General features: G+C 39.8%; 2 protein-coding genes across 10 annotated transcripts; one reads left to right on the top strand and one right to left on the bottom strand.

Annotated features, from left to right (window-relative positions):
• Positions 1 to 247: 247 nt before the first annotated feature.
• Positions 248 to 13,022, bottom strand: C2H2orf49 (chromosome 2 C2orf49 homolog). 2 transcript variants are annotated; one of them, XM_074859118.1, is made up of 4 exons: positions 12,811 to 13,022; positions 10,837 to 11,003; positions 4,752 to 5,124; positions 248 to 1,813 (listed from the first exon to the last, which is right to left on the bottom strand). In XM_074859118.1, the coding sequence occupies exons 1-4, from the start codon at positions 12,946 to 12,948 to the stop codon at positions 1,757 to 1,759; spliced, it is 735 nt and encodes a 244-aa protein (XP_074715219.1). In that variant the 5' UTR covers positions 12,949 to 13,022; the 3' UTR covers positions 248 to 1,756. The 2 variants fall into 2 exon arrangements, with proteins under 2 accessions (XP_074715219.1, XP_074715220.1); XM_074859119.1 differs by lacking the exon at positions 12,811 to 13,022 and adding an exon at positions 12,254 to 12,763.
• A 187-nt stretch (positions 13,023 to 13,209) lies between these two features.
• On the top strand, positions 13,210 to 54,613 carry TGFBRAP1 (transforming growth factor beta receptor associated protein 1). Of its 8 annotated transcripts, XR_012627577.1 has the most exons (14): positions 14,048 to 14,438; positions 17,316 to 18,017; positions 26,630 to 26,824; positions 27,806 to 27,960; positions 33,591 to 33,673; positions 39,770 to 40,111; positions 41,453 to 41,510; positions 42,819 to 42,962; positions 43,930 to 44,076; positions 45,791 to 45,950; positions 47,570 to 48,003; positions 48,869 to 49,139; positions 53,574 to 53,723; positions 53,813 to 54,613. XR_012627577.1 is itself a non-coding variant. In XM_074859112.1 (12 exons), the coding sequence occupies exons 2-12, from the start codon at positions 17,333 to 17,335 to the stop codon at positions 49,055 to 49,057; spliced, it is 2,592 nt and encodes an 863-aa protein (XP_074715213.1). In that variant the 5' UTR covers positions 13,210 to 13,293; positions 17,316 to 17,332; the 3' UTR covers positions 49,058 to 53,549. The 8 variants fall into 8 exon arrangements, 6 of the variants coding, with proteins under 6 accessions (XP_074715213.1, XP_074715218.1, XP_074715216.1 ...); XR_012627578.1 differs by lacking the exons at positions 53,574 to 53,723; positions 53,813 to 54,613 and adding an exon at positions 51,206 to 53,549; XM_074859112.1 differs by lacking the exons at positions 14,048 to 14,438; positions 53,574 to 53,723; positions 53,813 to 54,613 and adding an exon at positions 13,210 to 13,293 and having other exon boundaries at positions 48,869 to 53,549.
• The last annotated feature ends 6,335 nt before the right edge of the window (positions 54,614 to 60,948 follow it).

Raw genomic sequence — 60,948 nt, 5'->3', positions numbered from 1 at the left:
TCGAGTCATTCAATGTCCTTTTTGTAGTGAGGGGCCCAAAACTGAACACAGTAATCGAGGTGCGGCCTCACCAGTGCCGAGTACAGGGGTAAGATCACTTCCCTGTCCCTGCTGGCCACGCTATTTCTGATACAAGCCAGGATGCCATTGGCCTTCTTGGCCACCTGGGCAATCACTTGGAGTCCACTGAAATATAACCGTATAAAGTGAACAAGTTTAACTGCATCACAAAAACAAGTCAGCACTATTTTGTTTGCTTTTAATTAACTTTATTTAAATAGGATAAGGCTACTTAAAAGACAACTCTTTACATACAAAATGTACATTACATTAAAGTTTGCTGTACTCAAGTACAAAAACTGCACAAGTGTTTAGTAAAAGGGAAACAGCACACTATTTCAAAACACACATTCTTACCATTTTACAGCATTTGAGAAGTGCCTTTTATGTCATAACAGTGAATGGAGAATTTCTGTCAGTAATGAATTAAGCTACAGTTTTTAGTTTCAGTATTAACCAATGTTAAAAATGTAAACAAGCTTTCAGATCACTACTGACAGCTTCTTTTAGTGAGTTAACTAAGAGGATTCAGAAGTTGATTCTTTTTTTGTTTATTAAGTCTGAGACCATAATTATTGTTTACCATCCATATCTAAAATGGATCTAAATCGGCTTCACCCTGAGCCACTGAGATTTCATAAAAATGTTTCCATCAACTTAAGTGGATTTCTGCCTTATAAGGCACTACCAATATTCCCGATGAAACATCAAGTTTCACAGAAAAACAATATTCATCTTAAATTATCAATGGAAGGGAAAACAAGTTGGTTTCTTTTTTTTTTTTTTAGAGTGCAACTACATACGCTAATGCTCTCAAGGTACTTCTTTGTCTTCCTGCCCCTGTCCCTCTCCAACTGTTACCTCAGAAAGCACTGGCCTGCATTCCACAGGTTTTCCCCATATTCTATAAACATAACTGTAACCAGGAAAACAAGTAAATTTGCTACATCAGCACATTTTTACACTTATGCATGTATAAAATATGCCTATGTATCTAAGAGAACATGGCACTAATCCATTCACTACTTCCTCTCAAAGATTCATATCAAACAGTCTAATGGCATACTTCCATCTGTGCATTTCTTATTTCATACGTCAGTAAGAGAAACTTCAATTTGAAGTAATGCTGTTAAAATAGTTCATCTCTTATCACCACCTAACTTGCACTGTAAATTCTACACTCCTGTGCAACAAAAAGGAAAAGATTTTGTCTCAGACTATTTTATCAGCAGAATGGTCAGTTTTCTCATCTAGATTAATTATCTTTTTAAAGCCAAGAAGTCTCTTGGGATCACTCTGAATCGCAATAGCTATTTTAACTATTTAACCAGAAGTGGAACACAACTGATTCTTACTGAAACAAAAAAAAAATATATTTATATGTGTGAATCATAGTGACATGCAGGAGATGAACTATAATAATCTTGAAAACTAAGAGTGAGGTGTTTAGTATATTGTAATATTACCACCTTTTAAAGAAGTAATGAACTATCTGGTGTACATGAATAGACACTCTTAAGGTGACTGATGATAATGACTCCAGCTTTACAACAGGGAACTTTTAAACTTGTTAAAACTTCACAGCAATCTGAATCCCTGTAAGGTTTAAAAAGAATTGTACTTAAACTGTTTAAATATGACTTATCTGTTTGAAAATACGGAAGTAACATTTATGTTTCAAGCACCATTAGCTATTTCATGGCCATGTAACATGCTGGATTTTCTTCTTTGCTTCCGTAGGCTTTAGGTCATTCTGGAATAGAAGAAAATATATAAGTATTCCTAGATATGCTGTGCAAGTAGAAGTTAGTAATTAACCTGCCATATTCAAATCCAGTACTGACTATTGCTGTATTCAGCTATATGCTACTACAACAGCTTTCTATTGCCATCTTGTGGAGAAAGTTAAATATCACAGAACTTCTCTAAAGAGAAAAATAAAGCCACTGAATTTAACTACCTGCAAATCATACATGTCTTTTGGTTTTTCTTAATCCTACAATTAGTTATGCAAAAATATCTCCAATTAGGCAGCTCATAAACGGGTACATATTGGATTTTCAAACCATACTTCTAAAGTTATTTCAGACAGCCTTCTTAAAATACATGTTGAAACTGGATTGCATAAGAAAAAAAACCATACAACTAGGAAAACAATTTTCTTTTGTCAAATAGTAAAAACATTAGAAAAAGAGAAGGAAAAGTTGGTCTTCCTTTGTAATGACCTGTATAAAAAAGCAAAACAATTGCCAATGTCTCAGATGAACTCATTTTTCAAGTCCCACCCCAAGAAACCAGAAAAAAATCAAGCAATCCCAAAGTAAAACAATGGCAGATTCAAGTGTTGAAATAATTACCTTTCACCATCTAAAATAAGAAAAAAAATCTGAGAAATTAGAGCTTTCATAGTTCACACAAGCAGAGTAAAGACAGGTATATGAGTTTTCTAGAACATTTTGCAACACAGTGGTTTGGGGAGCACAATCTATAGATCTCTCCTTAAGAGTTTCGGTGTTAGTTTATTTACAGCAATCCTGTGGATTGCAACTGCTGGAAGGTTTAAGGGAATTAGATCCAAAGATCAGAGGGATAGTTCTGTGTTATTCAGCATAAGAACTTCAGTTTTTCTTGAAAGTCAAAGAAGAGTCACTTGCTTGAAAAGGCAATTGTCATTACTGTCATTATACTAAAAATATATCAGGCTTTATACTCTACAGCCATCTGCCAAGTATACTGGTTCTTCCTGGCTGCACCACTTATTATTCAATACCACAATCTTTAATTTCAGACAGTAAAGTAACATCCATACAACACACTTGCCTAACTTCAAACGTGTCTGACCAACATTAACCAAGGCATGACTGAATTTACCAGTCTTAACTTGAACAACATAAACTGTGGCTAAGGTAGAAAGTCAAGTGTCAGAGGTCATAACTTCTGAGTGTCAGTTATACAGTGTCACTTAAAAGTGTTTATCACTGTGTCTACAAAACATTTAAATTAAAGAAGCTCTGAGGTGTATACCACAGAAGTTTCAAAAGCTCTGCAGGTTCACATCTGACCAATACTTTGAAGAGTTCTAAATACTGAAATAAGTTGGTAATACAGGCAGTAGGAAACACACCTCGCCAGCATAAATTTGATTCAGGCCCTCAGCCGTGATTCCTGTAAAAGTTGCTAAAGCTGTCTTTCAGAACAGCCATGTGCTTAGGTGCTCGTGTTTAACAGACGTCTGGTGGAACCTACCAATCCACACAGCAAGGATATTACCTGTATTCTTGCACAAAAGGATTTTTAAAAAAGAGATTAATACAAAGCATTTCATGAGGCAATATTGAAAAAGCAGAAGTTAGGTCTGGTGTCCTGGGAAAATTTTAATCAATGTAATTGCACACTGCATATCTAAAGTTACCCCTGCAGTTCAACTGAGAACAGGTATTTCTATTCCTTTGAAGCCCAGACTTATTCCAGATATTCCCGTATTCCAGTGGAAATGTGAAAATTCCTTCATTTGTATCATGAAGGAATATGACAGAAATGTAAGACTTACCCCTACCTCATGGCATGTTTTAAAGAGGAGATGGCCCATTGCTCCTTGATCACTGACAAGCCCTTGAAGACTAATCAAACCTTTGCAAAAATAACCACTTTTCTACCTTTCTCCCCAACTGGCAGCTACAATCAGCACTATTTCCTACACTTTCAAAGATATGCCCTGCTGAATTCATATATCCTGCCTTAGCAATTCTCTCAGCACTTCAGCTCATCAGTCTCATTCTGCCCTGATCTGTAATGTAGTTCTCTTCTCTACAGAAAATTTGTTTGCAGCTGAATCGAACTTGCAGATGGAAGGTAACTTATTTACCTTAGCAGCTCAGTCATCAGCCTTCTACTTGAGAACAGCACCCTTCTGTTCAAGATCTCAGCATGTCTTTCTCACCATCTTATAGAAGCCCAGGTTCCTGATTAAGATCACCATGGCTCAAAATGAGCACTCGACCTTTGGCCTCTCACTTCAACTATTATGGTTTGTTTTCATGGCTTCTCACTCAGACCCACAATCCAGGCAGCTGTCCAGATTTTCACATCCAGTTCCTTCCTCTAGCTTGCCAATTCCTATGTGAGATTTCAAACAGATGGCGTTCTTCCTCTAAGGATATATTCTACAGCTCTCAGCATCTCACTTCAGTTCCTGTAACATTTCTTCCTTCACTTTGACAAATGAAAGCTTGTCCTACTCAACCATTCAAGTGTGATCGTTACAAATGTTATCATTCTTTTTTTTTCTTCCCTACTACAAAAAACAGACCACTTGTCCTCCCTTTAAGGTTGTTCATGTTGTTCTGTAACACCTGTTCTTTCAGACCGACCGGTAGGATTCTTTTGTTTGTTTTATTTGACTGCTACCAGCACCACCTTAAGTATTACCTACTTGCTCATTTTAAAATTACATGCATGTTTTCTACAAAGATGCCTCTCACACAGAAGTTTCACATGGACAAGTACAAAGTACTCAATTTTTTTCCTTCTAATCTTTCCCAAACCAGCTACTCTTTCGCCTGTTTCTAAATAAAGACTCTGCTACTACTCCAGAATAAAATAATCCTGAAAACTCTTAAAGGGTCTACCTCCTGAAAGTTTCTATTAAAAAAAAAAAAAAAGCTGCAAAACAAGATACTGAACGTACATACCGGCAAATCAGATTCTTCTTTTGGAACAGCTCTCTTTAACTTCACAACGGTAGTTCCCGCTACTGGAGACAAAGGGTACACCTTCAGACTAGCCAACACACTGCTGTTAGTCTTTGAAATATTGTTCTGCTTAGCCTCATTACTCCTCACTCCCAACTTAGTGTCCTCTGATAAACTGGAGGCTGAAATGTATGTTGAGGCATTTGGAGGAACCGATAATCTTCTAACAGTGTTGGTGGTGCTTCCAGCTGGAGGAGGTTTTAGGCGATCAGCAGCTCCGTTCTCGGTCTTCTTCACCTTTATGCTTGTACTTGTTGAATTGCCATCAAATACAATTAATGGCCGTTTCCTTAAACCTTCCACCGTTGTAACACTGAAAGTACAAAATTGTAAAATTCTCAGAAACATAAGCTAGATGATCCAAAAATAGCATATCCAAGACATGAGTAGTGAAACTGAATTTAACCTTGCTTCAAGTAAAAATATATCCCAGAATACTAACCTTAAACCCTTAGCTGCTCCAAACTTAGCACAGAAATTGCTTCCAAACTATAAAGGGGGGAGGGGGCAGTGGATTGTGTGAGGAACAGTGTTTCTCAGCAAAGAGGGTTGTGTGAGGAACTTTCTAGGCAGACAATGACAGTTGTACGACCAAAGACCGTACGCTTATACCACTGTAGCTACCCCAGAGTAACTGAAGAGATAATAGTTGTTAAGAACCTCAAAAGGTGAATATTTGAGGAAGCGTGTGCCACCTTACCTACAAGAACAGCATCTAATATTCCAACGCTTCTAAATCTCCCTGTTTCTACTCTTATTCAAAATCATAATGTTAGAATAGTCTAAAAGACTATTAGACAAGGAATAAAAACATTAAGCAAAAAAAACACACCTGTTTTTGAAATAAGCTGTCTTTGAGCAGGAACCCTAAGCTGATTTAATGACTTTTTTTTAATAGTTTGTGCCTTTAAGCCTATGTGTAGTCAGAGCTGGCCAATTTATGATTCATGAAAAAGGAATACTATCAAACTAATATCAAAACAGTAGTATCATAAAACATCCTGACTGTCCAAAAATAAAGCACAAAGTTGTCATAGCTCACTCTACATGAATTTAGAGTTTTAAAAAAGCATTGCTCGAGAATGACAAAGTGTTTAGAAAGCGCAGATTTCGCAAACAGAAAACCCAAACACCTTAAGTTATTTAAGATTCTTGTTTAGAAACTTCAGTTTTTGGTATACACTTACTGTTTAATCATCTAACATTAAACAGAGGAATAAAAGTTGAACTATAGCGTTTTCAACAATGAAATATATTAATTAATTTATAATTAATAAATTTGACAATATTGTTAGGCTAGAACTATAATGTTAGGTCTCAACAGACTTCAAAATAAGCCTCAAGCAGAGACTCGATTCATTCAACTTGGAACGTCATCAGATTAGTAGCTGCTGATGAACCTCACATATTAAGAAATTACACATCACTCGCACAATTTACGTCAAGACTGGGGGTTTCTTAAAAAAAATTAAAGGAGTCAAAATTTAAGAGCTCACAGAGCAAGAGAAAGTTCAGCTCTTATTCATATTTGCTTCTACATCACTATCTGTTCACAACAACATATGTCACATAATCCTCCTCTTTTTCTATTCATCAGGTTCCCAGAACCAACAGAGACAGAGAGAAACCTTCAATTCATTTGGGACTTGTTTCTCAAGAGATCAGACGCAACTCTTTGGCTTATATCTACAGTAGATGCAGTTTCTAGGAGAGCTTCTACAAAATGAAATTAGCTTCCAAGACCAGGAGTGTTCAGCCAGGCATGTTGTTTCAGCTAAATACTACTGAAACAACAGTAGTATTTAACACATCCATTAAATTAAGGAGTATAAATTCACTGGCAAATCCTAAAAAGCTGACACAGACTTCAAAAATAAAACATGATACTTTTTGCTCACTTTGTCTTTGTCCAAGAATTTATTCAACACTCCTGACAAGCAACACATTCCCCAGCAGCCTTTTTTGGAAAGCTAGTTTAAAAACTACGTGAAAGAAAAGATTTTATACCTTTTTGCAGTCACCTTCCTTAACATAATAAGTTTGCTTTTCCTATGGAGGGTTTTTTTTTTAATTCAGCTTGGTAAAGACTGGCAAGTCAGGAACTAACTGCAATTCTAGGAGGATAGTTATCTATTCTAAACTAAATTTTAGAATTGTAGCACTTTGTACAAATGACCACATGCTACAATACAGATAACATTCCCAGAGAAACACTTTGTGACAGTTCCAAAAGAAATCTGGATGCTGTACTGTCAAGAACTGTCACATCTAATTTTTAGATACATGGCTGACAGAACACAGAGCCTTGGGCATGACATTCACTTTCTTTATATAAAGCACAGGCAGTGAAAAGTTTCAGACTAGGACTCACATTAGCCAGCACTCTTCTGAGAGAGGACACTGACACTAGCTAAGAGTTGAAAAGCACCATTTTGGGATTGTGTCCCCTCCTGCAGGACACTCCGTGAAACCTACATTTCAATGAGCATCTCCTACATCCTAGAGAAATGTTCTAGCCACCCTTTGGGCCGGGCTGGATGGAGGGCATGCTCTAATCCTGCTGTTTACTTTGTAGTACATGGTAAAGAATACAAGATTTACTAGAGGAAGCAAAAGCTTCTCTACATGAGCAATCTGAGTTTCAACTGTTTCACATGTTTACTTATGTAGTTGGGATGGCCTCTGAGCAACTCCCGATTATGAGGACCATTTAATGAAAAATGCTCCTCTTCTTGTCTAGCTTAGCCTGGTACTTAAGGTAGCACCCTAAAACCAGGGAGAATAGTAGGTTTTAGCTCCCACCCCCTGATTATCCCAAATATTTGCCTGTTACCAAAATGGGCCAAAAATTCACCTCTTCTGTGAAAGTCTGAAACTGGTCAGAAGTACCATGTTTTACACTGAACCCAATACTATCAGTGCATTAGCAGATCTCAGAGGATGTCAGAGCGGCCTCTCAGGTGACTAAGGAGAAATGATGAGCTCTACCAAGGCCACAGCTCTGAGCATGCACAGCCACAGTGCTCCTGGAGACTGAGAGTTTGCAGGTGAGTCTTCAAACTCAATGGCACTTCAGAAACTACATATACCTTTTGAGATTCATACTAGTCTCCTTCTTCCAGCAGGCAAGATTATCTCACAGAGCTACAAAATTAACTGTTCCTGACACAAATACTTTCTGAAATGTTTGAAGTTGGATAGACTGCATTTGTTTCTATTTGGTATGATTGTCTGCAAGCTCTAATGTTCACTAATAAGATGTATAAACCATCATCTGTGACACTTGTCATCTGACTGTGATATTTGATTGCATTACTGAGGTATAACAGGTTACTGCAGCTCAGCTGATATACAGCAAGTCTTTTAGGACATGCCATCAATCACAAGCAGTAAAACTAAACACGATATTCAACACTGACTTTAAAATTTCAATGTGTTTTTATCTCCTATCTGTAACTACTAGAGGCAGGCAAACACACACTGAGCTGTGCTGATCAAGTCTCCAAGGCTCATATTAATTCCAGCGCCTGTTGTAGAGCTGTGCTTTCCACAGAGGAACTCGTCAGAAAACTACTCTTGTTCATACAATCAATCGGTTTATCTGACTTCTAAACTGAACAGCACGCTTAGCTCCCATCTCTGACTTGCACATAACTTGGAGCCTCACAATACCTAAGAATTTTGGTTTGTTTTTAAAAACAAGAATGCCAAGTTCTACTTCCTCCTCTGCACAATGGCATCGTGCAAGTTCTGCTTAAGTGGTGTACATAACTGTGAAGAAAAGTGTAATATCTTAAAATCCAAAAGATGATTGAATTCCCTTCATTCTTTCCATCAATATACTAAAACTGAAGTTTTCTCTGTGCAACTTTCACTTACTGAGAAGTGCTGAAAGTCTATTTCTTCCATTTCTCTGAGGTTAGTAATACTAGCAGTAAAAGACTAACTTTTCTAGACAGTATTTTGCCAGCATTTTTTCAAGTATGAAAGATGTAATACAAGCAAAAACAGTAACTGCTGGAAAATCTTAAAACTGTCTAACAACAGAGCAAAAGGCTAAGCCTTTTGTTAAGTGCTCAGAGCAATGGGTAAAGAAAAGGAGACTGGCAGATTAAACATATCTCCTTTTACTTATTATTTTCCCAGCAAATACTACATAGGTTTAACCATTACTGAATTTTAGTATATCAAAATAAGAGCCTCTAAACTTATTCTACATATAAACTCTGGATGAAGCCATTCTCTCATTGAAAAATTAACATTGCCTCATTCTCTCAAAGACATCCAGTCTGCTATCTTTATTTCTTTGATAAAAAAATTCTTCTACACCTATTTCATCACACCAACAGTTTCTTATTATTCAAACACTAATCTCATGCTTTCGTCCTCAAGTTGCAAGTTGTAAACAGAGGTACTATAACCTTTTATGCACATGGAAAAAAACCAAAACTGATATAAGACAATTCAGTGTTCTAGCCCCTGCTAAAAATTTTAAAAATTAACAAAACAAAAAAAAAGAATAAATCACTTGACAGAATTTGTTTAGCTCTTTCCAGTTAGAAACCTCAGTAAAGCTAAAACAGACTCATGAAATCAAAAAGCTGTAATACTGCAAAACTATAACGAGAATTTCTATCTACCCTTCCTTAGGATTTACTGCTGAAGTTAAATCAGAATGCCACCCATGCACACCATACATCAAAGTCAAAATCTTGAGCAGGGGGAAGGTTGGGAGGAGAAGTGATTCAGTAAAATAAACTTCTGAGGAAGATTTTGCTTTCTGATCAAATACAAAGAGAAGGATTTTGAAAACACAGCAGAATGTTTCTTTCAGAAAGCAGCTGTTCGTTTTGAATTGGACAAACAAAGCTGCTGCAGCATACACCCCTGACTCTAGAGCGGACCAAGCCTGTCCAGGAAGCAAGCATAATTAAACACGCTTTTGGAACTTCTCTTAAACACTGTAAATATGATTATTATTTAACAATTATATGGTGAAACAAAAAATAATTAATTCTTCTTCTTTATAAAGTACCTTGAAATGTAACAATAACCTGGTGTCAATACAGGCTGGGGCATGAAGGGATTGAGAGCAGCCCTGCACAGAAGAACTTGGGGATACTGGTGGATGAAAAGGTGGACATGACCCAGCAATGTGCACTCACAGCCCAGAAAGCCGACCGTGTCCTGGGCTGCATCGAGAGAAGTGTGGACAGCAGGCTGAGGGAGGGGATTCTCCCCCTCTACTCTGCTCTCATGAGACCCCACCTGGAGTACTGTGTCCAGTTCTGGGGCCCCCAGCATAAGAAGGACATGGACCTGCTCAAGCAGGTCCAGAGGAGGGCCACAAACATGATCAGAGGGCTGGAGCACCTCCCTGTGAGGACAGGCTGAGAGAGTTGGGGTTACTGAGCCTAAAGAAGAGAAGGCTCTGGGGAGACCTTACAGTGGCTTTCCAGTACTTAAAGGGGGCCTACGGGAAAGATGGTGACAAACTTTTTAGCAGGGTCTGTTGTGACAGGACAAGGGGTAATGGTTTTAAAGTAAAAGAGGGCAGATTCAGACTAGATAGAAGGAGGATTTTTTTTTACAGTGAGGATGGTGAGACACTGGAACAGGATGCCCAGAGAGATGGTAGTTGTCCCATTCCTGGAAACATTCAAGGTCAGGCTGGACGGGGCCCTGAGCAACCTGGTCTAGTTGAAGATGTCCCTGCTCATTGCAGGGGGGTTGGACCTTGAAAGATCCTTCCAACCCAAACCATTCTATGATTCTATGGTAAGAAGCACTTTAAGCTAGATACCATTGATAACATTTGGATGACAAAAAAAGACTATCTTCCCCTTTTTCCTATTATTGCAGCAGTAGAATCTAACACTTCTGACACAGGAGACCTGATTCGGCATTCTCTTAAACTGTAACAACGTCCAAAAGCTGTATAAGTTTCATTAATCATGAAAACTAAGATTAAACTAAATTCATTGTCCTAAATTCTCCAAGTCTAGCCCAATAAAAGTTAAATTACCTTTTATTATCACTGTTCAATTCATTTTGCTGTCTTTTCTTTTCCATCATTTTCCCCCATCTACTTTTTGGTAAGTCACGCTGAGGCAGGGGAATGGCATGTTGAATATAGAGATCAGTGAGACCATCTTTGTCCATCTTTACATCCTTCTCAACCAGTATATTTTTCTGTGGGGAACAGAAAAAAAAAAGTTAGTATTATGACAAGTTCAAAGCACAAGCATCCTAGTGGCATAATTTCTTTTTTCAAAAGCCACTTTAAGGTAGCGTATTGGGCATAAATGCCAGGGTTTCAGAAGTGAGGTGGCTGCAGGGTGACCAGTGTGGAGAGGGCATGAACTGCCCTGAGCCAACGTCAGCCTGGCCTCCTGCCTTCCTACTGTCAACTTCCCTTGTTTTCTGTGTGGATTACACTCGGTCCCTCCCTTCAGTGAGGCAATGGGATATGCGGGATGTTTGGGTCAGTGCACACTGGTTTCTTTTTCCACTACCTGCAAGCGCATTTCTTCACAGATATCCTCAGGTGCCTCTTCCTACGCGTCCTTTTGTGTCTCCTGCCCCTGGTGTGTGCCGCTCTTTATTAAGTGCATTGGAGCACAGCTGCCGTAAGCTCCTCTGTTTGAAATGCTGGTGTGTGATGGGTTGTGTCAGACAGCTGGATCCAGCTGCAACCAGTACTGGGCATTTCATCACCTTTGCCCACACAAGTCAACCCTGCAGCCTCCCCCTATCCAAAACTCTGCATTTTTTCCAATAAAAATAGAAGCAAAAAAAGGGAAAAAGTTATGCTAGACATACTGTTGCTGATGACTGATGTTTTCATGCACTCTTAAACACACTTCCCTGAATCCAACTACTGTATCAGAGCTCTTCTTCACACCTTTAAAAAACAGGCAACTAGAACATAACGCAGTTCAAACTTACAGGTGCAGAGCCGTGCTTCCTTCCCCAGTTCTCAAAAAGTAAGTTGTAAAGGGAGATTTCTAGTAACTGTCAGTTACAACAGAAAACCAGTTTTCTTTCTGATCATGTGTAGGGTTGTGAAAACAAAATTTCTTGGTACCTCCTGCTGAATTTATTAAAAGAGAAAAAACCCCACTAACTTCCTACAAACTAGGTCACAGAAAGCAGGTCAAGTCCCTGCCACTACTGGTTTTGGCAACACTTCTTGACTTCTGATGTGGGCCTAAAACCCACATGTGGCATCTTTGTTCACATAAACTACATGGACAAAAGCATACAAAAATTCAGCGAGCTCATACACAAACCTAAAACTGTGATTACTATTGTTTCACACACCTAAAATTTTCAGGCAAGGCAGTAACAAGCATTACAAATCGCATCAAGTGAAGCTTCATATGGTCCAAAGTGTTTATAACTCACTTTCAAACTCACTTTTACGCATACTTACACATTACCTTGACTGATTATGTGGGATGCATTTCCTTAATTCACTGGGTATGGAGCTGGCAACTTTAACAGAGCAAAGATAGATTCCACTGATAACTTTTACTGCATGCAAACACATGTCTAACAGCCATGCTGATCTGGATAATTTACTCTTTAGCAGCTACAGTGTTCAAACGCAGCCCCTCTGCAAACACGGGGATATCTCTCACACTACAAGCCTCCTCTAAGCAAGCACCTAGCCGACAGAGTACCGACTTGGGTTTTGTTTGTTGTTTCCTGAACGCTTCTTGCACACCCGTTAAGGGCGGTACAAGGACTGGAAGCCGCAGGGGGTCTGGGAGAAAACTTCCAGTGCAGGTGATGGGGGGTAGGAGCTTCCCTGCAGAGTAAAGCTGAGAAACAAACAGGGCAGGTCTAACGCGGAGGGGGAACGAGACAACAAGCAAGGCCGCAGGTCCGGGAGGCCTCCCTTGCCGCCGGGCGGGACAGGCGCTGCACCCCCCCGCCCCGCTTGAGGTGCCGCCGCCGCGGGGCCGGGCCGCTCCCCAGCGGCGGCCGGGCGCACCTGCTCCAGGGTGAGCAGCAGGAACTCCTCCGAGAGCAGCTCCGGGTGCAGCAGCAGCTCCGACTCTGGGCGGCCCGACCACCGCTCCTCCTTACGGCAGCCGCCACCGCTCACCCTGCCCCTTCCCTGCGCCGCCATCTTCTTCCCCCGGCGACCCCTTTCCGGCCTCCCACAATGCCGCGCGGGAGCGGGACTCGCGCGGAAAGCGACGCGCGGGAAGTGACGGCGGGGCGTGCGCCTTCCCGGGGTGTCCGTTGGTAAATGCGTGTGAGGGAGGGGCCGGTGGGCCGGGCCCGGTTGCCTGCGCGGGAGGGCCGGGCCGGGCCGTTGGCGGCAGTTAGACACGGGGAGGGGGGGCTGGGAGCGGGCTTCAGAGCAGCCACCCGCGCCAGGGCCCGCTTTCGGGGGACGTGGTGCAGCGGGAGGCGGTGTGTGACTCGCGGGCAGCTCGGCCGGCGGGTCGGGAGGAGTTTGGCATTGCCGGTGAGGGAAATTCATCCCCCGAGTGACGGTGCGGGACGGGGAGGAGGAGTCTGTTCCGTTGCAGTGCTGCCGGTACAGCGCGTTGCCGCTGCTGGGCGCGGGAGCTCGGCTACTGAAGTAAACGGGGCCTAAATCTCGCCCGCCAGAGCGGTAACTGCCAAAGTAACGCTTCTTGTTCTGCGCTAACAGGAGTTGCTTTGTAATTCCAAAGTCAAATAGCCGCCTGCTGCTTCGGGGTGGTAATCCGCTTGCATGTTTAAAAGCAGACAAGTATTACAACTGATTGCATTAGCAAATTAACCACGTTGTCGTTACAACGTGAAAGTGCAACGTAATTTGAAGTACTTGATGCGTTTTGCAGAATTACGAAGCACAGGTAACGAGTAACAACAAAAATACACGCACGTGGAACAAGTCGCATATACATGACTCTGTGTGGAACACTGCTATCCGTATGCAGCGCGTCTAAGAATATGAATTCAGTCTCTGACTATTTAAAAGTCATTCAAGTGTACCAGCAAGGAACGTAATAACATTTGTTGACATTATTTCACGTGGCACCCTCAAAGCTGCCTTCCGGCAGTCTGTGCAGTTTGTTTCCTTGTGCTCTCCCTCCTTCCCTCCTCCCAAACCATCCACAACTACCGCGGTTTCATGTTTTTTCCCGGGAGAGCTGCTTTCTCCACCTACGCTTATCCTCCGTATGTCAGGGTCGGACCTGGTCCGTAACTAACGACCCGTAACGCAACTGCAGCGTTTTGGACGAATAACCGGGTCTCCCCGGGCCGGCGGCACGCAGGCGCCCTGCCCCGGCCGCGCCCCCCGGTGGGCGGGGCTAGGCGGGGCTCCGCCCCCAGGCCGCTGCCCCGCGTGACCGGAAGGGCTGCGGCCTCTCTGCCTTGCTCCCCCCTCCCGCCCCTCCGGGAAGGGTGACGCCGGCGCGGGGCGGGGCCTCTGTGGCACCGGAAGCGGTGCGTCCCCGTTCCCCCGCGCCCGCCGGCGGAGCCCCGCGCGCCGCGAGGCCTGCGCGCTGACAGCGCGGCCTGAGGCGGCGCCCGTGCCGGCCCCAGCCCCGGCCCCGCACCGCAAGGCCTCGAAGCGGCGGGCCCGGCTCCCGGTGTGGCGGCGGCGCCTGGCGCTGGCAGGTGCTGGGGGAGGGTGAGCGGGAGGAGAGGCTCCGTCGCCTGCCGGGGTGGGGGTGGGGGCTGCCGGGCCGGTGGCTGCCGGGCCTGGTTTGCGCCGCCCGGTCGGGCTGCGGGCGTGTGAGGGGGGACAAGGGCGAAGCGAACGGCGCCGCTTCTGCCGCCGGGCTGGGCCGAGCCGAGCCGGGTGCTCTGCCGTGCGGGCGTGCCCCGGGGTGAGGCACATCCCCGGCCTCCCGGGGGCTGGCGCCGCCACCCCCGGCGCTGGCGTGGGCCAGCACCTCGGGTCTGTGGAGTCGCATGTAAAGGTCAGGCAGAGCTTGTGAGCAGTTAATTGCACGGGGTGTAGGAGTAAGCGTACGTGAGAGAGCAGCGCGGAGGTAAGGTAGGTGGGGTGCTGGTTGGCAGGGCAGCAGCGAACAAAATGTAAGTGCAAAGCAAGGTGTTACTTAACAGAAGTGGGGGAGAGCTGCTTTCCACGTTTTACGGGAAATAAGTGCATGCGGGGTTATCAGTGCATTTAGGAAAATAAAATTTAGTAGGCTGATAATTTGTTTGCCTATTGAGTACTCTTTGACAGCATGAATCCACATTTTCTTGTTTTCCGGGGTTCTGAACATCTTAAAAGTAGCGTACAGACTTCCATTTGTGACTCTGGGGTGGCCTCTTGCACTTTAAAGGAACAGCATGTTCTGTAGAACCTGTTCCTTTGCAGTACGTGTAGGTCCCTAAGCTCTTGAAAATGAAAACAAAACAAATGTAAAAAGAAATCACATGCAGATTATGTGTGTTTCCATTGGTTGTTCTTAAAAGCTTTTTTCGCAGCTTTTTTTTTAGCATGAATGTTTTAATTTCTTTGCTACCAGACTTATGTAGTACTATGTTGTTTTTTATTCTTTCTGCTCAGGGATGGTATATCTGTTTTGAGTTCTTTTATGCTTTTACTTTTCTTCTACTTTAATTTAGTACGGGTTTTGGATGTTTTTGACACATCTTTGTCAAGAGCAAAATTCTGTAGCTGTCCCAATGGCGTACATTAACGTTTTTACCTTGGGCTACAGGAATGTTAAGTTCGCTGCCTGACCTCCCCAGACAATAGTTTATCACTTCAGGCTACACACAGGCTCTTAAAAATGGCTGGGTTTTTTGGCAGTCAACCTTTGGACAGCCCTCTTTAACTTAATAAGCAGTGTTTCTTTTGATAACATTGGAGGATAACATAGCAATGTTGCCAGAGACTTGCATTATCATTTTACCTTAAGCTATTTCTCTAGCACTTCCTAGGTTTGGGTTTTCTTGTTGGTAGTCAGAACACTAATTTATACCCCAAGTGAGGTTGCAATTTGAAAATGTCATGGAAGCCCAAACTAAAATATTTTTAACTTCTGAATAAAAATAGGAAGTTCTTGGCATAAAAGATCACTGCCATCTCTTGGTAACATGGTTTGCTTCTGGCTATATTCTTAGTTTGATCTGATTTCATTTAGTGGTTACTTCTGAGTTGTGTACCTTACCTTTCCTCACTCAGTTTTGGAAAATTTTGCTGTGGTTTTCAATGTTCTCTCGCAAAAGCAAAGGGGGCTTTTAGATGTAATAATTTGAAACGAAATTCTTTCTGATTTACATTTAAGTTTCAGGATTGTTCACAAGAGCATTTTGTTGATGTTGGTCTCTCTGTTGGTCCACAGAAATTTCATTTGATGTTTTGTATTTTCATTATATGTGTGGACTACAAGTAGTAAGTGTATATGTCATTTCTTAAATCCTTTCAAGATGTTCAGTGTTGTGTCTTCCCCTGCATTGGCTAAGTGATTGTTGCAGACCAGTCATGACAAATTAAAAGGTGATTAAACAAGGTCAGCAATTTCTCATTTGCTCTTCTTTGGAGTGTTGAACACAGATGTCTGACAGTTTCTTACAAAAATAACACAAGTCTGGAGTACAGTAAAATTACACGTTTTTTAAAACACTATTAATTGCTTCATAAATTGCATCTGTCCCTTGACAGTGCTTGATTGCAAAAGAGTAGGTACAGTTGTAGAATGAATATTAGAAGTGGTGCTTAGCGCTTAAAGACAGACTTTTGGAATGGTTGTGATAGAGAACAGAAACTCTTTTCATTTCTGTGATATTGCGTCTTCAGTTTAATGAATGCTTTATGGACCACAATTCCAAATTTGCTGTGTGAATGTGCTTTATAGTTGCTGGTGCATGTATTCTGATACAGAGAATGTGTAAGTAGCACTGAATAAAACAGACACTCTGCAGATAATAATAAAAAAAACCACAACACACAAGCCAACAACTTTTATTATGAGTTGGATGATACCTTGGGTAAATTATAATTCAAGTGGCTTGAAAGTTGTGTATTTCTGATTGCTGGAGAGCAAGAAATGTAAAATATGTGTTAAAATAGAATATGCCTATGATACTTCACTAAGAAGTTATGTACTAATAGGCCTAAATTGAGTGTAAAGCAGCATGAGTTGTTAACGTGTAGCACTAAATAGCTTGTGGCTTCTCTAGAAATCTGAGAGCCGAAGCTTGTATATAAGTACTGGCAGGAACCACTTGTAGTGCCAAAGTGTCTGGGAGAACCAGTAATATGCCAGTTACTTGCGGAGAAAGCATCACTTCAGAATGGCTGGGCGCTGTTGTGAATCGTTTCAGAATAGACTTGAAGTGGAAGCATACAATTCGATTTATTTCTGTGGTTATTAATGTGCTCATTCTGGCTTGTGTAATCAAGTTGGATATAGGGTATAGACTATTAGAAATGCAACACTGAAGTTTTTTTTATTGGTGAATGTTAAATTTCTACCTCTGATATTTGACGATGTGTGTGGAGGTAAACAGTGGGTTTTTTTTCTCTTTAATCAGATCACCCAGAAGACACAATGAGTGTTAAAGCTTTCAAGCTCGTTTCTGCTGTTGAGCGGGAGATGTTAATGGGAGACAAAAATTACATCAACATTGAATGCATTGAGTGTTGCGGAAAGAACCTCTATATTGGAACCAATGACTGCTTTATCTATCACTTTCTGTTGGATGAAAAGATATCAACAGCTGGAAAAATAACTTTTGCTGCCACCAAGCAACTGCATAAATACCTGGGCTTGAAGAAGCCTGTGAGTGAGTTGAAAGCAGCCTCTGCCCTCACTAGGCTTCTTGTGCTTTGTGACAACACGATAACACTAGTTAACATGATGAACTTGGAACCTGTCCCCACTGGTGCTAGAATCAAAGGAGCTGTGACATTTGCATTAAATGAAAACCCTGTGAGTGGGGATCCTTTCTGTGTCGAAGTCTGCATTATCTCGGTCAAGCGACGGACCATTCAAATGTTCATGGTGTTTGAAGACAGAGTCCAAATAGTGAAGGAAGTGTTTACTCCAGAGCAACCTTGTGCTGTGGCTGTAGATGGTTATTACTTATGTCTTGCACTTACTACACAGTATATAATTTTGAACTATAACACCGGCGCCTCCCAGGATCTGTTTCCTTATTGCAGTGATGAGAAACGGCCGATTGTGAAAAGGATAGGCAGACAAGAGTTTCTGTTGGCTGGCCCCGGAGGCCTAGGTGAGACCAAGGATTGTAATTTTTTTGCAATTTTTTAAACTTCTCTCTCTTAATTTTTCTCAATTTGGGAAGTAAAGCTTAACTAGTTAAGTGTTGCGCATGATAATGATAATTTTCTTCACAGGGGTATATTGGAATGTTGACATAAAAAGGTAAATGGTAAATTTTTGGTACTAAATATTATTATAACTCTCCTGCGCTTTTTTTTAATGCACAAAAATCTGATTATTTGTATTTCAATCCTGTCTGTAGAAAGCTTCATTCTGCAGCAGTAGTATCTTGCAGCCCAGAGTAAAAACATTGGTTGGTACCAAGTGAAACTTCAGAGGCTGATAGCCTCTCTGTAGTGACTAGTCGGACTGGGTTTGAGGAACCCCATGTTGCTGTAAAATTGCTGTAAAATTGTTAAATTAGTGTAGATGAGTTAATTTTTTTTCTCAATTGCTCTTCAGAGGAGTTGTATGAAGTCCATTTTATAGATTGTAACAGATTCACAAATATGTATGTTGTGTTAGTAAGAAATGTTAGTGGAAGTAAACTGTATCCTAACTCCTGTAGAAGTAAACTGCGTCCTAACAGTAGATGATGTCAGATACTACCCAGTTTTTATGCTCCCATTTGCTTAATTTTTTTAGTAGTATTTTTCAGCTCCATATTACAGAAGATTAGTATAAGTATTTGCAAAACCAAAGTTAGATCATATGAAATAATGCTCTTGTTGTAATAGACAGATGATTGTAAGGACTACTGCTTCTGTAATCTGTCTAAATCAACAATATGCTGTGAGGTCAGTAATCTTGAGCTTTTTTTGGAAAACCTGCAATATCCCAGAGCTGACAGACCACAGGCAGAATGGTTTCATGCTGTTTGCCATATGACTTTCCATTTAGGAGATGCAGTTCATGTATTTTCCATGACACATTAGGAACAGCATGACACAAAGATCATAACTATTTAGGCCCTTAATTCAGGGATCTGCATGGGTTTTGGCTTATTAATATAAATTCCAAAGAAAAGCAAGAGTGCAATCGGTGGTTTATATTGAAGTTTTGTCTTGTGAGCAGAACTTGAGATGTACATCAGCTCACCAGTTTTTCTTGAAAGAAGCAGAGACTCATTAGAATATCAATTTATACAAATTAAAGGTGTTCCAAGATGAACTTGCTTTTCAGACGCAGGGCTTTTCTAAGTTATCTTGGTTGACCACTTCCTGTTAAAACTGTTGTTTTAAATGTGGATGCACATTTGTGGACATTAACCATTTCAGCAGTGCTATGAAAGTTAAAATTTGTGAATTGGCTGTCGGAAAGTATTCCCTTTAGACATGTTTCTAAGGGATCCCATTCTTACTTTAATCTTTATTTATCTTTATAGGAGTGTCAAACAAGATTCTGTTCAAGCAGTTCATTTCTTTTTTTGATTTAAGAAGAATTAGATATACTTTCAAAAGCATAATTCTATTTAGTCAGAAAGCAGAATTCTATTAGTCTGAATTTTGCTTTTATCTGGTGTCCTGGAAGAGAGCTGTACAATAAGATGTTTACTTATAAAATCCAACATCGTTGTGTAAGTAGATTGTCCTGGGGTTAGAATATCAGGTATGTCATCTCTGAAGCAAATGCACTTTTGCAGCTCTAAACATGCTATAAACTTCCCTTTTCCACATAATACAGTCAAATTCTATCTTGTATTAGCTCAGAAACCATAAAAAGACTGCTTGCCATGGATTGTATAGTTTTTCCTTGCCTAATTCAGCTTGTGGAGTTTTTTTAATCATCTGTTCTCTATTCTCTTGTCACTGTCATTTTGACTAGTATTATCTATATTGCTGTTCTGCCTTGGTAAAATTCTTAGTGTCTTTAACTTTTGTCTCTTTGAAGTTATGAAGATGGTTGAGCACCTTTATAATCTATAAACATTGTGTATCTTGGCATTTGAGGTAGGCCTCTGCTATAAGGTGAATGGACTTGAAAAGGCTTGATGTAAATCTTCAATTCTAATTTTGGTTTGCTTTCATACATCTTATTGGTTAAGACATGTTCATTTGGCACTTGGTAAAACATCTATGCTAAATTCAGCCTCTTTTACTGAGGTGGATGTATTCTGCATTAATATGTTTGACTTTATAGTGTTTGAAGTGACATTTATTTAAATTAATTTGCTTTGGAGTTAAGACTGGAAATTAGAATGACAGAAAGCAACTGCTTAAAGCAGTAATCAGAAAGTAAAACATCCCTGAGTTTCTTGGGTATGTCACCTTTTTCCTTACCTCAACTCTGCATTTAAAACTGATTGTTAGAATCGTTCACAGTTGATCCATAGACTTAGCCATGTGGTATTGTGGCTCTACTTGCAGTTAGTATATAGCTCATTCTTTCAAAGGGAGGAGGAACTTCATATTTTTTTTAATGCATCTTCATTTTGTCCAGTAATTAGTTCATTCAGAATTGAAAATCAATTCTTTATGATTATGTTTGAAACTATACTTCAGTTTTTCATTTCTTGAAGCTCTTGTTGCATGTTTCTAATGAGATTCCCTGCCGTACAGAGGCTTTAAGTTTCTGAAAATTTCAGCAAGCAGTTCTTGCATATTGGCAAAGCCGGAGCAACTGCCCCCAAATATCAGAGGCCTCAGCTCAGACTGAGCTCCCAAGGGAGGGTGCAGCTCTTCAGGTCTTGAGCTGAAGGGAGCGCCTGGTGCCTCTTGCTGAGACTGGGGGAGGGGGAAGTTTTGTCCTTGCCTGCAGGAGATAGGTGCTTGGTTGAGGATTTCTGTTGCCAAGTAAAGGAGATGCAGGAGGAGGTCAGCAGAGTGCACAGCATCAGAGATGACAAAAAGGAAGTCAAATCTTCTCCAGGACCCAGGCATGAGCCTGAACCCCCAACTGTACTGAGGGAAGGGCAGGCTGAGTCTCTGCTTGTTCTAGCATAGGAAAGGCTGGAAGCTTATGACTTCTCATAAAACGAAAAATTCTCCTTCTCTGTCTGCAGATCTGCATCTGTAGAATACGCTCAGTGCTCTACAGTAACACATGAGAAGCAGGAAGCTCTGTCCAGCAAATCATCTCAGACTGTACAATCCAGTAGCACCAGGAGGAATTAGCAAGTAATAGTAGTGGGAGACTCCCTTGTATTGGAGATGGAGGTTTTCTCATCAGTCCTGCTGGTGAGGAAGAACAGCCTGAGGAGGAGTGGGTGGATTGTGCAGGTCATCAGCTGATTGTACAGCTTGTGGTGATGAGAGATTTGGCTTTTATGACTATGGATCCCTATTTAAGGAAGAGATGGGATCCACCAGGCCAAGTGAGGCAAAAGCATTTTTGCCAACAGGCTGACCAAACTGGTGAGGAGGATTTAAACTGGGAATGATGGTCGTAGGCTGAGTTGGCAAAGAGTGCAGGATGGTGTGGGTGAGAGACTTTGTAATCAACAAACGTGGCTGAAGAGGCCCTGCTTCAGGCATATGCACACAAAGATGTCTGTATAAAACAAAATGATGGTGAAAACTCTAACTTCTCCTGGGAAATCAGCACTGCTATGTGTTAACATGTGGTGGTATGCCTTAGGACAAAGGAGGAAGCAGCTGAGAGTTTATGGATTAGGGTTAGAGGGCAGACTAACACCAGTGACATTGTGGTGAGTGTCTGCTACAGACCCACCTCATCAGGAAGAAGATGTAGGTAAGGCCTTTTTCAGATAACAGGAAGAAACCTACATTTGCAGGTCCTGGTTCTTAGGGGGCATTTGAACCACTGCACTACCTGCTAAAGGGGCAGCACAGCAGGGCACAAGCAGGCCAGGAGATTCCTGTAGTGCATTGATGGTGATGGAGGAGCTGATGAGGGGATGTGCTCTGTTGAACCTGGCTAGGGTTGTGAAGGTCGGGGGAGCTGCCTTGCTGGTGCCCATGAGATGGTGAAGTTCAGGATCCTGAGAGAAGGGAACAAGGCAAAAAGACCACAAGCCTGGACTTCAGAACAGCAGACTGGTTTGTTCAGGGACCTGCTTAAAAGAATCCCACAGGATATGGTCCTGGAGAGAAGGACTACCTCCTCCAAGTTCAAGAATGGTCCATCCTAATAAGCAGGAAAACAAGCAGCAATGGCAGGAGGCCTGCATTAATGAACTAGCAGCTTTTGACTAAACTCCCAATATAAAAAGGAAGTAAATGAGGTGAAAGGAGGGACAGGTGACCTGGGAGGAATACAGAGACACTGTCCAAGCATGTGGGATGGGGTTAGGGGGTTCAGAGTCCTTCTGGCATTGAATATGGTGAGCACCATGAAGGGCAACAAAAAGAGCTACTACAAGCATATCAGCAGCAAAGGAAGGCCAAGGAAAGTGGATGCCCACTACTAAATGGGGTGGGGGACCTGGGGCCAAAGGACATAGAAAAGGTTGAGGTACTTAATGCCTTCTTTACTTTGGTCATTACTGGTATGACCTATCTTCAGGAATCTTAAGCCCCTAGGACCCATGGGAAAATCTAGAGCAACAAAAACCTACCCACAATAGAGAAGGTCAGATTATGGAACACTTAAATAAACTGGACAGACAAATCCATGGGACCTGATGGTATGCACCCATGAATGCTTGAGTATGGTGGTTGATGTCATTGCAAGGCCACTCTTGATTATCTTTGAAAGGTCACAATGACTGGGGAATGTTCCTCAGGACTAGAAGAAAACAAAAGTCTTCACTCCTCTCTTAGATGAGTGAGAGAGAGGATACAGAGAACTACAGACAGGCCAGCCTTACTTCAATCCCCAGCAATGGAGAAAATCATCCTGGAAGCTGTTTCCAAATATCTGAATGACAAGAATGTGATTTGGAGTAATCAACATGATTTACGAAAGGGAAATTGCCTGACCAGCCTGATAACCTTTTATGATCAGATGCCTAGATTGGTGGGTGAGAGGAGAGCAGTGATGAAGTGATCTTCAGGAAGGCTTTTAATGCTATCTACTGTAACATCTTTGTAGATAAACAGATGAAGAATGCACTAGAGAAACAGTGAGGTAGATTAAAAGCCTGGCTTAAAGTTTTGTCCAGAGTCAGAGTCTGGACAAACTCGATGCCAGTCACTAGTCGTGTACCCCAGGGGTCTGATAGTGAGGTCAATACTAACATCTTCATTAACAACATGAATGGTGGGTCAGAGTGCACCTTCAGCAAGTTTGAAGATGGTAAAAAGGTAAATGTGGCTGATACACTAGGGGGTTGTGTTGCCATTCAGAGGGACTTTGACAGGCTGGAGAAATGGTCTGACAGCAACCTCATGAAGTTCAGCAAAGGGAAATGTCAAGTTCTGCACCTAGGGAGGGACAACCCCATGCACCAGCATAGGCTGGGGACCAACCAGCTGGAAAGTAGCGTCTCAGGGAGGAACTTGGAACAAAGTGACCATGAGCTAACAACGTGCCTTTGTAGCAAAGAATTCCCAACTGGGCTGCATTAGGAAGAGCGTTGCCAACAGGCTGAGAGAGGCAATTCTTCCTCTCAGTCCTAGTGAGACCACGTATGGAGTGCTGCATCCAATTCTGAGCTCCCTGGAATTACATGCACATACTGGAGTGAATGCACTGAAGGACCAGAAAGATGACTAAGTGACTGGAGCATCTCGCGGGGAGGCTGAGAAAGCTGGGACTGTTCAGTCTGAAGAAGAAAAGGCTTGCAGAGATCAACATGCATGGGGATTAAAGAAGACAGAGCCAGACTGCTCAGTGGTATTGTATCCAGTGAAAGGGTGAGAGGCGGTCAGTACAAATTGAAATACGGGAAATTCTGTGTAAACATAAGCGAAAAAAAAAAAAAATCCTCATTGTGCTGGTGGTCAAACCAGGAAATGGCTCTTGGAGCGGATGTGGAGTCTCTGTTCTTGGGAGATATTCAAAACCTGACTGGGTGAGATCTTGAGCAACCTGTCCTAGTTGACCCTGCTTTGAGCAGGGAGGTTGGACTAGGCAGTTTCCAGAGATTCCTTCCCACTTCAACTATTTGATGACTTTAATGCGTAAAAAATACAAATTTTAAATACCTAATTTTAGTTTATTCCTTTTGCTTTTCCAGAATAAACTCTTCTCAGTGGTGCGAGGTCTGAATATTTGTATAGTGACTGAGTAGATGGAGAACTGAGCCTTTTAAGTTCTAACAAGCACACAGGTACTCAGCAGAATGATTCATAGAAGGTTATGCAGTGCCTTTTCTCAAGCTGATGACACTGGTTAAAGCAGGGTGGTCAGCAGTAACCAGCATGGTCCCTTCTTGTTTTCATCCACTCATAGTGTTCCTCATGCCGTCAACTTTTATGTAACCGAAAGCTTTCATATTGCTTTTTAAGCAAGTAAAAATAAAGAAGTTTTATTTCAAATTTTTACAGATATTTTCACTAAGAAGCTTTTTGTTGTTTTAAAACAAACAAAATCTACGGTCTAGTCTATAAAATCCTGAGTAACCTGATCTAACTTGGTCCTGCTTTAAGGGAGGGGGTGTGGCTGGACTGGATGTCCTTCAGAAACTTCTTCTGACTTAAATTATTCTGTGATTCTATAAATTTCTAGATTTCTTGGTGCTGAAAACAGTGTAGCTGTGTTTAGGTAACTCTTGTAACCTTTGGATAGTGTATCCATTTTTAATACAAAATTGATTACTGGCTTCATCTCAGTTTCATCAAATGCATCCCTGGACTATAAAAAGGCCATGGTTTCAGATTGTATTTGTCGTGTTTATTGTTATCCTTAAGTGAGAGTTGGATGAAGACAGAATGTTTCATTCTACCACAGAAGCTCTAGCTATTGAGGGCAGAGGGATGTAGAGAGACATTGGCTTGGAAAATGCATTGCTCTGCATACCCTTTCACTTCTGTAAAGGATTGTTTTTAAATCACCTAAAAAAAGAGCTCTGTCATTAAAAAAAAAAATAAAATTAAATCAGGTTTTTATAATATTTTTTTGAGAATGTCAGAGAAATAGAAAATTCTGAGAATTAATATTTCAAATATAATTCACCCTGAGTTTACTACTGGTTAGTATGTATTTAACTCAAGTTTTCTCACACTTTTTGAAATGGGATTATAGCACAGAGTAACAACTGGAAGGCTTAGAAATGGATAGTGCAGTCTGCCTGACATAAAATTCCACATCTGATCTGTAAGAATATCAAGAACTATAGAGGAAATCTGGAATTATATATTATGGCTAAAAAAAATGTATTTTCTGTAAGGCACTCTGATTGAAAAGCTGTTCATTATAGTGAAAAAGCAAATAGCATTACTTGCTAATATCAGCTGTGAAATTCTAATTTTGTGTTGCACCCTTAGTCAAGGGAAAGGGCTGATCATTTCAAAGCTGCTATAAAGGATCCAGAAGCTTAGTCTCCACATTGTAGTTCTGTAAAAATCTACAGCCTTCTGTTTTCCTTTCTTTTTTTTTTTTTTTTCAATTCCATGATGGTCCTCCTACCCAGCTACCCTTGCCTCATTATCTTCTGTTTGGAAGAGATTTTGTAAATTGAATAACATAATCTTTTAATCTCCTCTGTCCTTTAGAGCTCAGACTTACTCTGCCAGCTGTCAAGCGGCTCATTCCTGCTGAAGAACAATTTTCATGGGCACGTCTTTATAATGGCATGAGAATACTGGTTTTAAGGGGTATGCATTTGTGTTTAGAACAGAAGTTTAGTGCTTCAGTATGGCTCAGCTGGCAAAGGGTTACTGAACTAGGTCTGAAAACTCTGGAGTTTTTCTTCAATTAATGTCTTGGAAGAAAGGGGGAATACCAGGTAGCATAAATAGAGAACCAGTGGCATGTGATACAAAAGAAAGTCAAACTTTTATTAAGCTAGGAAAAGGAAGGAGGACAGAATAGACAGGAGGAAAGATAGTGGCAAAGAAAAACACAAACTAACTGAAGATTTGATATGGTTGTTTTGAAGACAGCATAGGAGGTATCACTGGGATTTAAAAAAGTCTTGGTGCTTGGCTTTTGGGAAAATATGCTTTATACGCAGCCTCTGCATTTTTTTCAAATGATTGAAAACACAGATGCCTCACAGGAAGTGACTTGTTCCAAGGAGCTGGGTCCTTGTTCTGTGAAAATTTTGTTGTAGCAAAAGTAAAGAAGTAAATCGATTGTCTGTCTACTAAAATGATCTTTAGACATTTGACACTACAGGGAACAAACTTGCTTGTATTGCCAGATAGGTCAGGCAGTGTGGGCCTGCAGCCTCCTACTAAGGCTGTATTGTTTGAATGCTGGGTCTCACTAAATATTAGTTTTGAAATGAATTCAAACTACATGTCATCGTTCTTAAAAAAATTGGAAACTTTATTAAACTTGAATAATTCTTACTGGTTTCTTTCGGTATGCCTCTCTCTTCAGTTTTTGGGTTTGTCTGTGAAGGTGAAAGTGGGGAAAGAAAAATAATTTTTGAACTGAACTAACAAACAGGTCTGTGAGGTCCGGGAAGGTGTGATGCGCTGTCCTCATGCCACCTGATACTGCATCTGTTCTTCCCAGACTTTATTTCTGTGCCTTGGTACCTGTGCTTCACACTGGGAAAACAACAGTCTTCAACTAGCATGAGCCTCAGGCTTTGTTCTTCCCTTTTTGTAGGCATGTTTGCAACTGTAGACGGCATTTCACAGCGTGCACCTGTGCACTGGTCAGAGAACGTGATTGGAGCAGCTTTGTGCTTTCCTTACGTGGTTGCTCTCGATGATGAGTTCATTACAGTGCACAGCATGCTGGACCAGCAGCAAAAGCAAACCCTGCCTTTTAAAGAAGGTCACATTCTACAGGACTTCGAAGGTATTAAAAAGGACAGGTTTTTGCATCAGTAATTCTGGAACAACCACTGCTGTGGACACAGTCACTTTAGTTTGTTTTTTAAACAAAATATCTAGCAAGCACATTAACTGTTGAAACTTTCATTGCAAATGCTTTCTTGATAAGATTCCTGCAGACTACAATAGGAAAACTTTAGTCATCCAAAATTTCATGCTTCTAACAAAAATATATGTTCATTAAATGTGATCTAATTGTAAAGTTAATTATCAGGTAGAAATCTGTGGGATTAGAGCTTTTTCTTGTAGCCTGATTATTTCTTTCAAAGGAGTAATGTTAATTTAATATTACAAGTCAGTAATTGTGAGTTACAGGTATTTGTTCATTGGCTATCCTGACAAAGTTCTAACATCTTAACTATTGTTCTTTTGCATTCCTTTCTAAAATATCTGTGTAAGAGGTTTAAAATGGGATATTTCATAAAGAATTGTTAAACAAAAATTACAAAAATTTCTTTTGATCTGTTCTTTAATTAAGAACTCTTAAGTGTGGAATACATTGCGTTGCTTGTTTTTTTTCCAGGAGAGCTGCAAATTCTAGCATTACGAACTGTGTGTTACTTGCCACCTTTGTACAGCTTACAATTTTTTAATGTAAGCCTGTGGAAATATCTGGCAGTTAAAAGTCCCTGTTCTCTGGAATCTCGGCAGTAGTTTCAGTGGTGGCCTTTACAGCTTAGGTCACCCTGAGAGATTATAACCAGTTTCATTTACTCCAAGTGGAATGAAATCTGCTGTAAATAAATAAATTTACCATTATCTCTATTTCTGAAGTGCAATTTCAGGTAAACTATACTATCTAGTAAATATGGTGACAACAAAGATGAGTTTTGGAACTTTAACACTGTTTAAGTTCTTACATCTTAAATAGTAAATCTTAAAGCTTATTTCTGAAATGTGGCTTTTTTCTGTAGAGAATGTAAACTGATTATGTCTCTTTGTCCAGGAAAGGTGATTGTTGCTACTAATAAGGGTGTGTATATCTTGGTGCCGCTACCTTTGGAAAAACAGATTCAGGATCTTCTAGCCAGCCACAGAGTGGAAGAAGCCCTTGTTCTAGCAAAAGGAGCTCGAAGGAATATTCCAAAAGAGAAATTTCAGGTCTGTCCTTCCTTTAATTTTCATGAAAATACAAATTTCACAGTGGGGCCATGTATACCAATGGTCAAGTGGCTAGTGAGAGTCAGGGAGGAATTTACACTGAAGAGAAATCTAATACCTTTTATGGTTTCAGCCTGGGGAAATAGGCGTGCTGCTGATTTGGCTTGTGCTTGTAAGGGCTGGGATGTGGGCAGGGTCGAACACTGTTGTTCTGCTGGGTTTTTGGGGTTGTTTTTTTTCAAGTGTGTAACTTGAAAAAATGGAAAACAAAACCAAAAAACTAGTGATAGAAAATCCAGTGCGATGCTTCCTTAATACTAGGTTCAGTTATTATTTATTATTGCTGTTTAAAAAAGTATACTTCATTTCAAATTAGAATTTTTAGGTTTTTCTTTTTTTATTGGTATATCTCATCATATCCTAAACTCCGTAGTATCACAACTTCGAAGTTAAGTGATGGGAAATCTAAAGCAAATACATCCTACTTCCAAACTCATACAAGTAGTGCTTATACTGGTGTGTAACTGAATATTTAAGATTTTTGTGTGGCAATGTATCTTAATAACTCTTCGATTAGAGTGTTGATTAGAGATTTATACTCATTTCCTTCTACGTCTGGTTTATATTACAATACATATTCTACTGTATTTGTTCCTATTTGTCATTTAGAGACTGAAACTTGGAAAAAGTAGCATGAAATCTCTGCTCACCAAGTAGGTGAATGAGTATTTGACTTGGTTTCTTTCCTTTTGTAAAAGCAAAATTTGATCTGTAACCTGTTAAAAATCTGGTGTGGTTCTTCTAATATACTTTGGAGCATTTGTTGCCATTAAAATAGTATCTGTTGCATTACTTTCGGTTTGTTCAGAAAGACGTAAAGTTTGGAACATGACTGGAAATTACAGAATTGCAGTGGTCCAAAATGATTCAGTCAGTCAGGCTTTTTATTCTATTTTTTTTAATTTCAAGAAGCTTATATATAATTCCTTGTCATTTAAATTTTGGTCAAGGCCGTTGAAAAGCAGTCATTAAATTAAATGAAATTTGTATTAGCTTTCATTTTGATCCTTAACTCCTCTGTTGAACGAACAGCTGGGAGGCTGCTGGAAGTAAAAAGCTTAGCCAGAGAAGTGTTTCCATCCTTTTGGTAAGGTACAACTATCCGGAAGCACTTGAAGCTGAAAAGTCTTTAGTAAATAGAGTTCAGGTTCCAGCATATTTTGCTTTGCATCTTCACTTCCAACTTTTCCTTTTCAATCTGTTTAAAGAAGCAAACAAAAATCCTTCTGTGAGGACAGGATGCATGATCTAATCAATGTCTTCTATGTGTGATGACCTCTAATTCTCCAGTTATTTCTTACCAGTTTGTGTAGATTTAATATGGGAGATATCTTTCTGTGTTTTGTCACAGGATGAACTGTGTGATGTAGAATCTCATTCCTCCTAAGTTTTCTTGCGTTTAGGATTCTTCTGTCTTTAGGATAAGTTACTTTCTGCTTACGTGTATCTTATGTGCACAGTGTCTGTCTCCCTGAAATTACTGTTTCCAATAATATTGTAAGTTCTTTCTAACTTAACATGCTTTTAAGGGTGTTCAATTATTCTGAGTCAATGCTACAGCTGTAAAACAGAAAGGATATTACTGGCAAGCAAAATAGCCTGTTCTGGTTCTGGGCAGTATTTGTAAACTGATATTAACCAGCTTAAATTGATGGAGTCTCCCACTGACTCGTATTGAAATGACTCAACTTGGCTTAGTTGTTGAGATATCCAATTTTCAGAGCTTACCTGTAGTTGGAAATGTAAGACATTGAACTTGCTTTCTCATGTGCCTCTGATATGTAATGCTGTCATTACAGGTTTGTTACAAGCACATCAGACTTTCTTTTACTGTAGTCTCACATAATACAAATCTGATGGACTTCAGCCAAATTACATGCCTTATATATGTCTTTTGCAACGTCTCTCTGGCATACTTTAACTGATCACATAGTTGCTCCTTTTTAACTCCTGTCTAAGACGTCGTCAGATACTAGATACATAATAGGTATCTTCTAATAGGTATCTTTGGGTATCTATTCTGCAAGCTTTACTGATTCCTGAGTAGCTGACGCTTTCACAGCCTTATTTTGCCATTTTATATGAGCAGTGGGAACGAATGCATAGGTTTGCTATTAAGACACTTGTTCCAGCCACTGTAATTTATCCATACGAAGAGTGATAGTAATTGTCTCGTACATGTAGTATAGTGCCCTCTTTATCTCATGCTGCTTTAATTTCTGCAGTTTGCAATGGCTTTTGACATCTTATGTGTGACTTGAACTCAGTCATGGCATTATAGGACAGTTTTTGATGACATTTTTTTCCTACAGTTCAATACTGCATTGTCATTGCATGCATACGCACGTGCGTGCTCTCTCTCTACGTCAGCATATATATGCTGGTAATGCAGAATGATAGTGGGATTGAAACAGTACTGTACTCTCAGAACTATTTGTATAGCCAATATTTAGTTATTGGAAAGAAGTAGGTCATGCATTAGTAGCTCTGTTATTTAACCCATGGTCCCTGCAGACTGCAAATTTATCTCTGCCATATTATATGAAAATTCCTTTGTCTTTGAACATCAAGAATTACTGCTAGATAGAAAATGCTAAGAAAAAGTGTTGCAAGGAGATGGCTTTGCTGAATATCATTTTTGGTAGAAGAATACAAAGGCCTTTCTACCATGCTACCATGAAATGACTGAATACTACTTATTAATTTTTCAGGACAGCTGAAGTTTGCAGAAATCATGGTTGATGGTAGTGAAGACCTTGGTTAGATTGACACACATCTTGCATAGGTATCTCTCTTTTTTTTTTTTCCTTCTAATTCCTTTTTAGTTTCAAAAAACTTACTAGCTTCACCCAACCTGACCAAAAACTGAAGTGACTTTCTAGAAAAAAATTTTTTTGGCAATCTAGTTGGTAATTCTGACCACTTTAGAAAGGATTTTTCTAGCAGTTGAGAGAACTAAGGCTTCGCTAGAGCTATAGCAGCTTCAGCAGTCATCTTTGTTTCCTAGTGCTTCTTCAGATACGAATTAACGCAAATCTTATTTTGTGGTTTTGTAGCTAGTTTTTTAATGTGAATTCAGTCAGCAATAGAGAATTTTCCCAAAGCACTTGAAGTCCTACAATGGTTCTTCAAAAATGATAGGGGAATAAATAATATGTTGAATTTTGACTGGGTGTAACTTAGTACCTTTTTAGAAGAAGCCTGTTCTGGTATTCTGGGGGAACTCAAGATGTTTTTTCTGTCATAAACAAAAGTTAACTGAGTGTGGTTGGCATATAGGTCTAGTCTGTTTTTAAAAACCTGTGAGGAAGAGACAATATTGAATATTGTCCACAGACAGTCTGGTCTGTTGCTTCCAGAACTTTACCAGAGGACATCTTAATGTTTATCTTGTCAGCTAAAAATCAACCTGGATATTCCCTGTCCCATAACTGCATCTTTAAAAAGTTGGGAAAGTGTCTGTCTGTAGACATTCTATAGCATTTTTGTTGTGTGGCTTTAAGGGACAAGTGAAGATATATCAACATTTAAATGAAAGTGAATATCACTTAACCAGGTCAAATTTAAAACTGATTCCTTGGGCCTATACTTAGACTACCAATGAGTTCATTTCAACTTCTAGTTGAAAAGATTGCTGTACAGACTAAGGTCTACAGTCAAAGCGGTATTTTCAGTGTCTTGGATCAATTCAAACTTAATTCAATATCCTAATTCACTAAATATGTAAATATTAGTGGTCACTCCATTGCAAAGATTGAAAACAGATTTTTTAAAAAAACAACCTTCTTTTGATACTAGTTAGCAGGGTAAGAAACGTACTTCAACTCTCTCTGGAAAGTCTGAGGCCAGGTTTTTGAAATTTTTCTGGTGCCACAAGGTGCAGATAGTTGTAGATTGAAATCCTTTACCAGCATCCTTAAGAATGTGACCAGATGGGTATTCATGAGTTCACAGATTACCATTTATTGATGTAATAACACAGTTGTAAATCCAAAATGATTTGGATATTTTGTGAGTTAATCACCTCAGATTGCTTTACTTTATTACTGTAATGAAATTCCCTTTTAGTTTTAGTTAAGCGTATTTTGAATTAGTACACTTGGATGTAAAGCATGGTAACATTAATATAAAGATGTCATGAAGTATTGTTCATTTATTTTTGTATTGTTATGTTTGTCTGAAAAGGTGTGCCAGATAGCATTTCCCTCTGTTTCCCCTTCTCTCCCCAACAGCGGGTGACAAGAAAAGTCCCACAACCTTACAAATGGTTTTAATGACTTGCAAATGATCAAGATTAAGTATTTCCTTAAAATAATCCATTAGTACAGCATGCACAGACTAAATGGATTTAAACCAAGCTTTTATTTTGGTAAATCCACAATCTTTAATCAAGGTGCAACATAACCAGTTATAATATCAGTCTACCCTACTTGAGGCCTGACACTCTTTAGCAATTCCTGCCTGGAATACATTGCTAATGTATTGCAGTTTCTCTGGGTATTTTCATTCAAAATGGGAGTCTGTTATTAATAACAGCATTCATGTACACTGTTAAACATTGGAAAGCTGCATATTCATGAGAAAGTTGAAGGGAAAGCTGAGGGGCTGTGGATATAGCCAGGTGTATTTGCAAAATACCAGTGTTGTCACAAACTGGATGCTTTGCAGAACACAGTTTAGGTTCCTTGCTTTTAGTAAATCTCTTTTTCTGTTGGGAATATTCTGCACACAAGGGTTTCATTTGATCTCATGGTAACTAACTGACCATTCAGATTAAATAAATACCTAGCATTTAAAAGTAGTTTTGTGTTCTTTTTCTAGTGAAATTCTTGTAAAACTTCATAACTCATAGCTTTTCATATGATTTACTTGTGCTTCTCTTTTTAAACAGTATTTTTATGTACGTTGCGTAATGTACTGCATATTGGATAAGTTGAACTGCTTTGGAAGTATTTTTATTAAAAAAAACAAACACACAAAAAGAACCAAAACACCAAAAAAACCCCCCAAACTGGCAGAAAATCAGAAATATGGTCATCAGCTAGGGGATGAGACTATGAAAATCACCAGCAATATTGCTGCAGAAGCGAGATGAAATGGGGAGAGAGTTGTCTGTGTGTGATCAAGTGGGACCACCCTTGAGTTTAAATACTTTTTGTACCTGCTGAAGCCTGGGGACCTTCAAAGATGACCGTTGGCTTTTCCATTTGCAAATACCATGAACAAAAATTTGAGGCAAGTCAGACTGGTGTCAGATAAGTCATTGTTTGAATAAGAAAACTTAAACTTGCTATTTGTTGACTTTGCTTTTAGTAAGTACTCATGAACAGTGTTGTGTTCACACACTTTTGTGTAAGAAACTGAGTCTGGGCAGCAGATTCAGTATATTCAGGTACATACAATTTAAAACATAGAGGATCAAGGCTTGATTTTGCATGTAACTTGACAGGTCTGGCTGAAGATCATGTGTTTGGTGTTTTTGGCAGGTAGTTATTGCAGTAGTGAGTAGCACTACGTAAATAACTCCTTACAAATATAATAAACCTTTTTTTCCCCCTTCTCTTTCATAGGTAATGTACAAACGAATCCTGCAGCAAGCAGGTTTTATACAGTTTGCACAGCTTCAGTTCCTTGAAGCAAAAGAACTCTTCAGGTAATTGTGTGACAAGAAATTTATTAATTTATCTTCTTTAAATAAGGAGTTATCATTCTTGGTTTTAAAATCTTGGTTGCTTAAATGGGTTTTTTGATGCAGATGTGAGTTCACTGTGATAAAATGGTTTTGTTGGGACTGAAAACAGTGTAACATTGAAACAACTTTATAACTGCAGAGTTAATGCATCTGATTTTTTGGTATACTAACATACAGTAGCATTAAGGCTGTAATCTGAGTGTTGTATGAGTGGAGATCTTTTTACTTTATGCCCATGAAGGTTAAGGCTTTATTGTTGAGCCTGTGCTGTGATTTGCAGCATGAATATTACCTGGTGGTGGGGGTTTTTTTAAAGAAAAAAAAAAAAAACTTCTAACAAAAAGTTACAATTTAATACTAGTTACAATTTAAATGTTATTGACACAATTGCACTAAATTTTTTGAGGGTGCTGATACTGAATTTGTTTTAACACTTGTTCTGCTAGGCCTTTTCCAGAAGACAGATTACTTGTTCTTGAAGTCTGTACTAACCTTCCCGATTTAGCTGTTTCAGCAGTCACTTGTTTACAAATTGACCTTGGTACTCTGCTTTCATTCAAAAAGTGCTGCTCATTATCTTTATTTTATCTGATAATTTCATTTCTGCTAGCTGTGCCTCATTCTGTGATGGGGCACCATCTAGTTAGTGTAATCCATGCTGACCACATAAAATAACTCTCTTTGTTATCAGCTGAAATTCACTTTAAATCCGTTTAGATCTATGGAATAGGATTACGGTTAGGCAATTTACTGTGTACTGTGTGTACAGTATAGCAAAAAAGTTGTCCTTGAGTTTATAGAAATGTATCAAGGAAGCTTTGGGGAATGTTACTACTGATGATGACTTCACCATTTTGCCTCCTGCTCACCAGGATAATGGGAGACACTGGGCTTGACTAAACAGTGTATGCTAAGTAAAAATTAGGGAATGGCAGGAAAGGCCTGAACAGCATTTAGTGGCAATTTGTTTTGGCCACAACCGCTTTCTGTATCACCTTGTAATTTTTGGCATTAGTGAGCAACTTGCAATCTTCCTCTTCCCTGTAATCTTCCAAACAGTAGACTGAATCATTGCTCTGTTGTGTATCTGAAGTAGAAGTACAAGCTGTGCATAGTTAGGAATCCTTTACAACATTCCCACAAAGCCCTTGCATGTGGCTTTCCAATGGACTTATTTTTCAGTTTTTTCAGTGTGGCCAGCTTTGGTAAAATAGCTTGAGGTTGTACTGGCTATAGTGTCTTCATTGTTTAGGTTTGGTGGCCAGACTTGTACAGCTCTGCAGCTGTCTTGACTATGGCTGACACTTCATCTTTTTTTCTATCACTTTATTCCACCCTGCCCAGCAATAATGCCCTGTGGGGTCTAATCTGGGGGCCCCGCCTTGCTGTCAGTGGCCCAAGGATCTTTTAAAAGCAGTGAGAAGGGGGATGTGTATCCTGTGGGAGCTCTAGCACCTTGTGGAAGGAGCCAAGATCAGTTATGCAGCCTTCATCCAACTAGCAGTCCATCTGACAAATGAGCTTTAAAGAACAGGATTGTAGGAGCTCCTCTATAGAAACAAACATGCTTCATGAGAAAACGTGCTGGCCAGGCATGAATTTTGGAGCTGAGTTGGCATCCCAGGGTGTTCCCTTCCTCTAAAGGCTGCACTTCCAAAGCAGAACAACTGTTCATGAATTGTTGAATTCTGCTGGGGGGAGAAAGCAAAGATAAGTTTTCTGTGCTTTTCTTCTGGCCAGCCATACATAAGCTATTCAGAGTATTTTGGTGACTCTGCAAAACTCCTTATGGAATCCAGGTTCCCTGATTTTCAGCCCTGGTGAACACCCAGTTCGAGTAATATCTGGTTATACCCAAATATACGCTCAGTCTTGTTAATTTTAGACTTACTGATGCTCAAAGAAAAGATGGGAAAGATAATGGCAGTCTATGCAAGCACTTCCTCCCATCCCTGCATGTTGCTCTGCAGGTGTTTCAAGCTAGTGTTAGTCAGAAATAATTTCAGTCTTAAAATGCCAAAGGGAAACTTGGTGCCTATCTGAGAAAAGATGGATTTAGCAGTAAAACAGAGTGACAGGAGTACCTCCAAGAACTTGGTGTGATGTGAGTCTACTTCTGGCCAAATATGAAGTGAGATTGTCTCACTCCTCAGAAAATATGTCAGTTACAGGCTAGCAGAGAAAAATATTATATTGGACTAAAGGTCCCACTTTCTTGCATCAATAATCCTTCTTGGATAACCTTGTCGAGATACAGTTATATCTTATGCTTAACAGTTCTTAAATACTGAATAGTTCTTAAATGCTGAAACTTTTATGAGGAATACTTTCCTGCTAAGTTCCTTTTGGTTATGCTGATGCTTCGGAATACTGAAGAAGGTTGACAAAAAGGAAGGAAGTGGTAGCTTTATCGAAACTCAAATAGTTCAACAAAGGAAAGAGAAGTTTCTTTAGCTGCATCTGTTAACCTTAAACTGAGTGGGCTGTCAGAGGGGCTTCTTTGGTCTGACAAATTCTGTTATAAGCAATAACAGAATTGTGACTGTGTTATATAGCTGTGATTTATATATTTTTGTTATTTCATATTGTTATCATTGGAGGCTCTCATGCAATTAGACCAAACAATGATGTTTAGCAGGCCATTTGCTGAATTCTAGATGTCTTGCTGAGATGTTGGTAGCTGTCACAGTGACATCCTTTCTCTCCAGTGTGTTTGGTTATGTCCTTTCACTGGTTAGATGTTGCTTACAATCTGCCAGGTCACATACTGGAACTTTTCTAAACTTTGTTGCTCTTTAACAAATCGAAATGTTAGTTTTTTTCACGTTGTTGTCTCACCTGGGAAAGGCTATAGAGGGACTTACAGCTAAAGTCTCTCCGACACTGGAAAGGTTAAAAAGCTGCTGCTATTTTACCTGGAGACATAAGAAGCATGAGATTTGCATCTTAAATGTGATTCAAGAATATAAGCTTCTATTATGGCCAGTGGGATCTAGGTAAAACAGCTAAATCATGTAGGCTTCTTTGACATGTCTGATATCTGTAAATTTAAGGGTCTGAATTTAGACCTAAGTTTCCTGAAAACTTACAGAGTCTGCCTGTTGCATTGTTTGTATATATGAAGCCCAAAAAGACCTAATGCAGAATTACTCAGAGGGAAGTTTCCTCTTAACATTAACAGCTTGACTTGTCGTAAGAGCCTGTTTTCTACTTTGTGATAAGTTGCTAGCTATGTTTTACTAAACCTGAGATGCTAGAAGCTGAAGACTCAAATGTGTTTGAGAGATGAGGTGTTCTGTAGCTGCTCCTAAACTGTTTTCTCCAAATGTGGTGGCAAGAGGCACAAGACACCCACAGATCCCAGGAGCCATCAGACTTGAGATTGACGTTAACCATCCGTTACAGCTGGGGTCGTTGTTTAGTATTTGGTATTTTTCTGAAGAAGTTTGTTCTGGATCATACTGTGCTTTTAAGGAGGCTGCTTGATTGCTGATTAGCATTGCTGTGGGGATAGCAAAACTGTACAACGTGAGCTTGAGTCAGACCCGCTGAGAGAACCACTGGTGATTCACAGCCCAGGGTTTGGGCTAGCCTGAGTTGAAAGCTGGTTTTGATTCTCCTTTTGGAAACAGATGATCATTAAGGCCAGAATCTATGAAGTTCAAAGGTAAAGTAGCTGACTGCTTCCTTATCTAGGAAAAGTTGGCTGGTAAGATGAAGGGATGCACAAGCTACTGTAGAAGTTGGAAAATGTTTTAAAACTTATTAACATTAAATACAGCATTATTAACTTCTTCATCTGCCTCCATGGTCATAGTCTCCATCTCAAGCTTAGGCCATCTCCAAATATTTGACAGCCTAGCCAGCAAGGGAATCAGTGTTTATACTTGAATTTCTGCAGATTTACCGAGACTCCTTGCTTCTACACTGGCGTAGCCTTTTGATGCTATTCAAGTTATGGGTTAGCTTTTGTTCTAAAACAAATCAGTGAAGAACCTTGGAGGGAAAAAATAAATCTCTTCTTTCTTTAAATAGGGTTAATTTTCTAGTTTAATACATCTCATGTAACACATTTTATGTGGTGGTCCTCAGGTCTTGAACTTTTACGAGTAGTTGGACTAGCCAAAGCTGCAGTTAGATGGCTGTAACAAGTTCATACTGAAAGTCCAAATGCTCTTTGAACCATCAGGTCATGCCACTGACAGACCTTGCTACTTCTTGATTATTCTGCCTCTTAAAAAAAAGTCCTCATCTACCTGTGAGTGCCATCATAATGTAGATCTAAGAATTTCAAAACAAAATATCAGATCTAAAAAGAGTGATTAACAGGACATTTCAACTGCAGAAATCTGCAAAGTAAGCATGAATCCTTTACTCTTAGAGGCTGGCCTTAATGTAGAAGTGGTTTTTAGGCAGTAGGAGTTCTGTGTAGGAGTCAGAAAAACTTTGCTATTCAAACATCTTCTGAACACGGGAAGCCTTCCTGTGAGATTTTTCTCTGTTCTAGTCCTCTATTGTTCATGTTGCTGTTCCCATGTTTTGCCGTCACTAGGTTCTGGAACAGGATACTTGCTGCTTTCAAACTTGCTGGTTGCTGCTGTCTCCCAGAATTTTGTTCTTCTGGTATACATTTTTGTAGCCAAAGGACAGTATTTACTTTTTTAAAAGTTCTAAATAGGTGTTCCTATGGTGATGCTTCCTACTAGTTCATATTTCCTGAATGGTTTCTGGCAAGAAGTGAACAACTCAGGGCATGCCCCACTGCTATAGTTACGTTACAAACGGTAGGGAAGGGATGACCCTGCCTGTGAGGATCTTTCACACTTTATTGCCTGCAAGAATCTGCTCTTTCATCTACTTCCACGGCTATAACTTGTTTGTTTTTGGAATTCTTTCTAATCAAAGTTGTGAAGGGAAAGGCTTTTTGAGGTTGCTGATCACTGGATAGATAAGAACTATTTTTTAAAAGTTTTATTTGCAACAAAGTAGTAACTAACCAGGGTTTCTTTTAGGGAACTGTCAGTTTCCTTTTGATGTTTTTCTTTCAGCAACAGTATCTCCTGCATTTCAGGAATGCTCATCTTGAAAGATGAATTCTGAATAATGACTCTTGACAGTGAAACAAAATATAAATACTGATTTCTTGCTGTTCTTCTAAAGCAAGGCCTGGGAGGAGTCATTCTAGCTGTGAAAGCTGGGGAGTTGTTTGCTGTGTGTGAAAACTTCTTGTTTTATTCTTCAAATGCTTGAGGAACTTCATCCATCTAGGCTGAAAGAAGAATGTTTTGTGTAGCATATTGCTGTTACAGCTTGCTCATGGATAAAGTATAGATGCTCTTGACATGCAAAGTGGAAAAACCACTCCACAGTATCTGGCCAATGTACACCTGAGACCTATGCCCGTACAATAGACTACTACTTATTGGTTAGACAGATGCATAATTAATATCCACAGTTCATTTTCAGAACCTCCTTAAGAAGTGAGCCGAAGGAGGAATCTGGGGCATTTCAGGGTTAGGGAGAATGTTTTCATCATCCGAACACGTGTTCTGAAAGCTTTTAGTTTTCTACAGGAAGCTGCTGTTTTCTACAGAGTTACACATGCACAGTCTTTGTGCCTTGCCTGAAAGGGTTCACTCTCCACTTTTTTTGCTTCCATCAGAAGACTAGCTCCCATAGTGTACAGATGAAGTCTAGGACAGTCCTAGGAACTGCACTAAAGCTATTCAGCTGATTTTTGTATATGCCACAGAACAGCTGTGAGATGTCAAAAGCAAAAAGCTGGCCAGTCTCTGAATTCTCAGAGCTTTCAATATCTAGAGGAGGAAAAAGAGTGATAAACACGTTTGGATAGAAATAGCAAAAAAAAAAAAAATTCCAAATTTGTTTTGAATATGTTTTCTCCAGCATAGAGGCAATAACTTTCAGAAGCTGACAACCTGTTAGTGTCCTGACTCTAACCATATGTGAGCACACATTCCCGGTATGTTATTTTTTTGTGCCTATGTATACTTTTTCTTTCTTTTTGCTTCATCTAGTTTGACACTGTAATTGCAGAAGCGGCCAGCTTGATGTCCGGGAGCTGATCTCTCTCTACCCCTTCCTGTTGCCTACTTCCTCTTCATTTATACGGTCTCATCCCCCTCTGCATGAGTACGCGGACCTAAACCAGCTGACCCAAGGGGACCAGGAGAAGATGACAAAATGCAAAAGATTCCTCATGAGTTACTTGAATGAAGTCCGCAGCACTGAGGTTGCAAATGGCTACAAGGAAGATATTGACACAGCTTTACTCAAGCTATATGCAGAGGCAAATCATGAAAGCCTGCTGGACCTGCTAGTTTCAGAGAACTTTTGTCTTTTAACAGATAGTGCTGCCTGGCTGGAGAAACACAAAAAGTGAGTGGATTTTTTGAGTATTGCACCTTTGAGACCAGAGGAAAATTTGTCTTAAGTGCTGTTGGCTTTTAGAGCATGTGCTTTCACGTCCAAAAGACAGTTTGGCCTGACTTGTCAGCATTTAAAAATGTTGGTGAAAAGGTATTAATTGACAGTCTAAGGTAAAGGAAATGCATTTTGTCTTATGCTGGTAAATACAGAGTTCTCCCTGAAAGTTTGTGTCCAACACAAAAGTAAAGGATTGGTACAAATTTGGAAAAAAAAAAGTGATTTGTTTGCCCTTGTGGCAATGTGAGAGTTGAATGATGCAGTAGCGGTACTCAGACAGAATGAAAAGATGCCATAAAGCATGCACTACCTTAGGTAGAAGCTATTAACCAGGTAACGGTTTTAAAATTGTAGTTGATTATTCAGGGAAAGAGATCTTACTTTTGAATTGCATACTTTCTGTGCTCCCACTGATCCACCCAAAGGAGGTTGCTTAAGATGACTGCAAATGACTTCAAATTGGAAATGCCAGCAGGTGGAGAATTGGCTGTTAGTCATTAAGCAGGAAATGCTAGATAGTAAATGTGTAAAATACAGACTCCAGTCGTAGGCAGTGTCTCTGCCTTGGATTTAATTTCTTAAATCTTTAAATGGTGTGGTGCAGTAGCAGCAACTACAGCAGTGAGGAGTCTGTAATTGTGGTTAGATTTAGGGTAGTTTCATTTATTTCAGGTGTTTTGTTAAATCCTCTTGATAACCATGGTTTGCATGGCAAACTATCACAAATGTGAATGGCAGAATATCGTTCTGTAAGAACAGCTGTTACAGAACTGTAGCTTTATTTTTATTATAGTACACAGAAAAACCCTCTGCAATGGCACTGTAAAAGCTCTTCCTTGCCTGACTTGATTTCATGCTGTAGTAAAGAAAGAAATTTTTCTGATAGTAAAAGTTTTGAGTAAAAGCATCATAAAAAAATTGATTTAATGACACCTGATTAGCTATTGGAGCAATATTTATTATTTGGAGCTGTGTGTTAAGTCTGTATATAAAATTCAAAGAACAGCATGGGAATAATCTCTAATTTGACACATAGTTTGTTTAACTTGGAACTAGTAACTAGAAACTGCCTTAGAGACAGGAGACACACAGACACGTTTCTAGGACAGAACTTCTCTCCTTTGATTCTGAAAAACAGCCTATGAACACTTGAACAAGTGTAGACATGGCCATATACATGTCACCTACAAATCTCACTGTAAGCAATTATTTGTTATTCTGTGCCAATCAAACAATAATGGAATTGTTATGAAAGATCTAGTGATTTTAATATTATTTTCTCTTTCTATACAGGTATTTTGCCCTTGGTCTCCTATATCACTACAATGGTCAGGATGCTGCAGCACTTCAGGTTAGAATAAAGCTTTTAGTGTCACCTGTAAACCATTCCAAAATACCAGTTCACCTCCGAGATAAAAATCTGAGGTGTTAATTTATCTCTTGGAAAAGTAGTGATGTGTATATATGAGAAACTTGTGCTAAGACTTCCTTGATTAAATTAATAGGATAGATGTGAAAAACCTGAAGAGCTTACTGAAGATGACAGCTATTTAGATGCTTGTATGCTATTTTTTAAGCAAAACTGTACATACCAGAACATATGTTTGTACTCTTGAAAGATGATCAGAAGTTCTAAAATAATCAAGAGATCACTTAAAAAGGTGTTTGAGGGACTTCAGGGACGTGCCCTGTGCTGATTAGTCTATACAAACAGCAAAGCAGTATTATAATTTCATGAGACACTGACAGCAACTGGTGAACACAATCTGCAAGATCTGTGGGTTTCAGCTGGGTTAGTAATCCCTTTGGGGACACCCCTTCTGATGTCACTAAGACCAGCAGTGGTCTGTAGACTGGAGACTAAATAGTTTTGTTATTCCTGTCTGCAAAACTTTATCTAGAAAAATCAGGATGTTCTTGATCAATAAGTGACATGTATGTCTCAGACCGTACCCAAGACCTTAGGTAGTTTGCCTTTACTGTGTGGTTTTTTGAGTATGTTAATCACAGTAACACTGTTGCATGCATTCAGATCAGTTATGTAAATAGTAATTTCCTGAGCAGAAAACTATTAAGGACAACAAAAACAGTATGTACTTTTGTCACGTGCAAGATATTTTTCTTTGTTTCAAGGAACAAGGTTTTTTGCTAAAGTGGCTATATGGCACCTTTTAATTTTTATATAAATTATAATTGGAATTATCTCACACGGTACTTAAAGTTCTTCGGTCAAAATGAAAGAGCAGCAAAAAATCAGCTTTTCTAAATTGTTTATATCATTTGCTTTTAATTTTGCATACAAAGAACACATGAAAATTATACCATGCATTGAAGAAAAGGACTTTTGTCAAAAGCTTTCTTTGTGAGTAGTGTACTTCCTTTTGCAGTATTTGGCCAGTCACTCTCAGAATGTGAGAACCCTCATGAATCAGAGTCTGAATTAGTTGAATATGGTAGGTGTGAGAAAAGCCGATGATGGAGAGGAGGCATGAGTTTAGTGAACAGTGAGGTCCCTTGCAATTGATGTTCCTAGAAGCTCTTTCTAATTCCACAAGTACCAACAGCTAATACTAAGTGCTGTAGTAGCTCACATGCATTTTGAATTGGAAGAGCTAGTACGTGTTTTAAGCACTTTAATCTTTGCATGTTTCTGTTGCAGTTATGGGTGAAAATAGTCGATGGAGACATTCAAGATTCTACACGTTCAGATCTCTATGAATATATAGTGGACTTCCTTACATTCTGCCCAGACCAAGATCTAGTGTGGAAATATTCTGAATGGGTTTTGGAAAAAAATGAACAGGTTAGTGATTGGTGTGCTTTTCCCAGAACGTCATAAATGTGAAGTATCTCCCTGCAGTGGTGTTTGGGTGTTCATTAACATTGTTCCATTTTGATAGCTATTTGGACCATTTTTGCAGCATGTTTTAATGCCAGTTAAATAGTGATTAACAGAAGAAAACTTAGAGGTTTCTCAACTCTTCTAAGTTCCTTTGTTAACAAGTACTAGTGATAATTGCCTAATAATTAGCAAGATAATTTTCAGATCTTAAATAAATAAATAGAATCACCTAACAGGTTAACTCTTGCTGCTGTTTATTTTTTAAGGGGATTCCAGGGATGGTTGATATCTGTGTACACTAGGAGGTGGAATAAATAGCCTTCATTTGAGACAAAGCCTTGTTGCTACAGAATTAACTTAATCCACCAAAACTAAAAAAATAATTTTGTAACATCCATTAGTGCAGTGTGCTGCTAGATGGGACGCTTGATGCTGTGTCAGACAGTCTGTGCTGTCGGAACTTGTCATTGCCTAATTTGTGTTAATTTAAAGCTCCGTTATTACATGCAATGTCAGATTTCTAAACTTTGTTGGTCATTGTAGAAGTCTCTTGCTCTGCGTATCATCACATTTGATAAGGCTGGGAACATTCTGGTCTTTAACTTACACTTTCTTGCTGCAAAGGCCAAAGTCTTATTCTGCTGTTATGCAGATCTGCTCAATACTTTTTGTGGCTGATGGAGGTTGTGTCCAACACAGGGTTTATAGGCTGGACAATGTATAAACTATGAATTGAGGTAATGAAGATAGGAGTGAGTAGGATCATGACAAGTAATGTAATCCTGGTGGTCCTGAGCAGGGTTTTGTGGTGTTTATTTTCCTGACTTATGTACTAACTAATCTGATAGTGCTATTAAATAAGTATTTAAAATAAAAAGGTAATGAAATGGTTGCCACTGAGTTCCTAAATGCAATTAACTCTTTCTAGGTTGGCATACAGATTTTCACTAAAAGGCCTTTGGAAGAACAGGAGAAAACCAACTTTAAACCAGATGATATCGTCAGTTGCCTTAACAAATATCCTAAAGCACGTATTAAATATCTAGAACATCTAGTATTGGAAAGAAAAATAGAGGTGAGTCCTACAAGAATACTAAAAATAGACATAGGATTCAGAATGAAGATATTGATGAACAGCTCTGAAAAAAGCCAAAATCTAGAAGAAATAAGCATAATTTGAAGGCTTTCAGGTGTACTTAGAGTAGGGAAGGAGTAGTTTTAAGATTAAAGTAGATGATGAGGAGTGGATATCTGCATTATTTTTAACTTTTCAACTCTCTTGATGGCAATACAGTTGCCTACCTTCTCTCAGAGGTTTTCTTTGTTTTTACATCTGATTATTGCATACTTTTCTGTTTCACTGATGAGGCTCAAACCTCCATCTGGTAAGACCATAGAAAAATGTTTGAACAACTACTGATCCTATTGCAGTGTGGCAGCAATGTACTAAAATTGCTAATTTAGTATTTTGTAAGTAGGTATGTCTACTCTGTCCCTCTGGAGAGATCTGAGCAATTAATGGTAGAATTAAACCCTGCACCTCTCCTGTAGAATTCCCAACTGCTCTGGATTTTGAATGTCCAAAAGATGTGTTCACAAGTCATAAGTGACAGTGTATTCTACCTTTGGGTTTTTAAGTGCTATACAGAAGCAGCCAAACATTATGGTACTTGGGTATGAGATGTTTTAAGCACAGGAGAAGTTACTTTAACTTGCAAAGAAAGCAAGGAAATGAACACTGAAAGAACTCAGCAGAACTGATGACCAGTTCACTTATTTACATTCTTCAAATACACATGCTAGATCAATGACTTCCCTCTGTCGCTATTGTGAATACATCGAGGTGTGTGACACCATCACAGACGAATGTATTGTTTTCTGATGTCATGAATATTTTCCGACAAACTTGTTCAGTTTAATATAGTGCTTTCAGAATATTTGTAACAAAAAAAATTTATATTTAAATCTAGTCTAGCTACTAGTAAAGACTGGGTTGTAAATTGATTTGGTCTTTAGAAAGTGCAAGCCAAAACGTCTTGCTAACATTTTTTTTTCATTTTGCTTTTTTGTGTTGCTAAACATTTTTTTACTGAGAGTAAATTAGGTCAGTGTCAATGTAGCTTCTGGTATGTAGATTATTCTGGTACTAGATTATTGTGAATGCTTTAGTGAGAATTTTTCAAACAGTCAATCATCAACTTGTTTTGATGAATGTTGCATACACAAATATCTTGGGATAACACAGAAAGCACTGTGCCTTCAGAGTGCCTGTCTACCTCTGGTGGCTTTCTCAGATTTTATTGCAGAGATAGAAAAGGTCGAAGAACGTGTGTGAATATGAGGAAGAATGAATTAGATCAAAATTATTCATTTTACAAGGGAAACAAAAGGAGAAGACACAGTGGATGTGATACGTGTACTCAGAGGAGATCAGCTTTACTGTATTGACTTTCATTAGGTGAACTTTTGAAGGGAAATAATTTTTGCACAAGAAAAGCTATTTATAGAGCTTGTTTGTTTAAGGTAAGGAGGGGTTTAGGAATAAGATGTTGCATATCTACGTTTGTATTAGTGAAATAGAGAATCCCATACTGTAGGTATAGTGTATTTTGTGAAGCTGGTCTGAATCAATTGTCTATCTGCATGAACAAAAGACTTTGATTAATTTGAATTAAATAAATGAATTAAAACACATTTCTATGTGATTATGTCAAGATTCTTCACCATTAGTGCTGGGGAGAAGGGGTTGTCTCTCTAAACTGAGCTAACATTGTTCTTTTCATCTGTAGAAAGAAAAGTACCATACTCATCTAGCTGTTTTGTACCTGGAGGCAATACTTCAGCTGAAATCTGTGACCACGGATAATTGTACAGAAACAACTGAACTGCTGTTTAAACTACGCAGTCTTCTTCAGAAATCTGATCTTTATAGAATTCACTTTATTTTGGGTAAGATGCATGTTGTCTGTTATAAATGCTGTATATCAGTTCCACCAGAAAACAAACTAAAGTCCTCATAAGGATAGAAAACTAAAACATCTTAAGTTTCTAGGTGTATTTGGTTGATAGCCTTACCATCTGTATTTCTGACAGACACAAGTTAATTTAGAAAGCTTATCTGTTAGTGTTATCTTTGATCTCCCATAGCTCATGAGGTACAACGATATATTTGCTGCTGCACCAAAGGTAGAATGCCATAACTAGCTAGAAAAAATCTCTTCATACAATTATCTTCTTAATTTATAGTCAGTTTGTTTTTACTGATGAGCATGTAACTTGTGATAGTCTTTTGCAAATGGAAGACTTACAAGTTTATTTGCTAAGCAGTCTGTTTCTTAGTGAACTAAAGTGAAGCTTTGAGGAATCTGATTACCAAGGACTTCTTTGCTGTCCATAACTCACTCTCACCCCCAAAGCTGGGACTCATGCTAAACAAAAATATGAGCATCTTCTTGAGTGAAAAGTGCAACATGCTTCCCGTACTATTTGGTATGAGGCAAGCAGCAGTTGAGCTTATTTTTTTTCCTTGGCCAATGCTTATAATGGCTAATTTTTAATGTTTCATCCACTGGATGAAAGGGAAATGACTTGTTATTGTACTGAAAGATGTGAAATGTTTTTCTGAAATACAGTGGAAAAATCCAGTGGATGTGAAAATAAAAATAGCTGAGTAGCAAATAAAACAATTTACCAACATTTAATGTCCCCTTACCTTTCCAGTGAGCAAAACATTATATGACAGATAATGTACAAGTATAACACAGTCATTGAAACTCTTGCCTTTTCATCTTTTAATTTTTAACCAAATTTTTAAGGGCAAGAGTTAAAAGATGGATTATTCTCTTGAAATCCATGTACTCCAAAACACAGGATTTCTTATATGACAATTCTTATCTTACATGAAAGTAAGATCCATGTATGCTAGTGTGTTCCTCCTTGATAACCAAAATATTTTTGGGAAAAAAACATTGTATCTCCATACCTTTTACAGAGGCCTATGCCAAGTCTTTATCACCTTTACAGAAAGTAGAGGATTTTCTACTTTATCTTGAAATGCTAGATGAACTTGGCATTCCCTCTGCCTGTCACTGACACTCTTAAACTGTCAGACTGGATTAAGGGTTTGTAGTGTCCTTTTCCTAAAGGGAAGTACTATTTGATCTTTATTGTCTTTTATGGACTTTAAACTATTCTGTAATTTTCTATAATACTGGAAGAAGCAGAGGTTAAAAATATTGCAGCTTCATCTTACAGTCTGTCATACGTGGTAGCAGCGTGGACACATGCTCAAGACTGACATGCTAGAACTTAAAAGATGTCAGTGACACTGGTTTTATTGCTTGTTATTTAGTAATTTCTTTTTCCTGTATTTTGTGGTGCTCTTTTGTTAGAGGCCTGTTTCAATACATCTAGGCATTCTTGTGCTTAGAAACATCTGTCCTCTTTTAGCAGACAGCACCCCTGCAAAAATAGCAGGAGTCTTCAGTGGGCTTGTTTGCCTTGACTCTGGGAGAGGGAGTAGTTGTCTTCTCCACTGACCAAATATCGCCTTGTTTTTCATTTAATAGACAAAATCCAGGGCACAGACCTTCATATGGAAAGTGCAATTTTATATGGAAAACTAGAAGAACATGAGAAGGCTTTGCATATCCTTGTCCACAAGTTAAAGGACTTCCATGCTGCTGAAGAATATTGTATGTGGAACTCTGAGAACAGAGACGTGCAGTACAGACGGAGGCTTTTCCATATGTTGCTGTCAGTGTATCTAAATCCAGGCACTTCGGATTGTGCGCTAGTCATGGCTGCTGTGGATCTCTTGAATAACCACGCTGCTGAATTTGATGCAGCTCTAGTTTTGGAGGTGGTGCCTGACAGCTGGTCAGTGCAGCTCCTTTCCCCATTCCTGGCTGGAGCAGTGAGGCAAAGCATTCATACAAAAAGAATGACTCAGACTGCACTTGGGTTAGCACAAGCTGAAAACTTAATCTACAGACATGAGAAGGTAGGTTGTGGGATTTTTTTAAACAGAGGCACTTTAAAGCTTTACAGTTGAGTCCTTTGATATATAATAATCAGAAGAAGTTTGAAGAATTAGGACAAAGCTGTCTTTGTGTCCTTGTCAGTTTTACTTGCTGCACTTACTAGTTTTTTGCCATGACTACTAGATCAAAATTTAATTTTATGCTTTCTCTGGAAAACAAAAGGAAAGCTGAGGGCCTTGAAATAGGAACAACTTTAGTGAACTTCTGGACTGAATGAAAGTGAATCTGGGATTTACAGGTTAAGGATGTTCTTGCAGAAACTTTAACAAATGTGAGTTAGTGTTTTTTCACTAGGATTGAGACCTGTCAAAACTTGCAAAAATTTACCCAGCACTTAGTATTAATTGCAGCTTGTTAGTAGCTTTTGTTAATGGTAAATTCACTTGTGAAACTTTCTTCTGTTTCTAGCTAGAGCTGTGTTGCTTAAAGCTCCCAGATGATTCTTAAATCTGTTTAGTTCTAATGACAGTATATCCAGCAGAATCTGTCTGGAGTAAAAATGCATCAGTACTCAGTTTGCTGTGGAGCTGTCCTGTGACCTTGTTTAGGAACCTGCATTGGGTTTTCAGTTGCATTAAATGTGTGAGTGCTTTTCTTTATTAAACAAAGAAGAAAAAAAAAAGATGGGGGGGAAAAAAGCAGTACTTAAGAGGAAGCATGAAAATGAATGGGAAATTGAATTCAAGTTAAATAGTTCAAGCTGTCTTCTCCTACCTGGTCATTGACCAGGTTTGTCCATTTGATACAGTTGAAATTATATGCCTCGTAATTTCCCTTCCTTTCTGGCTAGGTTCATGTTTGGATTTTTTTCTTCCCTCTCTTTAGGTTAAACAAAAAGGAATGCCAATTCTCCTTTCGGACAAAAAGGTCTGCCAGGTGTGCCAAAATCCTTTCTGCGAGCCTGTATTTGTAAGATACCCAAATGGTGGTGTGGTCCACACACACTGTGCTGCAAACAGACATCTGAATTCAAACACGACTCATCACTCGTCCAGTTCCAGCAATAAGACTTGAAATATGTTCTGGTCCACAGATTCCCATGACTTATACCCCATTGAAAGTGGGCTGGAAAAAGAACAAAGTGCAGCTACTTTAGGTATAAATCAAGATGAACAGCTAGTCTTTGGGTTAATGGGAAGACTTCCAGTAAATATGAAATATTGCCGCTTATCTTTTTGATTTCTAATGAATGTAGATAGAAAAGAAAGTTCACTACCAGAAATGGAGAGGTGCAAATATAGGCTCTTCTGTATATAGTAATAAACAGTTAAAGAAAATGAGCCTTTTCTTCAGAGTAAGGATGAATGTTACGGAGACAAGGCAAACAGTTATTTTAAGAAATGTCACTTTGCACTGAATGTGGTGTTGATAAATTTGTAGAGGTGGAGATGGCATCTATTGGAGTTGGAATTCTTGGAACATTACGAGACAAGACTGGCATCATGCAGCTTACTATCAAGACCAAAATGTGTGTTGGTTATAATGTTTGCTGCAGCATGTCTTCTTTTGGGCTGGATTCTCTTCCCCAGGATCACATTTTGGACTCGGTTTTTGCTCTACAAAGTGTTGGCTTTTGATGCACTTTTTACTACTTTCTCCCCTCTCCTCTGCTGTATAGAATTTAAATGTAAGCACTGGTCCGTTAGGTTTCTACTCTTACAGTTACTGTACTAAACTGAGTGGGAACGGATAGCCTCAGTCACACGGCTGTGCTTGGAAGAAAAAAAACCCAACAAAGTCAGGTTGTCTGGTCAGACTGTAGTCACTTTTTTATGGGGGAAGAGACCTTAACTTTAATATTGATTTATTTATTAATATGCAAATATGCTGTACATACAGTTGAATAAATTGAGCTTATATCATTCTTGAGTTTCTTTGGAGGATAAAGATTGTAGCTGATGCATAAGTGTACAGGTTATGTGCTAAATGTTTGCTATAACATAACTTAGGCAGATTGGAACTCCACAAGAATAGGTTTTAGTACTTGTGGATGACTTTGTGCAATCAAAATTATGAAATGAAACTAAAATTGGGAAGAAATCTACAACGGTGCGCTATGGGGGTACTGGATATGTGTTATTCTACAAAACATTCTGAAAACTAAGGTTTTTCACATAACAACAAAACCCCTTTACTTAACTGCCCTGATAAGTATTCACCATTTTAAAGCAACCAGTTTATAAGAAGCAGCTTCCCACAAGATTGATTCAAAAATGATGACTTTAAATAAAAGTATTTCAAAGTCAAAGCATTTCTTTTAATTCTGTAAAGCTCTAATAAATACCAAGCTTACTGACCAGCATGCAGTTGAGTTAGTATGGCTGCTTACTGTTTCAGTGTTCCAAATCAGAGTGGAGACTGTCAGCAAAATGGGATATCTGCATGGCATCTTCTAGGTGCAGTCTTGGCAGAGGTCTCCTGTTACAGAAGGGTTGACTTGTGAAACGGCCTTGTAAGCATAGTGCTGCCTCCAGGAAGGGGCAGACTACATCCAGGGGAAAAAACATCCATTTCTTTGTCTTTGAAGCAAAAGACCTTTGGCTCTTTCTCTTTCCGGAGTTTGAAATTAGAAAAGTATAGCTGTTGGGTTTTAAAAAATAAATAAAATCCAAATAAGGAATTCTGCAGCGCTTTCCACTAAGACATGTAAGCCACGTTTAGTGAAAGGCACCTTCAGAAAAAACAAATGTGAGCATTTCTGACTTAATTCTGGCATGAGTGATTCTCCTGTGGCACTGGTATGAGCAGATTCTTCTGTATCTTCTATTCATGGTTTTCAGACATTGTGTATACAACTGGCAATGATGACACAGACAAATTTGTAGTTCCCCTGTCCTCAAAATACTTGCTAATCGAGAGGAAGTGATTTTTACAAAGATCTGATAAGCCTTTAGTGTACAGTATCATGCGATTCATAAGAAATACTTTCTTTTGCTGCAAGCATCCTCAGTATGCTCTTTGTTCCTATCTAATAAGGAGGTACTAAAACAAAGACCACTCTCCATGACTGACTAATTCTAGTCACTAGGCAGTGATGAACTTAGTCTTGTCAACTAGTGTTGCAATGAAATAGAACTTTCTTGTGGTCTGGAATGATATTATCTCTTAATTATGTCTGTAAAAGATTAAACAATTCTTTATTAATATTCATTATTTTTTCAGATTTGTACTTTGGCTAAAATGCAGCAGTAAAAATAATAGCACATACAGAACAAATATAGAAGTTGGAGTAATGCAAGGTAACATATTTGCAGTCATAGAAGTCTAAAATAACATTTAAGTTGGGGGACCTAATTCTTTTAGTCCCCCAGAAGTGTGGACTGGAAAAATACTGACATTGATTTATACATTGTTACCTGTTTCTTTGTTAAATTTGGATGATTTAATATGGAAGTCCTATGGTAACAAAAAGAAAAAGCCAAAAAAACCATGTGAGACTGAGGTAGAGCAAGAGCTCAGCAGGGAGGTGGCAGGTGGAGGATGCTCTTCCAGTGTGCCTGCAGTGCGTGAGCAGCTGGGATAATACTGGACCAGAGGAGGTGACAGCCTACATCCGAGTGCTGCGTGGTATTCTATACTTTATCAGCAGGAAATTTATGGAGCGTCTGCATTCAGATTTCCTTAGGTGGGACAACTACAACACCCCTTGGGTAAGAACTTCATGTTGGAGAATCTGAGTTCGTTCCCTCTTCTATTTTGGCACCCTCAGTTTGCTCATTCGTGTTTTATGTACCTGAAGGCCTGGGACAGCATTGCTGCTGTGGTAAGTCCTGGTATGGCTGCAGCAGCAAGGCAGGAATGGATGGTAAGCTGGTTATTCAATGCTGACTGGATACGTGACGGAGAAGAGGCAGGAAAGAGGAATATTTCTTTGACCATCCTTCTAGTTTGGTAATTAAATGGGTTCTGGGAGTTTAAGCTTGATGCAATCTTTTTCTTTCCAGTTAGGGAATGTGGTATCTTAGACCTGCCCTCGGAGAGAGGAGATTCTGTCAGAATATTTCCTCTTAATTGAGCTCTTGCTAAATTGTTTGTGTTTGTAATTCATGTCTCACTTATTTTTCCAATGAGTTTACTCCAACTTGTGTATGTGTGAAAACCAAAACAGTAGTGCAGATTTGTTTTGTTAATGTCTGTGATTCAGGCCATAATAAATGAGATTAGTCTTTCACACAGAATTGTGTGAATTTTTTATTTGCAGATATTGAGGCACATTTGCTTAACAAACCTCTAATTACAGAAATATTGCAGCTCTGACTTTTTTTTAGCCATCCTCACAGTCACCGATATGTACAAAAAGCACTTGTTAAACCCTTTTCTGCTCTTCATATCTCCACACCTCCTCACATAAAAATTACCTATGACATCTATAAGCCATCATATGCAGTTTTTCCCCTCTCTAAGTCAAAAAAAGAGAGGAAAAATACTAATGAGAAAAAATTGCCCAGAATCTGGTAGTCTGCTCAAAATAAGATTAATGGCTTTACCTTTATGAGAAAGAATTCAGTTAGGGCTTCATTTCTATGATTTAAAGGGATAAGTTATTGCATTGATAATATTACAAGAATACTGATCTCAAAGTCTGGAGAAAATAAGCAATAGTTTTTTGTTGCACAGAGAGCACCACAGGTACCTATGAACTGACTTCCTCAGGCAGCCTGTACTGTGGTGTCTCCATGTGCACGGGAGGCCGGGTTACAATGAGAACTTCTCTCTGCTCCCCTGCTCCCAATCTCTAAAGTTTCCAACCCTTGTTACCTGATTAATGTCACTCTTATAGCACTTAGTCCACATGGGTGTAAAGCTTGAGAGTTCTGGGTGGACTGAAGCACATCTGTCTTTGTTCAATAAAATGTCACTTCACTACATTAACCACATGAAACCCTAATAATGTCAACTGCGGAAAGGTAGTGGTAGGGGTGGAGTATACATATGTCTTCAGAGCCCTTTATTACATGTTTGAACACACAAGCATTATCCTGACTCTGCTAATTTCTTTTGTAACAATGTCTGTTCTTTGCAGGACTCCTATCCTGAATGGCATTAAAAAATATTTTATACAGCTGTATCAAGAAGTAACTATTTTAGTACTCTTCCCAGTTTGCTGCAGTCTCTATTCAGCATAGCTCTAAGTGGTTTATTAACATCCTGCTGTTTATAATAGGCAACAACTAATATATTTTCGTTGTGAGCTCTCCTCCTATTGCCTATATTTACTAATCAATTTTTCTCTTGCTGTACAACACTTTGGAGTTTATGCCTTGTGAACACTGATAATTAAATGTGCTGCTACTTTTGAAGGGAGAAGAAGAAAAGAAGTTAATGACATTCTGTAATGTCTGATTGATTACGAAACTGAAGTTCCCCTGCAGTAAACTTGTTCAGATGGAAATCTGTACTGTTAATACTTTCTGACTTAATAGTTATGTTGGTGAACATATACAGCAGTATGTGGAATGTACAAATTTATAAATATGTTGATTTTTAATAAAAAAAATCTTTTAATTATGTTTCTGTCATTCATTCCTAGATACATAAATCCTGGGATGTGAATGGCCAAGTGCAGAAGAAAGGTTCTTCAGTGGTAAATAGAGGCTTCATCTGGGTGACTGACAGAGGTGGTCAGATGAAAAGGCTGAATTAAGCCAATGCAGGCTGTTAATGGAATGGAGATAAGCAGGTGTTCTTAAAAACTAGTGAATTTTACTTTTGGAAAGAAGTTTTACTTTGTTTTTACCTCTTCAGTGACTGAATCTGGGTTTTTTACAGATCCAGGTGAAGGCAACTACTGCCACTACAGATTGGGAAGATCTTGATCTGCCTCTGTTGCCAAAGCACTCCCTTCCATGATTAAAGCTGGTGGTTACGTGGAGGCGGGGTCTGGTCAGTGATGGGTGCGTGGACATCCTGGAGCAATACAAACAGAAGTACTGAAATGTTTTGAGGGGAGGACCTCGAAACAGGGATGGTGGTGATGTGGGAGCATAGACTGGTGGTTGAGAGCAGTAAAAGCGGATGCTTTTGTCATTGTTTGCAGAGTCATTTCTGGGACCAGGCAGAAAGCTTAATCTGCAGCTTCTCTACTGGGGCACTCCTTAGTAAAAACAAGAATTTAGGGAAAATAAAGATGCAAGTGCTACCCCGGTTGGATTGTAGTATTACTAGACATCCTTAATTTAACCTTAGGAGGCCAAAAGCAAAGTTACTGCCAGAGTCTAGCCCGTGTCCCCAAGAAAAGGGGATTATTGTATCCCTGCAATGTGGAAATGAGGCTGGCACTTAAATACAGCAGGGAGCTGGTGTTCCTCATCTTCTTCCTCACTGCTCAGGAGTTGTGGCCCTGGTTCAGAGCGAGCTTCAGGGCCAGAAAGCCAGGTGTCCCCCTCTTCCCACTTCCAGCAGAAGGGACACCACAGTGGCACTATAGAACCTGATGATGAGGAAACCCCAGGCAAGGGCGGGTGGTAAGGAGACTGTGGTAAACCAAGGAAACCAGTGTTATCTCCAAGGGGAGGCAGCAAGGGAGGCATGCAAAGGATAAGGGCAGAAAATGGAGTAATCTGGGTTTAGGACATGCAGGTGTGACCTAATTCAGCTGGTCTCCAGTCCCTCTCTGCATCTTCCCTGCCCATAATAGAGAGGAAATCCTGTACATGACCAGAATGTACTGAGGATGCTGGCTAGAAAGGGTAGGCAAGTGGTGGCCTGTGGGTAATGAGAAATGGAAAACTGAATGAAATGTGTCTCAGCCCTGAAAAACCATCACTGGAAGGAATTTAAGAGAATGTGACAGTAACCAGGCAGGGGAGAAGTGGTCACAGCTAGGTTTATGTATTGCCATGGGCCTCTGCATCCTGAGCAGGTGGTATGTCCTTTGCCTGCTACATCCCTCTTTTTCTCTCTCACATGCAGTTTGTGGATGTGATGGTTGTCCTGGCAAACTAAAATGGGCAGACCTCACTGAAACCATGGTTTAACTTTGGTAAGAATGAATCTCTCACCTTAGTATTTTACTGCTCTTGTGCTAAAAATCACTTGGATCTTTGCATAGGCTGTTTAATCATCAGGAGTTGCTGCTTGTTTCAAGTTTGTGCAAACAGTAGTCTCGCCTGTCTTTGTTGTTGCAATTTTTTAGCCAAAAGTAGGTTTATATAAAGAAATAACACCATAAAGACATAAGCAGTAGCTACGTGCCGTTCAGTCAACTTGGTTGTAGTTGCGAGCGTGGCTTTGACAGTATTGCACTGTTGTGGTTTTATTTGATGTCTTAAAGCCAAATAACAAATGGGAATGTGTTCATTCTCTGGTTTGGTTTGTGCATTAAAAACTCATAGGGTGGTCAGAAAAGTACAGAAACAAAATTTGTGTGGTTTGGCTAGTTCTTGATTTTCAGCTACTTTTCTGAAATCACTGGTTAGACGGTTGAGTGGCTCTTACCAGATGCATAGGTTGTATTATTCTTCTTCATTCAAGTACTCTGGGGAGAATCCTGGATGTCTTATGCCTGAGCTCAGTTCAAACCTCTCAAAGAATCTAGGTGCTCAGGCAGCAGAAGGGTAAGCCCTCAGCCGGGCAACATAGGCACTGGCAATGCTGCAGGCATCTACTGACTGCCAAAGGCGGGTTGTGCGCTGTGTAGCTGGGGAGCCAGCACGGTAAAAATCCAACAGACGGAGTAGGAACTACAGTGAAGGGCTCTTGTTTTGAAGTTCAGGTCTAGGTTCACTTGGCAAGGTTTCAACAGCCCAATCGGGTCAAGTTTGTTCCTTCGGCTGAAGCAAAGGCTGTGGGCACATTGGTGGGTGCTCAGGATGGTCTTACAGAGAGTGTTTTGGTTGCAAAGGTTGGAGTGCAGCATGATGTGGAAAGGAATGATAAACAAACATCATTTTATTAGCTCAGCCAGCAGAAAATACACCCTAGAGAGCCCTGGTTTGCATTTCCCCACCCATCCATCCAGTCAGTGGAGGAAAGGCAATGCAGAAAGGATCAGAAAAAAACAAGTTGTGGCTTTGGTATGGTGGGATTTCAGCTAGTTTTGCCTGTAGACAGTGGTTAGAAAATGGTCCATGCTGATCATCCAGATGGCAGCTCCTTCCAAGACAAATAATCAGTAGAGCATAGCTGAGTTTTGGCAGAAGTGAATCCCAAAGGCCCAGTTTACCACAACAACCATAGCTGCAGGAAAGCGTAGGATCAAAGAGGCCAGGGTTGCTAACAGAAAGCTGATAGCTGAATACACAGCAGGTTTTCAGTAGGTAATGAAGCTGATAATAATAGTGCCTAAAAATCCAATAGCAGTCATGAACAACATTAGCATTGCCTATAATTGCCAATAACCCCCTGAAGATACTGCCTTGTCAACATGGTGCTTGCATGGAGTGGGACCTGACCATCCCAATGTGTGTTAAAATCCTAGAAAAATTTAGGGTGGCTGGGTTCTCCGGTAACGGTGTTCTCCAAGACCATCTTGAAGCAGGGTCAACCTGTGTCAGGTTAGTTGTCTTTAGACCAGTGCTGACAAGCTTGAAACCAGATTGGGAAGGGTCCAAATGTCCTGGTCAGCTCTTTGCCAGAGGAATGTATTGCTTAAGCAGCCGCAAGACTCTGTGGTGGCTAAATGGCTAAAAGGTACATCTGTCTTGGAGGAATGGTTTGAGGGGTTTTTTTTTTTCAGATATTCCAGAAAGACTGAATAAACAGGGATTTTCTAGAAAATAAGAAGCTACTGATGACAGCTTCAAGAGTGTCTGCTCAGTGTTTCTCTGACCTGGAGAAGTATATTCAAATAAAATGCAATTTTTTTGTATCTGTTTGAAAGTCACAGACTGCATGCAAGAATGATTCAATCCCTTTAGTCCCTGCAACGTACAAGGTTACTCTGCAGTGTCATTCCAGAAGACTGCCAGAGTTTGACAGAAGTACGGGTTTTTCTGCTTGAACCACAAGCAGTTGAAGATGGGGAGGGAGGAGCACAGGATGGATTTGTGTCTGCTTTTTAAAAAAATGTTATACACTGGAAATTTATATTTTCAAAGCAGAAAGAAGGTTTTCATTTCTGTACTTGTTTGATCCATCTTTAGGTTTTAACTTATATCTTATTTCAAAGCATCTCTGGCCTATTGTGGCACACTGATTTGTCAAGCAGAAGCTTTAGTGTTCCTCCTTCAAAACCTTCCCAAAAGCTCTTGTTCTGGATAGCAGCCACTCAGTACCTCCCCCCCTAGATACTCCAGCCAGCATGCCAGGACTGTTTCTGACAGCACTTGCCCATTCTGTAATGCTGACTGGCCATAGAAATCTGACGGTCAAAACTAAAAACTAGAAACTAAAGAAATCTCAGTCCCAGAAGAGAGGAAGTCTCTTCTTAAGCTTTTGATTTTCCCATCTGCCTGATATCAAGTCACTTAAAGTGTGCATACAAATAATCACTTCTGCTGATAACTTTTCTCCCCATGGAAGGAAAACCAGAAAGACTTTCTTTGTTGAAGTCAGGCCATGAGAGGATTCGAAGGCAGCCAAAAAGAAGATCTGCCAGGGCCTTTTTTCAAAGCAAATACCTGTGAAAAGCACCAAGAGGGCTCTGAATGCAAAAGCTGGACTTCAGGAAATTGTGAGCTAGAACAATTTTAAAATGGAAGAAGCTCATGAATTGAGTAGGGAGAAAGTTTTCAAGGTTGGAAAGCAAATCCCCCACCTTGTGTCTTGTCAGGTCAGGTTTTGACTTTGTGTTAGATTTCAGAACAGACTTCATTGCCTTCCTAAATTGCGAAGCCCCCTCCACCGAGTCTCTTCTCACTCCCTTTGGGATAAGCCCCACTGCTGCTGCTCTCAGGGGCTGCCAGTCTCTGCTGTCCCCACAGGCTCCTGTCAGTCCCTGGCCAGCTTGCTCGCTTGCTTCCCTTGCTTGGCTGCACCTTGTTCTCCAGGCATCTTCCCTGGCTGAAGAGCTGTGTGGCGCTCGGGGCGGTGCAGGCTGTGCCCTGCCCGGTGGGCTGCCTCCACCGGGGTTTGGCCACAAGTCCCCTCAAGACTTATATCAAAACTTTGTGCAGTTTGGTATTAAGCTTTAGTAAAATCCTAGAAAATAAAGTAGATGATCAGAGGCTGGAACCCCTCTACTGTGAAGACAGGCTGAGAGAGTTGGGGTTGTTCAACCTGGGGAAGAGAAGGCTCCAGGGAGACCTTATAGTGGCCTTCCAGTACCTCAAGGAGACTTACAAGAAAGCTGAAGAGGAACTTTTTACAAGGTCATGTAGTGATACAATAAGGGGTGATGGCTTTAACTGAAAGATAGTAGGTTTAGATTAGATGTAAGGAAGGAATTCTTCACTGAGGGTGGTGGGACACTGGAACAGATTGCCCAGAGAAGTTGTGGCTGCCCCCTCCCTGGAAATGTTCAAGGCCAGGTTGGACGGGGCTTTGAGCAACCTGGTCTAGTGGAAGGTGTCCCTGCTCATGGCAGGGGGGTTGTAACTAGATGGTCTTTAAGGTCCCTTCCAACCCAAACCATTCTGTGATTCTATGATAAAAATAAACAGAGGTTCCTGACTTTATTAAACAATGTCACATTAAATGAAGAACAAAGCTGTGCTCTAACACAAGAATTCAGTCTCTTAGCAGCAATATCTTTTTGTGTTGAAATGTTTTCAGACACCCACTATTTTAATGAAGTCTCCATAGCGAAATGTCATCTTTAATGGTTTCACTAAGGAGACAATGGCTATCAAGTCAACTTACTGTTTTAATACCAAAAGGAGTCTGAAGGCATTCATAAGCAGTCCTCCCAAATTCTGTCCAGATCTATGTGAGGAAGTCAAGGGAGCAGCTCTGCTGCATGTGGACTTACATCATACAGTAAATAGCAGGTGCTGTTTTCATGCAAAATGAAAGTTTTAGACAAGATCTCCTGAATCAAAAACTGAATCCTGAAGACATCCTTCTGAGCTGAAGCAAAACTCTCTAGTAGCAAGATTTGGGCTGAGAGGAATGGGGTGAGGAGTGGCAGTGCTTAATTGCTGAACTATTTTTAGAGGAATAATATTTATGAGATACCTTCAACTTCATTTTCATTCTTCCTCATCTCCAAAACCCCAAACCAATGACCCCTCCCACCCAGAGCACAATGGATATTTGACAAATGTGCAGGGATCTGGGCTGTTCCTCATTTCTTATCTCCAAGCCCCCCTGGATCTAGCCAGAGACCCTGGCAGCAGGGTGACAGAATAGCCAGTAGCATTTGGTAGCGGAGGTGACAATTACATCTAAACATTCTCATTTATTTCATGCCACCAACATGACATCAAAACACTAAAACTACCCAGCCTATTTGGGCATTTCTCTTAACTTCATAGCATTTTCCTAAAGAAGAAAAAAAAAAATATTTTTTTTAAGTCTAATATTTTGAGGGTGAAGTTCATGCCAGTTTCGGGCAACAAATTTTGTTGACTGTGGGTTTCTTGGCCCATTCAGGCTGACCTCCATCTCTGGTGGAGGTAAGTTGAGGGAAGTGAAGGAAAAGATAAGCACTATCCATGTTTTTTCATCATGTCTTATCTAGATGCTTTAGTTCTGGTATAACATGGCACCTAAATGCTGTGTGCTCTCTGCAGCATGGGGTCAGACCCATCACAGAAAAATTAAAAAATGTCTTGTTCAGGTAGTCACAGCAATGGAAATCATAAAAAAACCCAGCAACTTTGATATGCTCATTTTATGCGTCATTACCTGCTGTTACTTTAAACAACTGTCCTCCTGCTGTCGGAGCTCTGGCATACAAAGAGCTTTTTTTTTCTGTTCTTTGTCACATTTGAGGGGAAGAAAACTGTAGCTGAGGTAGAGAAGGACCTCATTTCTCCTTGAATACTGTCATGCTGTACCAGTGAAGTGACGGTGATGGTGCTAAAACTGTGCTCTTGCTGACTGTGCTTTCCAGTAGGTAGTATAATCACACTGTAATGAAAGCAGGTGGCACCAGTACAAGTGTGAGTCCTCACCAGTATAGCTTTGCCCACTGCAGGTCCCCAGTGCTGCAGAGAGAAAGGACTAGCTCTGGCACTGCGATGGGCACATAGTTCAGAGGCAACCGTATCGCGTCCTCAGCTGTGCAGCAACATGTGTTGTTTACAAGGCTGTCCTTCACTCGGCCTTTTCCAACAGAGGTTTTCTTTCAGCCAAGTCCAACAGCAGGTGGGAGGCACCCAAGGGGAGACCCATGCAACAAATAAGCTGCTCTTAAAGCACACTGACTAAGAGACTCACCAAAGACCAGTACAAATTCTAGAGTCCCATGCACCCTACAGCAGAGCAATAACAGTAGCATTAAAAAAAAAAAAAAAAGACTGACTTGCAGCATCCAGACTACTTGGTGAGGCCCCCAGACAACTGCTCTCACACTTGACCTGTTTGTTCCATCGAATTACCCAGTCTGGCCTCAGGAGCAACATGTTTCTGCTTGTTCTGATGGCACCAGTAAAGGTCACCAAACAAATCCACACAATCTAAAAAAGACTAGCAGTTTTATCTTTAGCAGCATAAAGAGGTGTGTACCACGTGGAGGCAACATTTATTCAGGTTCATGCTTGCCACTCTATGTGCTTTCTTACAAGAAAATTTCAGAACCTGTATATGTGTCTTCCAAAAGATGGGTATGTTTTTTCTCTAGTGTAAGCATGGAAAATAAATTTCCAATCTTAGCTAGCGCTGGAAAGAGCACTAACACTGTGGAGTTATGCTACTAAGAAGCCCTTATTCCTCCCTGCTCCTCACCCTTTGGGACATTTCTATTATGTTTGCTGTCTCCCACTATGTTATTTTAAAGTGTGTGGTCTGTATTTGTGCAAGCTCCATTCCTGCATACCCACCACATAAAGCTGATTAATTCACCCTTTCTGAAATTATGCACA

Source organism: Strix uralensis, chromosome 2, assembly GCF_047716275.1.
Source record: "Strix uralensis isolate ZFMK-TIS-50842 chromosome 2, bStrUra1, whole genome shotgun sequence".
Classification (NCBI taxonomy): domain Eukaryota; kingdom Metazoa; phylum Chordata; class Aves; order Strigiformes; family Strigidae; genus Strix; species Strix uralensis.
The sequence above is the reverse complement of the archived record's forward strand: the minus strand, read 5'-3'. Positions and strand labels throughout refer to the sequence as shown.

Bases quoted from the DNA above. Each gene is read 5' to 3' on its own strand.
- C2H2orf49 (XM_074859118.1), bottom strand. From the start codon at position 12,948: ATGGCGGCGCAGGGAAGGGGCAGGGTGAGCGGTGGCGGCTGCCGTAAG. The intron at 11,004-12,810 runs GTGCGCCCGGCC...TGTTCCCCACAG, and splicing joins TGCTGCTCACCCTGGAGCAG to AAAAATATACTGGTTGAGAA. The intron at 1,814-4,751 runs GTATGTACGTTC...CTTCTATTCCAG, and splicing joins AAGAAGAATCTGATTTGCCG to AATGACCTAAAGCCTACGGA.
- TGFBRAP1 (XM_074859112.1), top strand. From the start codon at position 17,333: ATGAGTGTTAAAGCTTTCAAGCTCGTTTCTGCTGTTGAGCGGGAGATG. The intron at 18,018-26,629 runs GTGAGACCAAGG...CCCTTTTTGTAG, and splicing joins GGCTGGCCCCGGAGGCCTAG to GCATGTTTGCAACTGTAGAC. The intron at 42,963-43,929 runs GTTAGTGATTGG...AACTCTTTCTAG, and splicing joins TTTTGGAAAAAAATGAACAG to GTTGGCATACAGATTTTCAC.